This window comes from Bactrocera neohumeralis, chromosome 4 (assembly GCF_024586455.1).
Source record: "Bactrocera neohumeralis isolate Rockhampton chromosome 4, APGP_CSIRO_Bneo_wtdbg2-racon-allhic-juicebox.fasta_v2, whole genome shotgun sequence".
NCBI classification, from domain to species: domain Eukaryota; kingdom Metazoa; phylum Arthropoda; class Insecta; order Diptera; family Tephritidae; genus Bactrocera; species Bactrocera neohumeralis.
Genome location: NC_065921.1, coordinates 46,287,969 through 46,360,057, shown reverse-complemented (window position 1 = coordinate 46,360,057; position 72,089 = coordinate 46,287,969). Strand labels below are relative to the sequence as shown.

Here is a 72,089-nt window from a genome sequence, read left to right as displayed (position 1 = left end):
ATAAATATTACGAACAATTTAATTTACATGTTCAAAGTCCAAATTGGAACATTTTCGGCAAAAACAAGCAGGATTGCGTATATACATACATATGTACGAAAAGCACTGATCTCTTATACGAGCACTCAGTTGCAAAAACATACAAACGGATTCGTCTATAGGTATACCCTATAAGACATACAAACACAAAACAAATTAATAAAATAAATATTACATATATTAGCAATTAAATAATAATAAATAAATTCGGTAATACTTTTATACTTTTTTCGAGATTAATTAAAACGAAACGCGTTATTTAATTTAATACGATCAACTAAATAAAAAAAAAACAAAAACATTTTACAATTTTATTATCGCTTTGCAATCAGCAATTTCATTTAAAGTCAATCAGTTTAAAAATGATTTCGGACGAAAACCTGCAGAAGCTCCACGCTCAAAGCAAGGTGTTTCAAAACAAAAAAGGGGGAAAGACGTTATATACAGTAAATTTATTGCTGAGAGTGACAGTTTTATAAAATACTGCACTCAATCGGCATTAGAAATCAAAAAAGAAAATCTGGACAATTTTTGGATACGTCTCCAAGCTTCATATGACGCAATAGTAGAATCTGATGACTCAGACCTACCAGAAAATTTCAAATCCTCGGCTTACGCCAAATATGAAAATTGCTTAGACCAATTTGAAGAAACGAAAGCAATGATCACTGATCAATTGAAACTAATTAAAGCAATTGTACCTGCTCCAATTCCGCGAGTAGAGATACCACAAGTACAAAGTCAAGAGGCAAGTTCAGGCATCCACCTCAAGGTTCCCGCATGTGACACAGAAATTTTTCATGGGGGTTATGAACATGGGCTCTCCTTCCGGGACATGTTCACAGCCGTTTACATAAACCACCCAAAATTATCTAATGCACAAAAATTTTATCACCTCCGATACAAAACGAAAGGTCAATCTGGCGTCATAGTAAAACAGTTCGCATTAAATGACGACAATTTTAATATGGTTTGGGAAGCTTTAACCCTAGAACACACACCCGGGTACAAATGTATCCACTTTCAACTTTGAAGTGTTGTAACTTTTGAACCGCTATACCTCTATACCGCTAACTTCGGATCTAGGAAGATTATTTAGTTTTGAGTTCAAATTCAAAATTTGAACCAGATCGGACCATTGGTTCAGGAGCTACAGCCTTCCAAACACATTATATAAGTAAACACACACCCGGGATACGTTTGTACCCCAATAGTAAAAATCCTCATAATAATCAAAAAAAAAACATTTTTTATATTATTTTTTTATTTGAAAAATTAAAAATATTCATTTCACACATTATATTATTGACTTTTATTATAAAAATTATAAAAATGCATCTTATAGCTAAGGAAAATCATGGTAAATAGAGCAATTTGTTGATGTGACCGAATGTTCAAGACACATTGGCTTCTTCCATTTGGCGCACAGCTTTCCGGTTTTTCTACGGCGTTTTTCCTCTTGTGCGTAACATAAATAGCAAGATCCGGACACAGGTCTTGGCGTGCGCGCTGCGGCAGATGTTGATGCTGCTGTTAACACCATTGATTCCACCGGTCGGTTGAAATATGCTTCAATAGCAATTTTAGTCGAAAAATTTCCCGTCACTTGACGATTTATGGCTCTGGCTTCAATAATGGGCATACACAATGTTTCAGCCAAGCTGCGCAGGATCTGCTTACGCTTGTTGTTTGTTCTCCAAGGCAACATAAGGTTATTCAAATCGTAGACAATGTAGGCTGCAAGAGCTGTAATGTCCAACATGTTGAAGAGCATCGCTAGTGGCCATCGTTTTGTTTGTCTTTGTGTTGGATATTCCGCAAACATTTGGTCCATTCGATCAACACCACCTTTGGTACGATTATAATATTCAATTATTTCAGGTTTCCCACTGTCAGCTATTTCAGCATCGTTATGCATGGTCGAAAGCAAAATTACTGCTTTATTTTTTTGGGAACATAAGAGCACATTGTCACATTATTTTTGAAGCCAAATGTCGTTGAACCAATTGTCCTGTTTTTGTTCTGCTTCATTTCTTGAGGAATATATGATTTGTTTTTGCGTAAAGTTCCAACGATCGTGAGTTTCCAGGTGAGAAGCAGTTCTGCAACTGGCAAAGTCGTAAACAAATTGTCCATTGTAATGTTTCGGCCACTTCCTTGGTATTTGGCAGACAAATCCTTCACCACTCGTTCGCCTTGGTTCGTTTCCCTACCAGTTTCAGCTTGCCCAGTATATATTTGTCCATGCAGTGGATATGCATTTGTGGCAACGCAAATCCACCAAACCTTGACACCATATTTAGCAGGTTTTGACGGTATGTACTGCGTAAACCGTGTGCGTCCACGGTAAGGAAATAATTGTTCATCAATCGTCAAGCATGAGCTGGGCTTGTAATTTGCAGCAAGATTATTGTTCATCATCGTCCCACAACTCACTGATCGGTGCTGCTTTATCAGTTAGTAAGCGTGTTGCACGAGTGTTTTTATCGTCAAATCTTAGGAACCGCAATATCGAACAGAAACGGTTGACTCCCATTGTGGCGCGATATAAAGGATAGTTTTTGACGCTCCATAAATCTCGAACATGTTCTCCATTGCTATGGTTCGCACCAGTCATAATAAGTATGCCAAAAAATGCATACAGCTCTGTAATTGACACAGGCGTCCATGACTTAGGAGTTGTGTTTGGATGCGCATTGTTGTAAGCATTATAAGTTTCTTTTGCTAACTTATTTGTGTGGCGCATAATTATATCAGCCATTTCAACGTTCATGAAACATTTTAATGTTTGCTCTATTGACTACATTTCAGTGCATCTAGCTGGTCCAGAACGTTCTCTTATAATATTTTGTTTGAGTACCTGACGACTTACATTTGGTTCTTTCATCCACTCAGTACCATCACGTGCAACAAATTTTTCGGCACTTGCAGGTAATTCATTATTTTCTTCTACTTCTTCTTATTCATCGTCTTCTTCATCATCCTCATAGTCCGCATAATCGGGTAAAACTTTTGCGGCACTTTGCGAAACTTCAGCATCGTCATCAGCATTTTCAATGTCATTGATTTGAATTTCTTCTTCATCTTCTGAGTCAAAGTCATAGGGAGCGTCATCGTCACAAATTTCATCAAATAAAGATTGTATATATGATTCTCGCTGTTCCTCAGTTAGCCTGCATAATAAAAAAATTAGTATATGTTTACATTGTTGCTTATTTTACATTTTTTTACCTTCTATATGCTGCACTTGATAAATATTCGTTTCTTCTTGAAGTCATTTTGTATCCAGTTATTTATAGTTTCAGTTATATTTATTTTCACTTATATTTTCACTTCTTACACTTTTGAGCACCAAAACAATAATGAAAATATCAACAGGCAGCTTTTATAACAACACCTCGTGTGAAAACGAAACTGCATATAAAATACAAAAACCAGTTATATGTACCAGTGTATTTGCTACCTACGTACCCATACCTTGCGCGACCTTTTCGCACATATCTTTTGAACCAGGTAGAAAATTTCAATGAAATAAAAACCAAAATGTGTATTCATTGTTACTCTATAAGTATATTATTATAAATTATATTATTTTGTTTTGCATTTATCAGGACAACAACAAAAACAAAAATCCACTGTTGCATGTCCTGACTTTATTTGCCCATATCGCTGGAACTAGTAGGAATATTCGAATGAAACAAAAGACAAAATACTTGCTATATATTAAAACATACATTTCAAAAAAAAAATCATAGAAATCGGTTGAATAAGCATTAAAAAAACCGCAAAATAAGGTCCCGGGTACAAACGTATCCCGGGTGTGTGTTTACGTGGTATTTTCTTGGTGTGTGTTCTAGGGTTAAAATCAAGATACGAGAATGAACGAATATTGGTCGATAAGCAGATAACAATCTTAATGAACTTGCCAAAAATTCAAAAGGAAACCAGTGAAGAATTTATCAAACTTCAATCCACGTTTCCAATTGTTTGTCGATTTTATCGACACAAAACATTCCCACAGACAACTGTGATCCTATACTGGTAAATATATGCACAGCAGCATTACCAGAAAAGTCTTTATTATTGTGGGAGCAATCGTCATCTCGTAAAAAATGCCCAACATGGCAACAAATGAAAGATTTTCTCACCACCCAGTACGAAATCGCAGAAAGGGTAGACAAAAAAATAAATACAAGTAAACCAAAAGGTATTCAGCAAGACTTCAATAGAAGCTTCCACAAGCACAAGAAGCTTCTTCAAAACGAAATCGTTCTCATCTGAACAGAATAAATATAGATCATGCGAACTATGTACAGGAAGGCATAAGCTCAAATCTTGCGAGAGATGTAAAAAATTGACTATTATCAACCGCAACAATTTCGTGAAAACTAAAAGACTTTGTACAAACTGTCTGTCACATGCGCATACACTCAAAGAGTGTGAAAGCAAATTTAACTGTCATAAACGACACCATTCGATGCTTCATATAAAAAATTTTTCCAGCTTACCCCCAAACAGCGCAAATATCAAGAGAGCCACGGGTTTAGTTGCAACAACGAATCCCGAAGTGCCAAATCCACAAAATTGCCAAGAAGCACCATGCTGTTCAAAGGCTTTAAAAACTCAAACGCTACACAGCGAAAATCAAAGTAGGGTACTACTACCCACAGCAGTCGTCTCCATCGAACATCGAGGAGAACTGTTTAAGCTCAGAGCCCTAATAGACCAAGGATCACTACGATCTTTCATAGCGTCTAGGGCACAAAATAGGCTAAATCTGCCAACAACACAAGCCAACTTTGAAATTACGGGAACGGGCGGAAGAGTAGTTCAAAACTCTAATAAAATCTGTCCCATTACCCTATTTTCCCCCCAAGCGGATATAAGAATACAAGCAGAAGCTATAGTCTTACCGCAATTAACTAATATGATACCAAGCTATCATATAAATAGCAAGCATTGGGAAAAGGTTTCACACCTTAAGTTAGCAGATCCCAAATGCAACACCCCCGCTCAAATAGATCTTCTATTAGGCAGCGCTCTCATACCACAAATAATACTCGAAGGTATTGAGAAAATTTCAAACACACTTTTGGCACAAAAGACTATTTTCGGTTGGATTATAAGTGTACTAGTCACGGAACCAGTCACACAATGTCACAATGACAACTCAAGTTGAGGAAATCTCAAACGAGTACCTCAATTCACAATTGAGACAATTTTGGGAGATAGAAGAACTCCCCCCCATTTCAATCACAACCCCCGAAGATCAGTATTGTGAAGACTTTTACAAAGCCACAACTACTAGATCAGATAATGGTCGGTATGTCGTACAACTACCACAAAAACACCAATTTCCCAACACAATCGCCTTAGGTCACTCTCGCAAAGTATGGAAAGAAACCTACTTAAAAAAGGTGAGCTCAAACCAGAATATGATGGTGTGTTGGAAGAATACCTCCATTTAGATCACATGGAGGAAGTAAGCCCGTGCGAAAAAATCATCAATGGCAAATACTACTCATTTTACTTGCCACATCATGCAGTAGTAAAGCCAGATAAAAAACAACTAAAGTAAGAGTTGTCTTGAACGCCTCAAGATCCACTAGCTCGGAGAATTCCCTAAACGATATCCTGTTTACGGGACCCACACTCCAACCTGATTTAATTCTGCTTATTTTAACTGGCGTATATTCAAATACGTGTACAACGGGGACGTCGAAAAAATGTATAGACAAATAGTCGTACATAAAGACGATCAAGATTTTCAGCGAATTATTTTCCGAAAATCCCCCAGTAGTCCACTACGCGACTTCAAGCTAAAAACAGTGACCTTTGGCGTTAACTGTGTCCCATACTTAGCCATTCGAACACTCCATGAATTGGCTGAAAACACCAAGTCAGAATTTCCTCTGGCAACCCAGGTGTTAAAAACACAAACGTATGTAGACGATATTCTGTCTGGAAATCACAGTCTTCCGCAAGCATACCAATCATTATCACAGGTAATCTAAGCCCTCAAAACCGCAGGGTTTCCATTAAAAAAGATTACGGCAAATCACCCAGATATTCTCAAAAATATTCCAAACGAAAATTTGTTGGACATTAATTTCCTTGTTTTCGAAAAGGAAAGTACAACAAAAACTCTGGGCATCCAATGGAATGCGATATCGGACCAGTTTTCATACACAACTGAGTCCATATCCGCTTTATCCGCCATTACAAAACGCCAAATTCTCTCCTCTGTGGCAAAACTTTTTGACCCTGCAGGATGGCTATCGCCAATTATGATACCAGCCAAAATCCTGATACAAGAATTATGGCTAGATGGGACCGACTGGGACGAGCAAGTAAAACCACTTCGTTTAGAAAAGTGGTCCCAGTTCGCGAGCAATCTAAACGATATCACACAAATACAAATCCCATGATGGGTAAATTGTGTCCCAGAGCACAAAGTCGAACTACATGGCTTTTGTGACGCCTCTGAAAAGGCGTATTGCGCCACTATATATGTTCGCACACAAAGCGACAAGGCGACCACAAGCCACTTGCTAGTTGCAAAAGTGGCTCCTCTAAAACAATAAGTCTACCACGACTAGAACTATGTGGTGCACTACTACTTGCCAAACTAGCATCCATAGTGCAAACGCAACTGAATATGGCAAAAAATAAATTATATCTCTGGTCTGATTCCGAGATTGTATTAGCCTGGTTGGAAAAACCACCACATGCATGGAAGACGTATATCTCCAATCGAACGTCTCAAATTCTTAACCTAGTGGGATCAGCAACTTGGCGACAAGTAGCCAGTGCTGACAATCCTGCTGATCTAGGTACAAGAGGGTGCAAACCTCTGCACCTTGCCACCACCACCCTCTGGTGGAATGGCCCCCGATGGTTAACAGAATCTCCCAATTCTTGGCCGCAATCGCCCATGCGTAATATTATTGCCCCAGAAAGTCGAAAGATCGACTCCTTTCAAACAACATTGGATGATACTGACATCCTGGAGAGATTTTCATTTTACTCCCGAGCCCTCAAGGTAATCGCTTACATGCTCAAATTCATAGAGCGACTCAAACGTAAAATTAAGGGAATACGCACAGTATATCCCACAAAAAGCAAAGGTCGCTCTTATCGCATCTACTCAAGCGCGCTACTTCAGCCAAGAGATATCAGTACTGAGAGAATCGAAGCCGATTGATAAAAAGAGCTCACTCCTAGAACTAAATACATTCATATATACGAAGGGTCTACTTCGTGCAAATGGTCGGCTTGTCAATTCCAGCCTAACGTATAACGAACCTCATCCCATTGTTATACCAGAGAGATCGCAACTTGCCACATTATATCTCAATTATGTCCACGTACTATTATTACATGCCGAACACCGCCTAATGCAACAAATAGTCCGCCAAGAGTTTTATATCCCAAGACTCAAGCCAAAGATAAAGAAATGCATATTTTCGTGCAAGATATGCACTATGCATAAGCAAAAGTACACCTCGAGTTATGTACCAATCTGACAAAAGAGGCTTTTCTCGCGGCATTTGCTCGCTTCGTCGGACGACGTGGTTTTCCGTCAAAACTCATGAGCGACAAAGGCAAGACATTTATAGGAGCTCAAAGAGCCACTGAAAAACAGTTTCTGGACTTTATCAAGCAAGTTTCACCTGATATTGTACAAAAGTACGCTCCCCAAGGCATTAACTGGCAGTTCATCCCTCCAAGCGCTCCTCAAATAACGAAAATGCACATAATAAACAATCCGTACAATAATACCGACACGCAGAAATTGAAAAACCCGTCTAATAACTAAAACCGAATTCAATCGCACATATGATAAATCATAAAGATACTACAAAACAATGGGTAGATTACTAAATTCTGCCAAACCAAATAAAGTTGGTTACAAATCGCACAATTTCATAATATATAGAAATGAGTTGCAACTAAACACGACTTTTTCTCCATACAGGCAAACATGGATTCAGAGAACAACGCCAACACTACGCCAACACTACGATCGGCCATCAGTGTGCCCCGTCCTGGGGTTGCCCCAACACCGGCGCCTTGAACAACCACTGCAACAACACCGTCAACTACCGCTCGTAGTATCTAGTACGAGCACCAACAACAACACCGTCATCACCAGCGGAGCCCCTTTGATTACGATGCCCCCTTTGTCGCCGCCCCACCGACTGCAATACTGTGGGCTCTTCAAGGGGTTGTCACCAATTCAACGCCAGCAGATAGTACAGGCGCATGGGCATTGCCACAATTATCTGGTACCCACGCACGCAACTCATGACTGTGACTCAGGGGCTTTGTGCCACATCTGTGGCAGGCAGCATCACACGCTGCTCCACCGCACCCCGAGACGTGAGGTCGGTCGGCCACCTGCCATGCATAGCCGTGGCACAACCAGACCGCAGCAAACCAATCGTGTGGCACGTCGGCGAAGACCGGCACCTCCCCAGGAGTCCCGTCTATGGTGTCAGCGCAATGCAGCATCGACAAGGCGTCATCAAAGGCCTCCCCATCGACGTACATCCGGGCTCAGCAACGTTGTGGCAACGTTACAGCAGCTTCAGCGACTGCTACGCTGAACATTCGCCTAGGGGGGCCGGGATGGCTAAATGAGTTAAGCTTCCCGCCCTCGGGCGCCACTACACCACACAATACACCACTCACAAGCAACGCTGGCACATACACCACACCTGAAGACAGCAGTTTTCCCACACACCACACATCCATTGGAAGCAGCAGAAAACACCACACACACACCAATACACGCAGCTGCTAATCCACCACCGCCCAACGAGCAAAAAGCTTCGTTCTGGAAGTGAACACTCACTTCGATCACGAATTTCGATTAGAAAACATCGGCGGACGTTCTACCTTTTTCATTTTCGGCAAGCAGATCAACCATCTTTTTTTTGGCATCTTCTCCGTCTTTTGGTCGGCAGCTCAATCATCTTGTTACGTCTGGTGATCTTCGACGCGCAGCAGTAATTTATAATTTCATAAATCTACAACATCCACTGGTATCCGACCAGGGAGTACATCCAGTTCATTTGTTTACAAACATCCACTGTCAAGCCTCCACTGGTATCCGACCAGGGAGAGTTTTATTATAACCTCTATCAGCCATCAATAAAATTGTAATCTCCTTTTAAGTGAAACATTATGTTCTGAAACCTTCTTTCCTAAGTAAGGGAAAAAGTAAGTGGTAAATTATATAATAGTGAAAAATCGCTTAAGTTCACGAAGTCACTTTTGAGTATTTTTAATCATGGGCACTCACAGCAAAGCCCTTATCACACGGTAGCCAAAGTGCTGTTACGCAGATTTTGTCGGCACACTACCATAAGTAGTATGTTACAATAACTCATTGGTTTTTGTTGTCCTAACATGGCTGAGGAGGCTGTCACTCAATGCACTTAAAACTTTAAAATGAAGTGAGACGAGTTCCTTAAAAAAATTTCGAATAAAAAAGAAACTATATAAATTTTAAATGCTGATGGTACAAATATATTTACAAAGCCTTATGCACCTACATATGCACATACATATACATAACACAAGTAAGCGTTCAGTAGACTGGCTTTAAAAAGTGGAATGAGAAAGTTGGCACGTCGTTGCTGACTTAAGAGAAAGTGTGAAACATTTGTTTCTAACCGTAACTTTAGCAGCCGCAAAATATTTATGTTGCGGTAATGCAGTTATAACGATTTAAATATTTTATGTGTACATGCCTGTTTAGCTTGCAATATATGGCTTAACGCATTCCTTACCACTGCCCTATTTATAGGACACCATAATAAATATTTTGTTTTTTCAAAACTGACGGTTTATTTTATTTATTTCTGTAGAAATTTATTTTCATGTACTATTTTCCTATTATAAAGTTTTTAAAAAGTATTCTAAGACCTTACCCAAATACCTGAGATATAAAATAAGCAACAAAACAAATTTTAGAATCATGTTACATGCTTTCGTAATAAGCCGTACTATTAATATGACACTGGGGACTTTCCTTTACTATTTGCCGCGAAAGCAAGTCCGAACCTTTACATCAAGAGTCAATTGTTTTATGCCTTGCGTGTCTAGTGTTTACATTATTCAACAAGTTTATGCCGAGCACACTACATCTCGTGAAAAGATTGTGATTTTTATTTCATACATGAGATAAAAAATTGTGAATAATATTGGTGGTTTCATAGTAAAGTGGTTGACGAAGGCAAGTAAAATTATTATGATTTTGTTCTTTGATGAAATAGTAAAAGTACCTATACCCTTTTCTGTTTGATAAACGTGTGCCTATATATGTTTTTATTGCTTATAGATTATGGACCCAGTGAAAGAAATGTATAAAAAGGCCTTAAAGATGTCCTAAATTGCAAATTATCTACAAGAGATCGAAGACTCAAGTGATGAGGACTTGAACGATATTGATGTTGTCAGACGACGTGGATGAAATGGCAGACATAGAAGAAGGTCCTGATGACGATATGGGAGTTTTACCTGTGTCTGTTGAAGAAGGTGAACCTAATCAAAGTACTACATCTCGGGCAAGTAAGACAGTCGCTTGGCGTAAGTGTGATCCAGTTTATTCTGATAATCAACCAGGATCTAATACGACTAATCAATATTTGGAAAACATGATAACGTAGTTGGAGGGGACATCGGCGGTAGAAATATTTGAAAATTTGTTATGTGACGAGATTTTAGAATATATTGTTCAAGAAACAGAAGCTTAAGCCAAACATTATAAAAATTACTTGAACTTTAGTCTTACCGTGAATGAGTTAAAAATCTTCATAGCAATTTTGTTTTTCTCTTCATGTCACCATTTGCCTCAAAGTAAACTTTACTGGTGTAAAGATGATGATGTACACGTTCCATTTATTGAGCAATCAATGTCACGCAAACGTTTTGATAAAATTAAGTGCTATTTACAATTCAATGATAACTCGAAAATCGATAACACTGACAAAGCTTTCAAAATTCGCCCGTTTATCGCAAAAGCTAATGAATATTTTCGAAAGTTTGGAATTTTTGAATCCAATTTAGCGGTTGATGAAATGATCGTCAGATACTTTGGTCATCAAGGAATCAAACAATTTATAAAAGGAAACCCCATAAGGTTTAGGTACAAACTTTGGGCACTGTGTGGAGTCAGCGGATTCTGTTGTAATTTTTCGTTATATGCAGGCAGAGAAACTCAAACCGCAGATAATATTGGCGATGGCTTGGGTTCAAGAATGGTAAAAAAGTTGCTTGAAGTGTATACCAATCCCTGCACACATGTAGTCTACTTTGATAATTTTTTCAGTAGTATATAATTGTTGGTGGATTTAAAAACTCAAGGGTTCAGTGCTACGGATGTAGTCAGAGAAAGTAGGACTAAGAAATGTCCTGTCATGACAAAGAAAGAAATGAAAAAGAAAGACAGAGGTTATTCTGATCATCGCTTTGATAAAAACAATGAAATATTACGCGTCAAATGGCATGATAACAATGTAATATGTCTATTGACTAATTTTGACACTGTTGGACCTTTTATTAAATCTAATCCGTAGATCAGCCAAGACTTATTCATAATTATAATAAAAACATGAGCGGGGTAGATAAACACGATTGGTTGATTGCTAAATATCCAATCCGTTTTAGAGGCAAGAAATATTACTGGCCTCTAGTAATTCTTTTTCTAGATATGCTTCTAGTAAATTCCTGGATTATTTACAACCAGGTCAATAAAGATCCCTCTGCTAGATTTTAGACGAAGGGCTTGTTTTTCATGGATGAAAAAATCAGAAAATAGAACAAGAAAACCTACTCCAGACTCTTCTTCAGATTGGAACAATGGAGTAATAATCAGATAAAAAGAAGATATAGGTATATGATTAGTATAACTCCTGAGTCGATTAGGCCATGTTCATCTGTCGGTCTCAAATTTTCAAATTTATTTTTTCTCCAAAAATCTGGTCTTTTTCGGAACACTATAGGCACTATAGCATATAACTGGAATACGTTTTCATTTGACAAAACACCTTCACCAAAATTAGCATGGGTTATAGTCCAAGGCAACCGTGCAAACTCAAAAAATTGTTCAGTTCGCGACACTATAACATACATATATCCCCCAGAGAAACTTACCGATCGAAATCAAGTTATTCGTGAAAAAAATGTTTGAAACTTTTTTGCAGAGCGAAAAATTTTGTATTCGAATATTATTTCTGGTTAAATTCTTCAATATAAAGTATAAAATGCTCCCATGCTGTATACATGGGAAATAAAATATGATTGAGGCTCAGTTTTAATAAAAGAAAAAATTAAATTTAAATAATTTAAAATACTTAATTCATAAAAATTTCGCGGTTGCTTCATCATACCTTTAATTAACTTAGACTTATTGTGCCTTTGGATAAGTTTTTCCTTTGAAATAGTTGTAGTGTACCCTTTTCCGCTCGCATGAATTCTGTTAATTAAGTAATAGTTTTCAATGCCCTTAGGTGAGTATGGAGTTTTCACATTGACACAAGCTGGTTCTCTGATTTCAATCATAATTCCTTAGAAAGTGTTACAGATAGAAGAAATTAACCCAGACTATATAATAATCTGCGCCAATTCGTGTATTCTACACAAACTTAAGTTCTTTGCTATTTTCCGTCATATCTTAATACGCAGAATTTTAATACGACCTTAATCTGCTTCTGCTGGTTATTTTCTTTCCACGTACACGGGTTTGAGCAAAAAAAATATTAGTGCTCTCGTCTGCAACGCTTAGTGGTTCGGTTGGTGGGTAAGAAATATCGCATTTCAATATACAAGTACAAATCTATTGTACTATTTGATGTAATTAGGTATCATAAATGGTAAACTAGATAATAATAGTACACACCATATTTCAACGAGATAACAAGTTTTGCTGTCATTAAGAATTAATAAATGGAAAAATTCTACAGATTATCAAATAAATAAATGTATCTGGATGATACATTGCGTGTGCTATTCTAAATTGATAGGAAAAATTCTGTTGTGCGAGAATTAAAAGAACATTTCAAAATTATAGCATCTATTTTTCAACTTTCATATCCACAGGTATTAAAAAATTCTACTGCAATTTTAAAACTATAAATTAACATGATGTACTGAAAATATTCAAGATTATTTGTTTTATATATTACGCCTAACGATGCTAAAACAACGAAAATCTTTTTAGTAAACACAAAACTATTAGCGCGTGTGAATGACATCCTTTTGCTTGGGGAGATACAGGATTTTATAACGATGATAGCTGAAACGATTAAGCTTTGTTTTAGCTCGAATTGAAGTATAGTACTACCCAAACTAACTTAGCTCACTCTGTACTAAACGCTAACCAACAGTTATTTATACGACATTTTAACTCGTTCCAACCTTGTGACTTTAGTGCGCCCGTAAATTATTTTATAACTTAGTATGAGTGCATGTAAGGACATCTGGAGAGTTATGTGCGATGCCTTGAGACAATTGCTGGCACATACACTTTTGTGGTCACTTGTAGAAACATTTAAAAGCTACATAAATGTACCCTTAGGAGACATACAAATGTAGAACACAAGGCACGTTGCCGCTGAGCATTCTCATGAGCTGGGCCGCTTCACACTGTTGTGGTTTTGACCCTCATAATTTGTTGTTGGATTGCTTGTCCCTTTCTTCTTAAGCTTTGCTTTTCGTACATCAGAGTACATTTTGTTACTCATTTTAATAGGTTTTTAGCACTCTGACATTAACTTTTGCTGCTACACTCTGTTTATGGATGCCAAATGTAGACGAGCTAATATTGGAATTAAGTTTTGAAAGTAATTAAATTGTTGCGCATCTTATTTTATATAGATTCTACTTTCTGTTATAACTTTTAGTTTAATTACAAATTACGATAAATAAAAATTGAAACTTTTGACTTTAGCTATGTTATCGTAATTGACTTCAAATTTAAGGTTTTCACATGTGCCCATTATTTTAAAGAAATGAAAAGATTTTAAAAACTGAGATTAGTAATTTAACTTATAAAATGTTTAATTAATTATATGTTTTATTATTTTAAGGAAAATAACTAAATTAAAATTCGATGAAAACCCGGATCATTTTCAAGTTGATGCTCAGCCCAGTTCACGAACAAACGGCGATTCTGATGGTCAAGCAGCTTCAGTTCTTGTGTCAATTTGATCTTGTAAGGATGTAGGCAAAGATCTTTTAAAAAAATTTGCCGCAACAACGTCACAAATATACTTAACGCTTGAGAACGACGAGAGAGAGACTGATTGGGGCTTTCTCAATTGATGTAAGTATTAGCGGCAGCAATTTTCTCGATAGTACGGACATTTCTTTATCTCATCTGATCTGACAGGACGGTTATGACGACCATAAAATGGATATAGCGCTCTTAAAGTTGAGGCCACTGAATCCGAATTTTTTGGTTGGAAATTTCAGGATTTGGCAACTCTGGTGCTGCAGTCTGGAAACTTACTACTTTATCGTAAATTTTGATATTTTTGTTCTTGTACATTCAGAGCGTTTTGATATACGACCTTTTTGGTGTTACTTACAGTTACTTCAAAAATGCACTTCTTTGAATTAAATCGACAAAATTTTCGAGTGATTATTTTTTAGAACTTTCGATCTGGATTAACTCAACAACAGTAGCTTCATAAAGGGCAGTTTTTACAAATTGGGGGTATCGAGGTCGTAGATCACTCCAAGACGAATTTCGTGAAAGTCGTTCAAAATCAGTTGTTATTCTGGAAACTATTGATGGTGTGACCAAAATAATGTTTCCAGATCGTCATGTGAGTTCTGGTGAAATAGAAACAACTACAGACATTAGTGGGACCAGAATGTATTCAATATTGCATGGACATTTCACTCTAATAGAATTTTTAAGTGAGATCCCACACAATTTGTTGATCACTCAAAAAAGACTCTTGTCGATTGGTTGAGGAAATGTAAAAAAAAATCGATTCTGACCCAACCGCGCATTTTTATAACAAAATGGTAAGACCTAATCTTTTCAAAAAATCCATATTTTTGGCTACAAATATAAGCTATATGCGTTTTATTTCTTCTTAATTTTATGGAGATGCACAAAATGCAAATTATGTGCGTAAACCGATCCGACAAATATATATATTTTTTTTCAGATTGGTATAACCTTTTTTATATTTGTTGAATGTTCAATGCCTATCTGTCAATTACTTCGTATTTTCTAGCTGATTGTCTCTTTGAGTCGAAAACTTGAAAATTTTAGAATTTAATTATGGAAATGAAAACTTTCACAGAGAGTGACACAGTTAAAACTGTACCAGTTTTAAAACCTAACCTCTGCATTTTAGACGAAATATATTGAATTCATACTAGTATGCAATTACAATTAAAAACAAGAAAAAACGTTAACTTCGGCTGCACCGAAGCTAATATACTCCTCACAGGTTTATTTCCTTTAGTAACTATGTGTTCAGCTTGTATTGAAGCTATATGCTATAGTTAACCGAACTGAACAATTTCTTCGGATATTACATCATTGTCTTAGAAAGTAACGTGTGCCAATTTTTGTGAAGATACATTGTCAAATGTGAAAGTTTTCCATACAAAAACTGTATTCTAATCGTTCAGTTTGTATTACATCTATGTATATGTTATAGTGGTCTGATATCGGCAGTTCCGACAAATGAGCAGCTTCTTGAAGATAACATGACGTTTTCAAAATTTCCAAACTATATCTTAAGAACTGAGGGACTAGTTCGTATATATACACACAGACGGTCAGACGGACGGACGGACATACAGACAGACGGGCATAGCTAAATCGACTCAGCTCAATATACTGATCATTTAAATATATGTATATGCTTTATAGGGTCTCCGACCCTTCCTTCTGGGTGTTAAAAGCTTCGTGGCAAACTTAATATACCCTGTTCAGTTTATAATTATTTTAAATATATAAATAAAGACACAAAGAAAAGTTAGCATTTGATTTAATAACTCAATTCAAAGCTAAATAGGCTCAATTAACTAAGCTTCTTGAGCCTAAAAGAATAAAGAAATAAAATTTTATTAAATAAAAATAAGAATATTGTGCAATGTGGTAGCTGTAAGGGGTACACAAACCGTCGTTAGCTCTAAAATTACTTCTGAAACAACTTAATAACATCGACGCCATAGTGTTTCAGTAATATGAATATAGAAGAACCTGAGAATTAACCTTGTCAAATAATATTCTCAAAAAAAATTTGGAAAATAAATGCATTACAACGAATCTTACATAGTACACTGGTGGTCACTTGATTAAGGACACTCCGTTTTCTTTTAAAACATTGGTTTATTCTATAATTTAAAAGCGACATATTTTTTTCAAACTTAAGTTACCATATTTATCATCTTCTAAGATATAGATTTATTGAAGATTTAACGAAAAAATTGTTTTCATTTCAACGTGCGACAAAAAATTAATCATATGCATATATCTATTTTGACTTGGTCAACTAATTAAGGATACTTCAGATTTTTGGTTAGTATATTAAAAATAATACTAAAAAAAAATTAAAATTTGATTATGAATTAATGTTTTCACTTAGTATTTTGTCGGATAGCCTTTTGATTCAAGCACAGCTTTAGATCTTCTAGGCAGACTACCGACATCGCTCAGTTGATATGTTCAGCCATATTTCCTTGACATTTTGAAATAATTCATCAGCATTTTTGCTTGATTTTTTCCCCAAGCGTCTTTTGAAATCTGCCCAGAGGTTTTCGATTGGATTTAAGTCCGGACTCTGGGCAGGCCAATCCAAAACCGTAATGTTTTCGGACGAAAGCCAAGTTTTAACACTCCTAGCAGTGTGCTTGGAGTCGTTATCCTGCATAAAAATGTATGGTTCAGGCATGTGTTCCTCTGCAAATGGCTTCATTGTACAAGCCAATATATCTTTATATAAATATTGGTCCATTCCAAATGCAGCCGAAACCATAATACTCCCTCCACCATGCTTAACCGTTTTTAAAGTGTATCGAGGGTGAAATTCCTTGTTTGGCGGGCGTCAAACAAATTGTTTCCCATATGTACCAAACAAATTAAACATGGATTCATGGCTCCACGATATTTGTTTCCAAAAATCTAATGGTTTTCCGAAATTCTCCTCTGCAAATTTAATACGACTCTTTAAGTTTTTGTTTGACACGTGTGCGGTTTGTTTTTTGCGATACAACCCCGTGGCCCATTTTCAAGAAGACGACGTCTAATGGTTCGTGTTGATACATCGTTGGTCAGTTGATCCTTTATCGTGCCGAGAATTTAACTGGAAGTTAAAAAAGGATTCGCCTTGCAAACTCTACAAATTACACGATCGTCCTTTGAAGTAGTTTTTCTGGGTCGATTTTCCTAATTTTATTCCCTGTACTTCCGTAATGAATCAAAGCATTCTGAATCATTGATTTTGAGCACAAAAGCTCCTTCGCTACGGCTCTAATGGACATTTTTTCCTTCACGTACTTGTAAATTATCATTTTTCTCAGTTCTGGTGTACAACTCTTCTTTCGACCCATATCTAACAGTTTTATTATTTGAATTTGAATATTTAGTTAATACACAAATGTTTTACACAACTTACCTCAAGTTTTTGGGTTAAAGTAATTAAAATTCAATAAAAAAAATTTGGTGTCCCTAATTATGTAACCAAGCACCAACACACTCAAAATACAATAAGTTCATCAAACCGCCGAATTTGTCACTGAAACACGTGCTACATTTTTTTGCACAGTTATAATATAACGTTGCCACACATATGAATATCCTATATGTATATCGGCAGATTCACTAATGCGGAGACTAAGCCGAAAATGTTGACACCGAAAATAACAAACTTTTTTTTTTTTGTTTCAGCGACAAATCGAGAAACTTTTCACATTCAACTTGAATGGCAACACCTTTGAAGCAACACTAGTACTAATCAAGTATACTCGTATTCACACGCAATCACATGTACATACATATGAATAGTTTGCTGTCAGCAGAGATGCCTGGACATTGACAAATTCGAACATCAGCCGAAGTATGTTGCTGATATGTTCAAGTATATGAAAGTTAGTACCTGTACATAGGTGGGTGTTAGGTAGTGATAGTAGAATAATAGAGATTTCTTTGTGTGCTGCGCAAAGTTAATCCTGTGTTGCCTTCACTAAAATTGAAAGTCAAGAAAAAATGGCACTTTGGTCAGTTTTTCTCCTGCGTATCAAAGTAAAATCACACACAAACAACATAAAATACCGAATATGAAATACAAGGTGAGTTCCAAAGTAAACAGAAATTTTGGATCAAGTGCTCTCATGTTTATCAATTATCCATTGAGAATTTCATGACATTTCAAAGATTGGAAGTGAAGTTATTGCATTTTAAGTGTCAGTATGTTTGTGTTATCGGTGCGAACAAAGAGCCAACATTAAATTTTGTTTTAAAATTGGTAAAAAATTTTACCAAAACGTTTCAATTGATAAAACAAGTTTATGGCGATTATTGCCTATCCTGAAGCAGAGTGCACGAGTGGTTTCAACGTTTTCAAAGTGGTCGTGAGGACATACAAGTAAATGACGATCAACATGTGGGCCAATCAAAATCCTTGATCACCGGAAATTCCGTTGAAACTGTGTTTGAATTCATCAAATTAGCCGAAATCCTCATTGAAATTCATTCAAATGGAATTGAACATCTCCAAAACATCGATGTATCGCATTTTGACCAAACATTTAGGCTTATGAAATGTGTGTGCACGGTTTGTTCCGCATGAATTGACTGGCTCCACGTATTCACCTGATATGGCTCCGTGCGACTTCTTCCTTTTCGTAAAAATGCATTTGGCCACGAAAGGAAAGTGTTATCCAGAAGTAGAAGCCATTCAAAAAGCTTGCACCGGCATACTGGCGGCCATACCGGCCAACGAGTTAAAACACTCGTTCGACATGCTTTTGGACCGTGCAAAAAGCTGTGTTGAAGCAGCAGGAGACTATTTTGAATAAAATAAATTGATTTTGCCGAAAAAACCATTTTTTCTGTTTTTTTTTTTTCAAAAATCCTGTTTACTTTGGAACGCACCTTGTAATTTAAGCTTCGATTTTCCATAAGTCAATATTTTTTATACTTTTGCACATTTTTATTGCATGCAACAGTTTTATCCACTTAAGGCAGACTTCAAGCTGTCTTGACTTTAATTACATTGACTAGCTTAGAATATTTTGATGTCTAAGGAAGCGGATAATATACAAAAACTTTAACTGAAGTGTGAAACTTGTTGATTAACAATTTCATCCACTTAGAGAGGTTATCAGTAGGTGACAGACAGGTATAATTCTTGGTTATTGAAACACTTGAATAATATAATAGGCGTGTATTGTACATTTTTAATAAATTTCTAAATTATTATGTACTCTTTATACTTGTGTCCGATATAATTGAATTCAGATTTCGAATTGTGTTCTAGTTACCGCAATAACCAATGCTCGATAAACGTAAGACGTTTGGTTATCTAGTTACTAACGAAAGGACATTTCCATATAATAATTAAGACTCCTAATTTACATTTCTGTAATAATATTAATTATGTCCTGAACATGGTATTATAATATTGTTGCGATATTTGCAATACCCAAAAGGAAATCTTGAACACCATATAAAGTATATACGTTCTTTAAAAATTAAGTGAAGAGCTGAGTCGAGTCGATTTTGTCCCTCAGTTGTTGAAATATTGATCCGAAATTTTGCACGTTTCCAAAGAAGCTGCTCATTTGGCAAGACCGGCGATATCGCACGAATATAGCGTACGGCTGTTATACAAACCGACGGTTCGAACTCAAATTTTTTCGTGAAAAACTTTGTTATTTAAAAAGGAGTCGTCACGGAATTTTGCATAGATTAATAATATCCAATATTGTTAAGATAAGACCCCATATAGCATATTGCTGTCATTTAAACTGACCGATCAATATAAAAAACAGATAGTTTTAGACCTTATGATGGAATAAAAAAATGGACCTGAGAAGGGTACTACTCGTATATATATCTCCGGTGCAGCCGAAGTTTATTTTAAGCTAATAATGTCCAAATCAAAGGTTAGAAGTCGACACATAAAATATACACCATATCGATTATCTGCATGTTATACATCGTAAAATATTAAAATACTTGACACTTGTCAAGTCACTAAATATTTTGTGGTTAAAAACGCTATAGCTACAATGGAATACTTACATTTCACTATAAGAGAGTATTCTTGCTGTTAAATTCGTTTAGTCCTATAGCCAATTTTCAACTGTTAAAATGTCTCTAAGTGCCCATTTTGTTTTTTTTTATTATGTATATTCTCAAACCCAATCGTTTATTACATAATACGAAGTTTTTCAAAAGGTGTCCGGAATTTCTCATTTCTTAAGAAAGTAGTTATTTATTCATAAATACCTTTTTTCATGCACTTCCGCCCGAGATTTTCTAATCTTCTAAGCACTTAAAAAGTCATTATTATGATCTTGCTTATCCTTCGATCCAGTTTTACCTCTTCATTTTTGGAAACAAAAAGATCACAGGAATCCAGGTCAAAACAGTCACAGTAAATGGCGATGCAATACTATTTTCTTCACTTCATTAATCAAAAAACGCTTGGCAACCCTGGAGCGAAGTCAAGAGAATTGAAGTGTGATAGAATAATATTCAATAAATTCAAAATTTTAAATATTTACAACAATTAAATTAAAAAACTTGTTTCTACACGGAAGTGCATTTTACGTAGATTGCCTGGAAGTTGAAGTGCGGTGAGATGATCGAGTGGATAGGCTGTTGCACCTGCTAAAAGTTTCTCAGTAAGGCCAGAGAACTTTAAGCATAGAAAAGGTGCAAATTGAATTCTGTATGATGTTCGATTTGACGGCTAACAGAACTGATAGAATTGTAGTAGGGAATTCATCATTCTCGCTGCTATTTAGCAGGAATGAGCACGTTCAATGGCAGAAATGTATGTAAAACGACTGAATTCATGCGAGAATGTATAAAGAGAAGTGCTTTGAAGAAAAATATACCAAGTCACACAGAGAATGTAAAAAAGCATTCTCTGAGTCACATAAGCGTGAATATTTTGTATCATATGAATCATTTTTTCCGAAAAATGGTAAAAATTTTAATTTTTTTACAAAATCGGGAAAAATTAAATAAAAAATAATTTTAAAAATTATAGTAATTTCGACGATTATATTATATTAATTCCGACTATTATTGCTCATACAAAGAGATCTTGGGTCATCTTTACATACTTATATATGTAAATCTTCTGAACGTGTGTTTGTAATTGAACTGCTCCTAAACGGCTGGACCGATTTTGATGAAATTTTTTGTGTGTGTTTAAAAATATTCGAGAATGGTTTAAATTCACAATTTGGTCTACTGGAAAATGTTTTTTTAAATTAATTTTTCATTTGTAATTAATTGCTAATTTTGGAATGTTACCTAATTTAAATATACGAGCCTTCTGGCAACATTTTTTGATGTAAGAAAATCGAACAGAACTATTTTAAGCATTCTGATGAAATAAAGAAACAGAAAAGAAGCCAAATATTTCGTTAAGCGTTTTTCTTGGAAATTAAGATAATAAAGAGGAAAAACACAGAAGTGTGGACTCGAGCACCACATAATTGGTGACCCCAACTTGTATACATCAACTACAATCAGCATATTCTTGCATCGCGATGCCACTACTGAATTCACCTAACAAAGATGAAGGTACACCGAAATCGGACGCAACCTGGTCAGCACAGCAAACACAGGCAGAAGCAGGCACTAGAGAAGGGGGCCAACACAACGCGATAGAAGCAGTCGGTGTCATTAGACTACCCCAGTTTTTGCCATCGGACCCAGACCTGTGGTTCACGCAAATAGACGGCTTGTTGCACATAAATCGTATCACATCTGATGTCTCAAAATATTACACCGTAATTACGGCACTTGATGCAGAAACCCTACGCCAAGTTTCAGATGTTGCAAGAAACCCACCGGACACGGGCAAGTATGACAAATTGAAGAAGGAACTAATTGCTCGTTTCAGTGAGTCCAAGGAGAAGCAGCTGATGAAACTTCTAACAGGAATAGAACTTTTCAATAAGAAACCCAGTCAATTGTTGAGGGAAATGCGTGATCTGGCCGGCAATAACGTCTCTAAGGAAGCTCTGTCAACATTGTGGTTGCAGCGAATGCCCAACAACGTTCGTTGCATATTGTCGGCGTGCAAGTCTACAGACTTGGAAAATCTCGCCGAGGTAGCCGATCGAATCGTAGATAATTCACCCTCATACATAGTCGCATCTACAACCATTCCGCAAGACAACGAAGCAAATTGTTCAGCTCTAAACATATCCAAGCAAAACACCTTTGAAGCACGACTATTGGCGTTGGAGACCTCCTTCAACCAAATTATTCAAAAACTAAGCGAAATATCAGTCAACATGGCTGCAACAATGAACCAACGCCGTAGTTCAAGCGCTGAACGCGGCGGCGAACGAAGCAGAAGTCGACTACGTGAAAACGCAAAAGTATGTTACTACCATATTCGATTTGGTGCAGCATCGAGGAAATGTCAAGCGCCATGCGAATTCAACAAACCTACTGAAAGCACGCAGGGAAACTAAACCCGCTGCCGTCTATCGATGCAACTGATGGCAGCGTAGAACAAGACATCAGCATCAAAGAACGAAGACTGCACATTTTTGATAGCAAAAACAATCTTAACTTTTTAATTGACTCCGGTTCTGTCATCTCGATTGTACCACTGAACATCATTCATAAACACTCAACACTTACTCCTGATAGCCTTCAGCTTTTTGCAGCAAATGGCTCAACCATTCAAACTTTTGGTACCAGAAATCTGTCACTAAGTTTGGGCTTACGGAGGAGTTTCACATGGAACTTTGTAATAGCGAACGTAAAATCACCTATCATAGGAGCAGACTTTCTGGTACACTTTGGCCTTCTGATAGACCTCAGAGCAAAGTGTCTGGTTGATTCACAAACAACCATTACCACAAAAGGAACAGTTCGGCAGGCTGAAATGCACAGCATATCAACAATAAGCCCCTCATCTAAATTTCAAGACCTCATTAAGCAGCATGTTGAGTTGACAACGCCTAATATTTACTCCTTACCAACATCAATGGACGTCAATCACCAAATTGTAACAGATTGCCGACCTATTGCAGAGCCACTTCGCCGTTACTCCGGAGAAAAACTAAATGTCATCAAAAGCGAATTCAATGAACTGTTGCAACTAGGTATAATTCGTACATCAAGCAGTCCATGGGCAAGCCCAGTTCACTTAGTGAAAAAGAAAACTGGGGGATGGCGAGCCTGCGGTGACTATCGCTCCCTAAACGCCCACACGCAACCAGATAGCTATCCGATACCGCACCTCGATAGCATAGTCGACTGCTTACATGGTAAAGCAGTTTTTTCCAAAATTGATATAAAAAAAGCTTATTACAATATACGCATGTGTGAAAAAGATATAGCGAAAACAGCAGTGCGTACGCCAATCGGACTTTTTGAGTTTGTCGTTATGCCATTTGGGCTAAAAAATGCCACTCAAACGTTCCAAAGATACATAGACATCACATTCAGAAATATCGACTTTGTTTTCTGTTACCTAGATGATATTCTCATATTTTCAGAAAATGAAAAAGAACATCACAAGCATGTCCAGTTGGTGCTGCAGAAACTTAAAAAGAGGCAAAACTATGTATCAACTTATCCAAGTGTGAGTTTTGCGTTAGCGAGCTAAACTTCCTAGGATACCACATCTCAGCGGAAGGTATACAGCCACCGAAAGAAAGAGTAGAAGCAATCTGTCAATATCCAAAGCCGAATACAATTGTTGAACTCCGCCGGTTTCTAGGAATGGTAAATTTCTACAGGAAACATATTCCTAACGCCGCACAAATTCAAGCACCGCTACACAACCTTTTCAAAGACTCAAAAAAAAATGACAAACGAAAAATCGATTGGGATGCAGAGCTTGAAAAAGCATTCAGCGACTGCAGAGCCAGTTTGGCTACACAAACATTGTTAAATTTTCCGGTACCAAATGCGCCGTTTGCATTAACAACAGATGCGTCGGAGACTGCAGCTGGAGCACACCTGGAACAACAAGTGAATGGGGAATGGAAGCCAATCGCATTCTTCTCAACCAAACTAAAAAATGCGCAAAAGAATTACTCTGCGTATGACCGTGAGCTTTTGGCAATATACTTAGCCATTAAACATTTTCGTCCAATACTTGATGGTCGCAAATTCGTCATTCGCACCGATCATAAGCCTTTAACGTATGCATTCCGTCAAAAAGCAGACAAAGCGTCACCACGGCAGGTAAGGCATTTAAATTATATTGCACAATTTTCAACGCAAATCGTTTTTCTGTCTGGTAAAAATAATGAGGTAGCAGACGCACTCTCCAGAGTATGCCAAATTGATATGCCCATAGTAGTCACAATGGATGAAATAGAAGAAGAACAGCAGAGAGATTCAGAGTTACAACAAATTGTCATAAACAATAACACTAGTTTAAATTTACAGAAGCTAAAACTTCCATCTGGCAATACAATATACTGCGATACATCAAATGCAATGGTTCGGCCGTACGTTCCAGTTAAGCTTCGTAACAAAATATTTCAACACATTCACAATTTCTCACACCCTGGTACAAGATCAACTTTAAAACAAATTAGAAGCAAATACATTTGGATGTCAATGAACAAGGACGTAATAGAAATGGTTCGCTCTTGTATCAGTTGCCAACGATCAAAAATACAAAAGCACAATCATCTAGCGCCTAAGCCGTTCAAACAAACTGATCAACGTTTCGACCATGTCCACCTTGATATTATCATTCTTCCAGAGCATGAGGGATACAGATATTGTTTAACCATGATTGACAGATTCACACGTTGGCCCGAACTAGTTCCGTTAAAAGATATTTCGGCCAACACGATAACGACAAGCTTTTATTCAGCATGGATCTCACGTTTCGGTTCCCCGAAGACCATAACAACAGATCAGGGCTCCCAGTTTGAGTCCGCAATATTCCAAGCATTGACAAAAATGGTTGGCGCACACAAGATACGTACATCAGCTTACCATCCGGCGTCCAACGGCATGATTGAGAGATGGCATCGTACGCTAAAAGCTTCACTCATGTGCAATCGACAAACTCCATGGCCACTTCTCCTTCCAACAGTGATGTTAGGACTGCGCTGTTCCCATAAATAAGACATTGGAGCATCCCCAGCAGAAATGCTGTATGGCACTAATCTTCGTTTACCCGGCGAATTTTTTGATAACGGGGATGGATCGTATAATCCACAGGAGTTCATATCCAAGTTTCGTGAGTACATACAGCAGCTAAAACCAAGTTCACCGGTACACCACAATTCAACACGATTTTTCATCAATAAAAATCTACAAGATTGTAGTCATGTGTTCATCCGCTCGGATCATGTGAGAAAACCACTAGAGCCTCCTTACACGGGTCCATTCGAAGTTGTGGAACGCATTTCAGACAGACTCTATGCAATTAAAATTAAAAACGCAATACACAACATATCTGTGGAAAGATTAAAACCAGCATTCTTTCCCAGAAGTGACGAGTTACCAAATACACCGCTGCGAACCTATAAAAAAAGAAATGTAACATTTGCAGACAATTCTAAATCGTGATTTAATCACTGGGAAGGGAGTAGCTGTGGCAACCTAATTTAAATATACGAGCCTTCTGGCAACATTTTTTGATGTAAGAAAATCGAACAGAACTATTTTAAGCATTCTGATGAAATAAAGAAACAGAAAAGAAGCCAAATATTTCGTTAAGCGTTTTTCTTGGAAATTAAGATAATAAAGAGGAAAAACACAGAAGTGTGGACTCGAGCACCACATATCCAATAATCAAATCTTAAATTGGCGTAAACGTGCAATAAACAAAACGTTGCAAAAGTAAAAGGCGACATCTGTAGACAAGTTTTCATAATGTGGATAAAGTTGTTCGTTCTTAAGTAATAAACTGGGTGATTCAACACATCTACATATGTGTAGCTATATCTACTTATATATAAAAAAGAATGTTGTGTTAGTTGCACCATTTATAACTCAATAACGGCTAAACCGATTTGGTTGAAAATTGTTGGAGAAGTAGCTTAGAACCAGGGTAAGGACATCCTACATATGTCTCTTTATGTCAAAATTTATTACAACTCATAAATACAAAAATTATATTTCAAATAATAAGCATTTGTTCTAAACTCATGTTTGTAGAGATCATTTGAATATATGCGTACAATTATAAACAGATTTTTCTCAAAAATAATACTATTGCTAAGTAGTATTTGGAACTACAACCAAATACGCAGTAAAATAGATAATAACTGCCTCAGTAATAAGTGGTTGAGTATGTATTATATCACGTGCATCCCAAAAGACTGATGTTATAACCTTTTCAGTCGACTTTTGCGTCTTTCTACGCCTGAGAACCGGTTCATCATGTGCAGTCCACTAGAATGACAGTCGATTGGACTTCAGTGGGAAATGATAGAGTTATGTTTCTTTTGTCACACACCGACGCAAAAATTCGGTTTTATTACTATTAAAGAGCACTCAAATACTTCTCAGAATCAGTTGTTCGTGTTTTTTGTTGGATTATGAACTTGCGAGGCACCCACTTTGCATAGAGCTTCCGCCTCTTTAAGCTTAGCAAATACCTTTTCATCGGTGGATTTCCCTGAGCCCAAATTCAACAGTATTTTCCCCTAAAAAGCAATGCTTTATTAACACTCGAAATGCCTTATAATCCATTTTTTTAAAAACTAACGCAAGTTGCTTCATGAAAATGCTATATCTCATTAACTAATAGTTATAATCCAACTAATAAAAATCATATAGATGGTAGTAGTAGTATTATCTATGTATCAGCCACAGTGAAGCGTGGACGGGTCCTCTAGTTCTTTTATATTCCTCAAAAATTTGATACCTTCACATATGCATATTCCCATTATTCCCTTATCATATCTACATTTGTACCAATAGAATTTCTATGGCATACTATATACATATTATAAATACATATGTATGTATGCATATTATTTCTTTGGCACATTTGTCTGTATGTTTGCGAAAGCAAATGCGAGCCACATATATCTATATGTATGTACATACATACGTTCATAATAAGAAGTGTCACACGCATCTTTCACATCTCCGTTGTCACGGTCAACCAATGGCCGAAACTGACGTTTTGTCAAAGAGTCAATCTGTCGAAGCACTGACGCGGCAAAACGCCACAACATTGTGTGATAATAGAAAATCCAAGCTGTACCGAAAAAAATAAACGAATGGCCGCCGATTGTCACCGCTTCCCTTGCCGCTGTAACAGATATCAATTTATGATTTTTAGCTTTTGCCATCGTCGCGAAAAGACGCTTGTTTGCAAAGGCATGCTCGGGGAGATGTTACGGCGTCTGTTTTTATGAATGAAGTGAGGTCGCTTGAAGAATATGCACCTGCGTTTATGAATGAGATCGTTTTTGTTGTAAAATTCATTACATTTGGGCTTCATCAATTCGGCTGCCTAATTGACTTGCCACCCTTATGCTATTTGAGACAATTGTTGTTTTTTGTAGAACAATGTTTCAATTTTTTATTGGTGACATATTCACATGTGTACGCATATGTACATATGTTTGTATGCTTGTGCATTATTTGTTCGGCAATGTATGTATACAAAAATATGTACATATGTACATATAAGTACATATATATGAATGTATGACCATGCAGATCAATGCTCGCACATGTAATATAGGTATTGCTAAGTGATAAAATCATGATTTGAATTTCTGAACGTGCACGTGCGTATACATACTACATTCATATGAGCGGATAATAAGATTAATATGATAGACGATGTATTTATATATTATTGTGATAAATTCAATTTCTATTAGTAAGAAACATAATACAAAAATATTTATTAATATATTAGAGTATATTATGTAAAAATCAAATAAAATGTTTAAATATGCAAGTCCAAATTGACTGTAAATATTGCTATGCATGCATTCACACAAAATTATACTAATAATTATTCTTACATGCCAATATGGAAATGCGGACGGCAAAACGCAAAAGCATACATTTTGATTCGCTAGTTAAAAGTAAAAATTGAAGCATGAAAATATCCGCTAGGGCATACATGCCACGTCATCATATGCCGAAAATACATATGTATGTAAATATATTTATATCTCTTCATATTCTCTGTTTGAGTATGTGGAGAACTGTTAAAAATGTTAACATTTCACAGCGTGAATTCTGTGGTTGTGAGGTGAATTCCTTACTATAAATCTAACAAATGTTCGATATCGAACCTGCACCTTCTCTATGCTTTAAGTTCTCTGGCTGAACTATCTCCTCAGCTTGTGGTTCCAGCTACATCAAATAAATCAAATAAAATAAATCAAACAGAAACGAAAATCTCACGACCTACTCCAATAATAATATCGGGTGACTGTGAATACCAAAAAATATATAAAACAAGTAAGGAAGGGCTAAGTTCGGGTGTCACCGAACATTTTATACTCTCGCATGGTAAGGTGATAATCGAGATTTCATAATACGTCATTTACATATTTTTCAAATACCGTATTTTTGTAAAGTTTTATTCCGCTATCATCATTGGTTCCTAATGTTTATACTCGTATTATACAGAGAAGGCATCAGATGGAATTCAAAATAGCTTTATATTGGAAGAAGGCGTGGTTGCGAACCGATTTCACCCATATTTCGTACATGTCATCAGGGTGTTAAGAAAATATTATATACCGAATTTCATTGAAATCGGTCTAGTAGTTCCTGAGATATGGTTCTTGGTCCATAAGTGGGCGGCGCCACGCCCATTTTCAATTTTTAAAAAAAGCCTGGGTGCAGCTTCCTTCTGCCACTTCTTCCGTAAAATTTAGTGTTTCTGACGTTTTTTGTTAGTCGGTTATCGCACTTTTAGTGATTTTGAACATAACCTTTGTATGGGAGGTGGGCGTGGTTATTATCCGATTTCTTCCATTTTTGAACTGTACATGGAAATGCCTGAATTAAACGACTCTGTAGACCTTGGTTGACATAGCTATAGTAGTTTCCGAGATATGTACAAAAAACTTAGTAGGGGGCGGGGCCACGCCCACTTTTCCAAAAAAATTTCGGCCGAATATGCCCCTCCCTAATGCGATCCTTTGTGCCAAATTTCACTTTAATATCTTTATTTATGGCTTAGTTATGACACTTTATAGGTTTTCGGTTTCCGCCATTTTGTGGGCGTGGCAGTGGGCCGATTTTGCCCATCTTCGAACTTAACCTTCTTGTGGAGCCAAGGAATACGTGTACCAAGTTTCATCATGATATCTCAATTTTTAGTCAAGTTACAGCTTGCACGGACGGACGGACAGACGGACGGACAGACAGACATCCGGATTTCGACTCTACTCGTCGCCCTGATCACTTTGGTATATATATATAACCCTACAACAAAACTATAATACTCTCGTTAGCAACATTGTTGCGAGAGTATAAAAATTAAGCAAAGGCAAAAAAAGCATTTACTATTAAGCTTCTAAATAATAATACATCTAAATCAATACAGCAGACTCTGATGATTATATAAAGTTAACCAAAACTCTGTCTACAAAGAATTTACTATGGTTTTCTTATGAAAATAAGCAATCTCGACCAATTACGGTAATGGTTAAAAATTAACATCACTCAAACGAGCCAGAGGCTATAATATCAGAACTTCATAAGAAGGGATTCAAAGCGAGTCAACAAACTGAAGTGGAAAACAAAAGAGCCGTTAGATATCTTTCTTCTTACTTTCGATGCAACAGAAAATATAAATAACATATACATATATATGTATGCAATAAAAACCATATTGCATTCAGTTGTTGTAAATCAGTCAAAGTTCATACCAGAATACAAATTGTGTCAATCATATGGACGTAACACAACTGGTAAGCAAGCAAGATGTGTGAAGTGTGCGGGAAAGCATAAGACCATAGAGTGTCAAAAACCTAATCACAATCAACCAAAATGTTGTAACTGTGGTGAGGATCATCCTGCTAACTACAGAGTGTGTAGTTGCGAAAGAACTGCAAAAGATTCGTGACCAAAGAGCTGGTACAAAGAAAAAAAACCCACGTCCTAAAAGCTCGTTTGCAAAATATACCAAGAGCCACCCAAAAAACGTAATACGCCAACCAATGGCTGAAAATAAAGTTTCAACAGCAAATGAGCAAACTTATTCGCAAGTTGTAAAAGAGAACACTTGTTCAAATGATGCTAGCATTCTTCAACAAACCTTAGAAAAGCTTACAAAACAAAATGAGTTTACCATTGCACTTGAGAAGAGGCTTCAGAAGCTCGAAAAAGCAGTACAAAAAAATAAATAAATATGACAAAATTCTTAAAAATTATGCTATGGAACGCAAACGGCCTTACTATACAATACTATACATCAGAACAATTGTGCACGCAGAGCAGCTGCTTTACAATAAAAAGTAACATAAAACACCGAAACACGAAAAGGAGCTGCCTTTATGCTCATACGGCTGTGTAAACTGACGTTGACTAACACCAAAAGCTCCGTCAGGATCGGGAAGGACCTCTCCGAGCCGTTCGATACCAAACGAGGTTTCAGACAATGCGACTCCCTATCGTGCGACTTCTTCAACCTGCTCCTGGAGAAAATAGTTCGAGCGGCAGAACTAAATAGAGAAGGTACCATCTTCTATAAGAGTGTACAGCTACAGACGTATGCCGATGATATTGATATCATCGGCCTCAACACCCGCGCCGTTAGTTCTGCTTTCTCCAGGCTGGACAAGGAAGCAAAAGAAATGGGTCTGGCAGTGAACGAGGACAAAACGAAATATCTCCTGTCATCAAACAAACAGTCGTCGCGCTCGCGACTTGGCACTCACGTCACTGTTGACAGTCATAACTTTGAAGTTGTAGATAATTTCGTCTATCTTGGAACCAGCGTAAACACCACCGACAATGTCAGCCTAGAAATCCAACGCAGAATAACTCTTGCCAACAGGTGTTACTTCGGACTGAGTAGACAATTGAGAAGCAAAGTCCTCTCTCGACAAACAAAAATCAATCTCTATAAGTCACTCATAATTCCCGTCCTGCTATATGCTGCATAGGCTTGGATGATGACATCAACTGATGAGTCGATGTTGAGAGTTTTCGAGAGAAAAGTTCTGCGGAAGATTTATGGTCCTTTGCGCATTTTCCACGGCGAGTATTGCATTCGATGGGTCGATGAGCTGTGTGAGATATACGACGACATTGACATAGTTCAGCGAATTAAAAGACAGCGACTACGCTGGCTAGGTCTTGTTGTCCGGATGGACGAAAACAATCCAGATCTGAAAGTATTCGACGCAGTACCCGCAGAGGAAGAGGAAGACCTCCACTCCGTTGGAAGGACCAAGTGTCTACGCCAATTAAGAAGAAGAAGAACATAAAACACCATGAAGAAAACCGCATATCTACAGATGAATTTCAAGCAATAACGGTAAAGATAGATAGTGACAACAACTTGTCCCTTACAACAGTTTACAGTCCTCCAAGACATCAAATAAAATGCCATAGCTATCTAGAACTGATCAGTAGCCATAAAAACCGATTTAAGCGGTTTGGTTATGATCTCTGACCATTCACCAATATATTTAACACTTCACGAAAGTGTTGTTGTTAAGGAACCTCCACTTTCGCTAACAAAAAATATACTGACTGGGAATACTTTAAGCAAATGCTATTCAATGTTGATAGTCACGTAAGCATAAATTGTAATTCCGAGCTAGATAACGAAATCATGAATTTGACAAATACAATTCAATACGCATGAGTGGTACACCAATTAAAAGAAACGTCACAGCAGGTCATGAGTATACCAAAGAAATTAAAGAAATGGTAGCAGAAAAACGCCGATTACGCCGAAAGTGGCAACAAACAAGATCTCCATCTGACAAAAGTTGTCTTAACAAATTATGTAAAAAACTTACCAATAAGATAAAGGCATTTAAAAACCTACCATTGGAACGATTATTCACTTTGGAAGTGTATAATAAATTTTTCTCGACCCGTAACTCAGCATCATCCAATCAGAAAAGCATACCATATTTGGGCCAAGAGCGATATAGAGAAAGCAAATGTTTTTTCGGCATACCTTGAAGGTGTCTTCAAACCATATGACACATCCAATGCAGCAGAAATGGAACCTCATACTTACGAGAATTATACCGAAATTCCTCTAATAACTAATGATGAGGTATGTGCAGAAATTAAAAAACTGAAATCTTAAAAATCGCCTGGGTTTGATCTTATTACCAGTGAAATATTAAAACAGTTTCCTCACAACGTTATATGTAAAATTACTGCTTTAATGAATGTCACTTTAAATCTTCAATACGTATCTATTTATTGGAAAACTGCAGAGTTGATTATGTTCAATAAACCTGGTAAGCCAGCGCAAGAAATTACTACGTATCGGCCCATATCCCTCCTGCCTCTACTCTCAAAACTTTTGGAAAAACTTCTTGCTGTGCATATTAACAACAAAATTGAAAAGAGGAAGCTGATGCCGGCGCATCAGTTTGGCTTTAGAAAAAATCACTCCACTATTGATCAAGTCCATAGAATAACTCGAGTCATCGAAAATGCCTTTGAAGAAAAAAAAGTTTGCCTCGACGTGTCGAAAACCTTTGATAAAGTTTGTCATGGTGGGCTTCTAAACAAAATTAAAATATTTTTACCAAAAACATATTACAATATTTTAAAATCATACCTTTCGGACCATTTTTTTTCGAATTAAACATGGAGATATGTACTCTGATTTAAAGTAAATAAAGGCTGGTGTTCCTCAGGGTAGTGTGTTAGGACACATCCTTTACCTACTCTTTACGTGCTATCTACCACATGACGACAATTGTATTACAGCAACATTTGCAGATGATACTCGTACTCCGGTTCTGTCTGTCGGCAAAACACAAACTGCATCAATTGCAAGATCACAGGAACATTTAAACAAAATATATGAATGCACAGCTAAATGGCGAGTAAAATTAAACGAGACTAAATCAGTACACATTGATTTAACATACAACAGTACTAGGCTCTCCCGCTGCTTTGTTTGGCTTCTGAAGAAGAACCAGCCGCTGTTTTTTCCAAATTTTTGGGAAAACTCCTTCTTTTAGGCATCGTGAGTAGAGTTCGGCGAAGACCCTCTTGCTATGGTTGATGGCAATTTTCAGTACCTTGTTCGAGATGCCATCAAGTCCTGGTGCCTTTGAGTTTCCAAATCTCTCCGCCACATCCATTACCTCCTTCTCGTCGACAATTGGAGATTCCATCACGGTTGGTATTGTTCTACTCGATTAGGGTTCTTGCGTTGGGAAAAGCGTTTTCACCTCCTTTTCTAGGAGGGTCGGACATGTTGGTGCTTGACTGTTACCCCCTCTGATTTTCTCCATCACTATTTTATACGCGTCACCCCACGGATTCTCGTCCACCTTTTCACATAGTTCTTTAAAACTTTAGGACTTACTTCTTTTGATAGCTTTCTTGAGTTCCTTGCATTTTTTTTGAAAGTTTCTCGCAGTCTTGCATGGTGTGGCGTACTTTGGCTTCTTTGGCATAGGCGTCTCGCTTTATGGCATTCGCTTCTTAGTGTGCTGATCTCCTCGTTCCACCAGTATGCGGGCCTTTGGGTTGTGTTGTGCCTTTTTCTACCCATAGCAGCATCACAGGCTTTACTTATGTCCTTCACTAGTTTTCCAGCCTGTCGGTCAACATTGATCTCATCATCTAAGTCCCCATCCAACATTAGTTAAAAAATTTCTTCATCCAACGTTTCAACCTTCCATCCTTTTTTCTGCAATTTTTTAACGCTGGATCGGGTTTGTGATTGCTTGCGGATTTCCAGCCAGATGGCCAGGCGATCGCTATGTGTGTAAAAGTCGCACACTTTCCAATTTGCTGATCGAACCAGCGTGCTGTGGCGAAAGTAATATCTATTACCGTTCCGCGTCCATTCTTTTCAAAAGTATTTCTACCGCCGGTATTGAGCAGCACTGCGTCTAACATAGAAAACGCTTTGGGTAGAGCATTACCCCGCTTGTTTGTGTAGCTATTACCCCATTCAATTGCCCATGCGTTAAAATCGCCTGCTATCACGTTTGGCGTAGTAGTGAGGGCGTCTCGGACAAGTTCATCTAGAATTCTTTCGTAATCTCCCAGCAGCACACTCGCAGGAATATAGCAGCTGTAAAAATAAATGCCACCTATTTTCGCTCGCGTATAGTAAGATCTGCCCAGGAGCGGCTTACCTTGGAAGGCGTTCTCTCCACAGGCCCATATGGCAGCTTTGTTTTCCTTGTCGGAGATCCATGTGGCAGCGTTTATGTTTTTGTACTGCTCACACACTATCGCCACCTCTACCTTTTCCTCGATGATTGTTTGCTTCAGTAGATCTTGAGCAGCTTCACAATGATTTAGATTGATTTGGACAACTTTCATTTTACCTTTTTGCACGCCGCTTGATATAGAGGACACTTCCAACTTCCTATCCGGTGACCTGTTTCCTTTTTCCCACTGCTTTTGCATGCTTCACACGACGGGCTATTATCACACTCCTTTGCTAAATGCCCCTTTTCACCACACTTAGCACAACATTTGCTTCGATCATCCTCGCTCGTATATGCCCTCGCCAGATGGCCGTATTCCAGATACCTGAAACACTTTCTGAGGTTCGGCTTTTCCCTTATTCTGCATACCACCCATCCAATCATGATCTTATGGGCGTCAAGCAGCCGGTTTGGGTCCGCTGCGGGAAGGCTGATGACTGCCGTTTGCGTGCCCGAGTACGCCTGTCTCATGGTTTTGATCGCATTTTCGTCAAAGGAATTTAGCTCTTTAATTTGTGTTCGTATTGCCAGTGCTATGTCTTCTTTAGTGGTTATTTCGTCCAAGTCTCGGATCTCCGATGATACTTCGTGGGTTAGGGCTCTTATTTGCGTCTGGTCGCCCAGAACCTTGCATATCTCCTTTTCGTATGCTCCTGTGTTCATCTGGGCCTTCTTCATTTCTAGAAGTATTTCGCCTTTGAAGTCTTCCGGATCCTCGAGACGTTTTCTCCAAGCTCTTTCAGAGCATCTTCCTTTTTGACGGCTCTAAGCATATCGCTGTACGACATGTTTCCAGTGCGCGCAATGATAATTGCATCGGGCCTCGGACGTGAAGGAGAAACCGTCTTCTTATTCTTGTTTTTGGTTTCACCTGTGCCCATTCATTTCCCTTTTCCTCTGCCTTCCGTTCTTTTGTAGGTATGTTTCCTTCATTCCTCTTCCACGCAGTGGACCTCTTTTGGACTTCTTCTTGACTGGCTTTCTTTTTTGGCGGGGTCTTTCGCGTCTACTGCTCGTCCTCACGGGGCCCTTTTGGAGTTAGATCCACTCTTGTGTGCCTCAAAGGAACATTTCGCCTGGTTGCTTTAATTTTGTTGTACTCGCTTTGGGCGCGTTCATGGAGCTTTGTGACAGAAGTTAGCAGACCCCGGATCTAATTATTGATCGATCGCTGAGGCAGTTTCATTGCTTCCGTTAGCCTCTTGATCATATCTCCCAATTCAGCCATAATGTCCCCTGCTGGTTGCGTTAGTTCCGCTCTCGCTCTTTCAGGCCTTTCCACGGTGAGCCCCTGTTTCGGTGATCGCATCAGTCTTGGTGCGCGTCTAAATGGATCAGCTTCGACGCAAAAACTACTCGGCGTTCTCCTGGATTGTTCCGCTTCTGGTATGTTACTGACAGGGCTTTGAGTGCCGTAACTCATCAAGCAGTCTTGTACACTGCTGCTTTTGTTTTTGTTTTCTTTGTTTAAAAAATTCTTCATTCGTTTGTTTTTTACGGCGCATCGTGTGTAGGGGACGGCCGAAATAGACAGGAACGGGTGTACCCCAGAAACCGTGCTCCTACCCCAGTTCCCTGAGGCCTGTCCTTCGCTTTACTAGTCCCGGAAAACACGGACGGACCGGCGCTCGACCGGGGCAACGCAGGCTACTACCCCTGCGCCCAATGCACACTCCCTGACCAGGGACCGAAGTGGCTGTTTACTGATACACCACGCAGCTGACACCTCGGCAGAGCAGGCTCACATCACCCTTTTCACCCTACCAGCGGAAGACATCGCTATCAGGATAACCAAGGTCTCCCAGTGCGCCGCGCTGTGTACCGGTCAAGTTGTAATATCAGCCGCACCTAACATGGTGAGCAGACGCTGACCAGGAAGCCGCCCATTATGGGTCCGTCGCGCCTGGATTTTGATTTCTGTCATCATGTCCAAACATGATGAGGGGACACATATTTCTGTGTGGCGGTGTCGATTCGCCACAGTCACAGGATCGTCTGTACGCGCCGGTGGACTCGCCTTCAGTGCCGACCGGATCAGTAGCACCGACCACCCGAATCGATCCGTAGGCTTAAAAACTCGATACTACGACCCCTGGTCAGCCCAAGAAAACGCAGTCCCCAATACTGGTTCAAACACCAGCACCCTTTTTGGACACCCCCTTCTTCGGGTGGGTGCAGATAGTTACTTGTCTTACAAAATGTTATTGGGGAAGAAATATATAAGTATGTATATAATATTGTGTTTATATGTATATGCTTAAATGGTGTTTCTTTAATTTCAATTTGGGAAAATATCCAAGTCTTTTGGTAAGAAATTTACAGTGTAGCGGAAAATATTGGAAGTGTTGTGTTTAACACGACTTTTTTCGGAATAGGGAATGTTGGGCCACGTTTTGATTTCAGTTAAAAAGTCACATAAAAGTTATTTTTTGTTGACAATTCCAAAGCATGGATTTGTAGTGCGAGTCGTAACCTTCCTTTTGACAACATTGGTTTGATAAAATTCTACAAAAATTTAAAAGTTATAGCCATTGGCGCAAAAAACCTGAAACAAGGTGGGGAATGTCGGGCCAGTCTGTAAATCGATTAAAACATGATTGTTACCGATGAAAAACGTTTATTTATCAATGGAAATGAAAGAGAGATTCATAAATAATAAGAAAAATAGGAATTGACGAAAAAAATTATTCCGACTCGCAGTGGATGCAGGTGTAAGTGTTCGGGTTCGGTCCGGCACATTTCAAGTGAACCCCTCGATCACAAACGATGCAATGGGCCGTGTTTTGACGATTCTCGTGCTTCGGCATCTTTTTCTTGCAAATCGTGCAAAAATCAAAGTCCTCTTCGATGTCGGTTTCGGTCGGAGACGGGCTTCTCTTCCGTTTCGTCTTCGATTTGCCACGGCCTTTTTGCTTCTTGGCTGTTGGTTCATCGGCTGCCTTCGTCAATTTTTGCCGCTTTTTTCGGCCTTGTCACGCAGATCTGCGACAACCTCAGGCGATGTCAAAATCGTTGACTCCATTGTCTTGCGGCCACGTTTTGATTTCGGCGCAGGTGTGCCCAATTTCAACGGGCCAACCGATTTCAATGCATCACGGAGCTGTGGAGCCGAAACAAGAGACAACGACGATGATGCAGCACCACTTGTTGAAGCTGGGGCACTTGTCGATGCCTCCGACGTTGACACCTCCTCATTCGCAGCAGTCACAATGGCATCACCAGAGGCAAGAACTCGACGTTGATTGTCGGCGTCTTTCTCTTCGTCACCGAACAAATTTTCGCCGCTCAGTTCCGAAGCGACAAAGTCAACTTCAGTGAAAATTTGCGGGTTGAACGGGTAGATGCCAGTTGTTCGGAAGCCGGATTTGATGGTTTTCGGCGTTAACATAACATCGAGGCACTGATCGACAAGGAGCGGCACATGATGCAGATCGAAAGTGACACCAATGTTGGACTTTTTCCATGCATCATGCTTCACGGTCATCATGCCTTTAAATGGTGCAAATACCGCAACATCTAGCGGCTGCATTTTGTGCGTGTATTTCGGCGGAAAAGACAGCAACGTGATGCCATGATCCAACGCCAAATCTATCGCCTCGATCGATAAATGCGAACCGTAGTTGTCCAGCAGCAACATGGTTGGCGAATCGGTATTAGCACCGGTGTGCTTGATGAAATGACGCATGAATTGAGGTAATACGTCAGAGTTCAAGTAACCAGAACCGTTCGCAACACCAACAGCGCCATGACTCGCATGAGTCATAAAAATCTCTTTCATGTTGACTCGGGGAAAGAGGAAGAATGGCGGTATAGACTGGCCACTAGCGCTGACGGCCAAAGCCAAAGACACATTGGTGCCTTTTTCGGCAGATGTTGATGAGCCGACCTGCTTTTGTCCTTTGCGCGCGATGGTTTTGACAGGTTTGGTTGGCACGGTCGGGCACCCGGTTTCATCCATGTTCCATATTCGGTGAGGTTCAAACGGCGTCTTACCGAGAACGGATGAAAGGTTGGCAAAGAATGCAACGACATTCTCTTTGTTGAATCGCTTCGCACGGCTCTGGCTTACTTGCTCTGGTGTTCGCAGTGACAAATTGTGGCGTTTCATGAACGCCAACTGCCAATCCTTACTCGCCTGTTGATTGTCGTTCCATGGATCCGGATACGACGCGCCAACTTTCCGAGCAAATTCATACGCGAGCTTACGAAGCTCCATCAAACTAATTCCATAGTTGATGTCGCTGGCCTGGAGAATGTAGCTTATCAGCGCCTTCTCTTGTTCGATGTTGAAGATCTGAAATAAAAAAAAAATATTTATTATTCGATGAAAGAAAAAGAAAGAAACCAGCAGAACTCACTGTTTTTGTGCCCATTATCGTGCTTTCAGCCGGCAAATTCTTCATTACATCGGCATTGGCAGTAGTAACGTCGATGCTCGCACCATCAAATGCTAGAATATAACGCATCAGGTTGGTCCTCGGAATTTTGTGTGCCGTCGCAGATTGTCGAACGCTGTTGTGATGTATTTTCACCGACTTGATCGCCTCCAAAATGTTGTCGAAATCAACAATTTTCTCTTGTTTGGGATAGTACCGCGGCATAACGACTAAAAAAAATTTTTCGGAGCACGAAACTATCAGGAAATGTTGAAAAACTATTGTGTTGTTGAAATTCTGCACGAAAAATCACTTATACACGTCAAATATATGAAGTTAGCATGTCAAATGTAATAAGTGGAGATTCCACAAACGCTCATATTTGCAAAATGGCGGTGGATAATGAACACAATGTAAATTCGTGCAAAATTTCTTTTGTGTGTCGAAGGCTAAAGGCTCAACTTATATTACAAACATATTTACCTGGATGAATTTATTGGAAAATGTGAAAAAAATCAACTGTACACAGAGTTGAAAAAAAACTTTCGGAGTGTCGAATTTCTTTTTGTTGTCGCAGAGAGGTTATAGCACGTGTTAACAGCTCGAGTGCTATATAGAAACTGAGCTTAGTATGAGACGAGCCGATGACAGTTGGTTGCAGCTGTCAACCTATACTAGGGAAAAAATATCGCGCTGGCCCGGGATTCCCCGTGGATCCAACATTCCCCACCTTCCCCTACTTATTTTTATTTAATAAGCCATAATGATACAACGTCATTCGCATATGTTTCGATTGCAGTTATTACTGATTCAAAAACCAAGAAGCTAAACAATTTAAATTTTTTACAAAGATCATTATAAATATCTACTTTAATTTAACATTAACTTATTGTACTTTCATTTTGTGTACATTTAAAAGTTAGGTGAGTTTTTAGTACAAAAAAAGTTTTTTTTCGATTTTTTTAAATATTAACAATCATATATTTAGAAAATATGATATGGCATCTTTTTTTTGTTTTTTTTTTTTTTTATAGTAGGGGGGCATCGACAGCCGGAGTGCGGAACTTTAATCCGCTAAACCTAACCTACTCCCAACACAAGACACTCCCACGGAACCACCAGATAAGGTATTACTTCATGGGAGTGACAAGACATTTTACGTCTCCTCTATAACACGGACGGACTAACGCCTACTCTTCTGTAACTGTCTTAATGTAGTCATGATGGAAGTTGCCGCTTCGCGAACAGCTATCCACTTGTCAGAGGACTGACACATAAATGCAGTCAAATTTTCCACCGTTAGGCTACCACCTAGTGCAGTTTCTAACTTTTTCCTTATGTTTCGAAACCGAGGACAATGGAAAAACACGTGTTCAGAATCTTCTATGGACTCCGCACACATCAAACAATACGGACTGACGTCATTGTGAAATTTGTATAGGTAACCTCTGAAGCACCCATGCCCGCTTAATATTTGGGTCAGGTGGAAATCCATGTCCCCATGTCGTCTACTTATCCACGTATGGATGTCAGGTATAAGTCTGTGGGTCCACCGTCCTTTAGTTGAGGTTTGCCACCGTTGCTGCCATATAGTTATGCTCTTCTTTCTCTCTTCTCTCTTTTGGGTTGCTGTAATTGGCGCTGATAGCTCATATAATCTTGTGAGCTCGTCACCCTGGATGTCTATGTGCGGCATACTATCTAATACTTCAGATGCTTCGCTGAAAAATAGTTCGGAAAGCACTTGTTACCCTTATTGCTGTGAGTCTATGCACTGCATTTATTGTTTTGGCATACGCTTTTACGTTTAGTGCCCGTATCCATACTGGAGCTGCATGTAGTATAACTGAGCTCATAGCTTTTGCGATTAGAGGTCGGCGGCTGGAGCGCACACAGCCTCTATTTGCCATCATTCTTGACAAAGCGTCATAAAACTTATTTGCTTTGTTTGCTGTGTTTGCTAAGTGCTGCTTGAATTTCAGTTTGGAGTCCAATATTACCCCTAAATACTTCAACTGTGGTTGTGAAGTAATTACGCACTCTCCAATAGTGAGAGTTATTTTTTCCTAAATTTTCCTGGTGCTTATGAGCAATACCTCTGTTTTGTGCTCAGTCAGTTCCAAACTCTTGGAAGAAAACCATTGGCGTAGACCATTTATGCATTCATTACATTTATTTTGTAGGTAATCTAGTTGTTTACCTACTGCTACCACTATAAGGTCGTCCGTGTATGCGATTAGCTTAACGTTTTTAGGCTGTGGAATTCTTAGCACCCCATCATAAACTAGATTCCATAAGAGAGGGCCTAAAACAGATCCTTGTGGTACTCCACTTGTAATAGGGTAGCTCTTGATGCCTTCGGTGGTGTCGTAGATCAGCTTTGCATCGATAGCAGACCTCTGTTTCCCGAAGCCGTATTGTCTTTCCGATAGTCCGCCGGCTTCTTGGATTGCAATCCCCAAGCGGTTTCTTTTTATACTTTCGTACACTTTGCCCATTGTGTCGAGCATACACAGAGGTCGATACGAAGAAGGTTCATCTTGTGGCTTTTTTGGTTTTGGGATTAAAACCAATCGCTGGACTTTCCAGGGATCGGGAAACATCCCTTCTTTTATGCATGTGTTGTACATTTTTGCAAAAAGAGTGGGCTTCGAAATTATGGCTACCTTTAGAGCTCTGTTTGGTATTCCGTCGATACCAGGCGCTTTGTTGTTTTTGATTTTTTTGGCTATGACCAATAGTTCTTCTTCTGTAACCAGTGGGGGTGATTCAGCATCTTCGTTTCGTTGCTCAGCGTTAGTAATCGGTTCGTGCGTCGGAAATAATGTCTCGACGACTTTCTTCATAAACGAAGCGCATTTTACAGATCTTTTCAGAACAGTTTCTTTTGCTACGGATTACAGCTGACTTTAGAAGCTTTTTGTGGCTTTTAAAAGCTTCTTTGAGACGGTTTTCGTTTTCGTCGCTTTGATTGCGTTGTAAGCGACGTCGAGCTGCATGACGGAGCTTTCTCAGCGTGGCAATTTCTTCATTCCACCAGTATACAGGTCTTCGCTTATTGTGACATTTCGTTCTTCGCATTGTAGCGTCGCATGCTGCCACCAGTTCCTTTCGCAATGCGGTTACTAAGTGGACGCCGCTTTCGCTTGGTGATATTGCTGCACTCCAGGCTGTCTCAAAAACGTCAGTATCAAAATCTGTTTGCTTCTGCTTCTTTTTAGTGTAGTGTTAATGCGTGAGGGTTCCTGGGCCTAAGAGAATTGATGTAAGCATGTCTGACACCTCCCACTTAATGTGTCTGCTAAGTGCGTCATTTGCAAACATCAGGTCTGTTATAGAGCCTTTAGTTCCTTTTTGATAGGTATTTTTGGTGCCACTATTAATAATTGTGAGGTTGGTTTGGCTCAGAAATTCTAGAACCAGACGCCCACGATGGTTTGAACATCTGCTACCCCAAGCAGTAGACCATGCATTAAAGTCACCTGCCATTATTATCGGTGATTTGCATCTTCTTTTTAAAGATAATTCAAGGAGAAAGTCTTCAAATTCTCTAATGGATGCGCTGGGACGGGCATAACAGCTTACGAAGTGTATTCCTCTTATTTGCGCCCATGTGAAACCATTTTTTGCTTCTCTGCAGCTAGATGTGAATGAATGCCCGTTGCAGGACCATATTGCAGCTTTGCCACTTATATCTGTGATCCAAGTACTTTCCGAACGTTGGCAATATTGCTCGCGCAGTGATTTAAGTTCAGCTGCAAAATTCTAATTTTTTCGTTGTCTTTAGCAATTCCATGTATTTAGGGCAAGTCGTGCTCAAAACTGAGTGATCCCCTTTGCACAGCATGCAATTTGGTGTATTAGTGCATACTTTTGATACATGTCCCGGGCTTCCACAACGTGTGCAAAGAGAGGACCTGTCGATAATACTGCTACATTTACGCGCCATGTGGCCTGGATGGAAACATCTGTAACAACGGGGAATAGGAGAGTACTCCAGGAGACAACAGATCTACCAGACGATCTTTACTTTGCCTATTTTAAGGGCAGTCTTAGCGTCTTGAACCCGCAGGCATATAATTGCTATTTGAGTGCAGCTTCTGATCTTCCGCATATTTTTGATGTTTGCCGGAACTATATTCTGAAAACCACACTCCTTTTGTAACGCGTCGCAAATTTCTTCGGGGGTGGTTACCTCGTCCAGGTCCTTGCACATTATAGTGGCGTTATGCGTTTTTTGCTGTATTGCAGTCATTTCTCCAATCACTCCCTCTAGCGCGCTCTCGAACGAGTCGGCTCTCTTGTCTGCTTGGGGTTTTAATTCTAGTAGCAGGTCTCCTTTGAGCGTTTTCCTAATGTGCCTTACGTTTGTGCCCAGTTCCTCAAGGCCACTATCGCACATAATTTTCTTGAGAACGTCCGCATATGATCCTCCGTCCTTTGTGGTTATAATAATGGCGTCTGGTTTCGTACGAATTCTTATTTCAACCGACTTTCTCTTTTTTACCACGTCCACCCATTTCTCGGATGCGGGCTTATCGACAGAACTGTCTTTCGGTACAACCCTAATGACCTCACTATATGACACCTGCGCTTTATCGTTCGCGTTTTTAGGTTTTTTGGTTGGTGGTAAGTAACCTGATAACTCTCGTACCCTCTTTGGCGTATGTTTTTCTCTGGGGATAGGGGGTACTTGCGACGCTTTTCCTACCATAACTCTTTTCGACGGTTTCTCTGGATTGTACAGGCTTGTTAAGCAGCTTACAAGGTCTCTCATAGCTTGATTAATATGCCTCTGACCAGACATCATAGTTTCAAGCTCCTTGATTTTTGTGCCCAGTTCACAAAAAATATTACCAGCTTCACCGTTCTGAATTTTCTCAGATTTTCCGCATTTGTTTTGTTGGTCGACGTTTTCACAAAGCGGTGGTCTCCTCATTTTTACCTTTTGGAGGGGTTCTCAAAATCTTTGAGTTCCTCCGAAAAGGATTCTCTGGTGTACCTCCCAAACTATTTTCAGAGGCCATATCTCTGCCAGAAAATAGTTGGGAACACCTGTCAATGGGTATATTCAGTCCTTTGTCCTAAAATCTTATTCGCTTTTTTAGTGGTTGGCAATGCCGTAACCAAAAGGCAAAGCGAAGAAGGAGAAACGAAAAAAGGAGAAAACAGCTGATCGAGCAAAGCAATACGGCAGATTAAATTAAATGCACGTTTTGTTTCGCTGTTATATGGGGAAATCTAATTAAAGTTTTATTTTGTGTAAATTTACCACGAAAAGGGGCAAGTAAGTAAAAATAAAATTTTTCATACAAAACAGATTTTACTTATCTATTTGCTAGGTTCAGTATCCAAATTGAAAGGTCCAGTCTCCCGGTAAGTTGTTACCTAAACTATGGCACTTTCACTAACTATAAGTATGAGACTTCACGAAATGTTCAGGGACTACAAAGAAACCCGTCTACTAACTTCAAACACTCTCAACAGGCATATCAAAGGTACATATTTGAACAATATCTCCTGAAATTTTGATATAAAATGTTGAAAATTTATCCGTTGATACCCCATCTCCTGGTTGTCTAACAAAGAAGTGTTCTCGCCGTAGACAGCATAACTAATTATTGATTCATCAAACTAAACAACCAAAAATATTCCTTTAGTGCATATATAACGTGATTGAATGAAGTAAAAAAAATAAAATTTAATTTTTTCTCAGAATTTAAACAAAAAATCTAAATTTTGGAAAAATTTTCGCCATTTATTGTCTTAAAAAAATAAGTTGTATTTAAAAAAAAATAGTTCGTTTCCCTAAATCGGTACATAACTTTTCAAAAAATCGTAGCCACCGATTTCAAAAACACAGTTTCGAGAAAAACGCGTTTAAAGACGTCGCACTTAACCTTCGAGCGCACAAGTTCTCAACGCTGTATTAATCGGATCAACTTGAAAATTTAGGACAATATTCTAGAGATGTTGCAGAATTCAATAAAACAATTTAATAAGTTAAAAAAAATTTGAACCCCCCTTACCATTTAATCTACACCAGCATAATCTTACATCTATAATTATATAAGGAACTAAATAAATACATAAATACAATATAAAGGAATTGGGCTGCGACATAAGTATGTGTTAATATTTATTCCCTGTGCTTATATTCAGCAAGACTCAACAAAATTAGCAACTTACATACTCGCATTCGCAAGAATGTCAAAAACAATAAAAAAAACTTTAAATTCAGCTGCACTGATGCTAGAGTATCCTAGATAAATAAAGAAGTTTCCATAAAATAACTTGATTTTCAAAGTTCAGCTATACAAATGCGAAAAAAACTTATGAGATACTTGTATTGCAACTTTGCCTTCCGTGCCAAACTTTGTGGAGATATCTCGTCAAATAATAATTTTTTTCACACAAGAATCTGATTTTGATAGTTCGGTTTTTAATGCCGCTATACGCTATAGTGTTTCAATATCGGTATCGGTATCGGCGTATCTCAAAAACTGCGGGGCCACAATTGTGTATAAATATTTGATTGTTATCCGACATTTCCTTTCGCGTGTTACTAATTTTCTGGCATGTACTTACGCTGTTCAGGGTATACAAATCTCAATAACAGATTATTGCAAATGTTAAACAAACAAATAAATAAACGTGTACAAACACACACAGCCTCACAGACATTGCTTTTTGAAGACATTAACGAAATGAACACACACATACCAATTGAGTATATACAGTTATGAAACCCGCGGATGCGGATATTTGCGGTTCCTTTGGAGGCTTCTACAATCATCATCTACCAGTTGTTGGCAGCCTTTGGCTTTTAACCGGTGATTTCTGGTTGCTTGTGTATACTGATTTGGTGTCAGTCTCCACAATTGATATGGCTTTTGTCGTTCATACTAAGATTTTTTTGGTTTCGCTGCCTAAGGATGAACTCATATAAAGCAACGAGCAAGTGAATGCCATACCTGGCAATAAACTTATCAGAAATACTTCTACAAGTGTATGTTTGTGCTTCAAAACCGTTGATTGTCGATTCCTTCGGTTAAATGGGCAACGAGGTAACATTGCAGAGGATTAGTTTTTATCGTAAACATTTACAATCAATATTAAAGTTTCAGTTAGAAAATAGTAAACAAAACCCGTTTAATTTTTTTTTTAAGTTTTAAGTTTTAAAGAAAAAATTAACATATTTTTCTGTACAGTATTGCGACTTGCTCAAAAAATTATATTTCATCAAAATGTTGAAGTTAAAAAAAAATCAATCTGGGAAACTAGCCAATGAAAGTTTTCTGTCGAAGGAAGTTTGCCGCCATTTAAAATAAAACTATGTTAAAAAGCTAGATAAGAAGAGCAAAAGAGCGCAGGCACTATTAATTTAGTATCACTACTTTTCCAAAAACTAAGCATTCGTCTATAAAACTTGTTTTGCCATGCAACAGAACTTCACATTTTCCTAAATACTGATAATAAGTATGTTAAAGTAATGTCGTTGAGCAAGTTATTGCCATCTAATGCTACTCACGAGGCCGGAAGTAATTAACACTGATGATCCCAATTAATTACCGAGCAACTTGGAAGAAAGTCACCTGAATTTAGAGGCGTTGTATTTGTATATATGTACGTATGATAGGAAATGCTGACGTGTAAATATAAAGTAACCACAATCGTAACAGGGCCTGCAGCAGTTCTGTTCACCTAACGGTGAACTTAAAATTAATGGTAAGAGATATGGAGCTACATACGGTAAATGTTCATATGATATATCTTAATAAAGCTTGGTACCCATATTCCCTGGCACTCGAGAGATTTTGGTGTTACAGATGAGCGTAAACCAAAGATTACAACGCTTATAAAAAACTTATCAAGTACCAAACTAAGCTCTACAAAATGATATAAAAATGTTATTTGGTACATCGAATTATGTGGGGCCATCTGCGGTTTTGAAACGTTTAAAAAATTGTAGCCTCGCCGTTTAATAGGTTTAATATACATATCTCCCAAACCGTTATTGTCTAATCAACCAATTTCGTTGAGTATCATTATTTTTGGTATATCTCCAACTGCGATTAAAGAAGCGGTAGCTAACTAAATACAAGTAGATGTGTCTGCAGGAAAGGACTTTATTGGGGCTTGTAACAAAATTGGACAGTGGGCGTTTCACCGCGCACCTTTATGTAAAATCCCTTATCCTACGACCAATTTTAAACGCATTGGGTACTTAACATTATCCTCTCTAAGTAACGGTGTGGAAACGAGCAAACCACGCTTTCTTTCCATATAACACAGTTTAAATTCAATGTGATTCTTCAACTTTATCGTATACAAATCAAGCACCAAAGAAAATACTGGAATAAAACTTTGCACAAATAGTATCTCAAAGCTAAATTCACTATAATCAAATGATAATTATTCAAGGCCTCAGATACCTGCAGCTGGATCTCTGCGCCTTATGTTGACTTTTTACCGATCCTTTTGCAAGATATATTTTTGAAATTCGTAGAGAGTTTTCCCTGATAATAATGTACCCAATACTTTCTCTAACCATCATATATCCAATATAAGGATTTCAAGTTCTCCTTTGCTTTTATATCGTATATTTCAATACGTAAAAATACCCAAATGACTGGTAATAATACTTATAACATAATGTAGAAAATGTATAAATTTGGTGACAGAATTACCACAACTAACTATTATACATACATATATTTCCGGTTTTTTTGGCTGACCTTATGCCGCATATGTCGGTCATAGTGTGTTACCTTCATAAAATTAAAAGTACTCAAGTTCTGGAGTATACTTGATTAACGCGGTCAGTCTAAACAGTGGCGTAGCTACAACTTCGGGCGCCCGGGGCCAAGGATGTTCTGCCGCCCCCTTTATCTACCTACCTACAAGTTTCATAAGGTGGTTCGAGCAAAAGTGAATTTTTACAAAATATCTTCGATATTAGGTATATAAAATTTAGGAACTAGAACCCACGCAAATTCTGAAGTTCCAAAATTCTCACAATACGGTTTTTGAGGAAATTGATATTAAATTTACAAGACGTCTTATTAAAAGCCATAAGAAAAACCCATCTTCGCCCTATATCTTGTACACTTTTGACACAATTTGCAGAAATTTTTGCCCGAATTGGAGTTTTTAAATACCATTTTTGAAAATTTGGAGAAATGAAAGTATTTGTTACATTCAAAGCATAGGGTAACTGTGAGAGTGACACGCTAATTTATAATAAATTTTGTAAAAAAAATTTGTTGACGTATTTTTCTGAATATTAAAGCACGGCAAAGATCGTTTTGCCGCCCCCAAGACGTTGCGCCCGGGGCGACGGCCCCCTTCGCCCCCTTCCCCCCACCCTATCTACGCCACTGAGTCTAAACCTTATCTTAGCGCAACTTTTTTGTTCGATACATTGCTTGCTGCTTAATTTGAATACTCGAAAGTGAAAGAATCAGTAGAAATTATTATGTATATATCAAATTAAGCAGCCCAAAAAATAAGATGACATTTGAATTTAAGCTGCGCGTAAAAGGATTTGGAGAATTATTTTTTTTTAGGTTGGTAGTACTGTCAGTCACATGTATGTCAAATTTCATGTCAAAATATTCATTAGTGTTTGAGATACGTGTCGTTTGTGAGCTGCTAAAAGTGAGCTTTTCGTTTTTTGCGATGTCGAAATTTGTTGAGTAAAGAATTTGCATTAAATTTTGTTTTCGGAATCAATTTTCTGCTGCGGATACATTGAGGATGGTGCAGAAAGCCCTTGGTGATGAGGCTATGTCTAAAAAAAATGTTTACAAGTGGTATAGTGAGTTCCAAGACGGCCGTGAACGTGTCGAAGACGAAGAGCGTCTAGGGTGACCATCACCCTCAACCGACAAAGCTCACGTTCAAGAAATCAAGGATTTTGGTGTTGAAAAACCGTCGATTAACAATTAGAGACCTTGCTGATGAAGTTGGCATATCGAAAGGCTCAACCGATACCATTTTAAAGGATGTTTTGGGCCTCAAGCGCGTCAAATCTCGACTGGTACCGAAAACATTGCGCTTTTTTTGGAAAAAAGGCGTCGTGTTGAAGTGTATGAAACGATGCTTTCCGACTACCAGGGTGTCATGAAACGCATTATAACTGGCTGACCCCGAAACAACCGATTAATCGAGCGAATATAGTGCCAAAAGAGAGCCGAGACCAAAAAAATCGCGCCAAAGTCGCTCAAAAATCAAGGTCATGTAGACTGTTTTCTTCTATTATCGTGGTGTTGTGCATTATGAATTCCTTCCAACCGGTCAAACAGTCAACAAGGAATATTATTTGAATGTTATGCGTTGTTTGCGTAACGCTATCCGCCTAAAAAGGCCGGAATTGTGGAAAGACAATTCTTGGTTTTTACACCACGATAATGCACCATCCCATACTGCCTTCGTAATTCGTGATCATTTCAACCACCGTATTCACCTGATCTGGCGCCGTGCGACTTCTGGCTGTTCACCAAGCTCAAAAGACCGCTCCGTGGACACCGCTTTTATACGATAGAAGTGATTCAAGCCGCAGCGAAGACGGTACTGAAGGCCTTCCCGGAAAGTGACTACAACCAGTGTTTCGAAGATTGGAAAATCCCTTGGCATAAGTGCATAGCAACGGAATGGGATTACTTTGAAGGGGATGAAATTGATTTGGAAGAATAAATAAAGAATTTTCAAAATAAATACAATGTCACCTTATTTTTTGGGCACAGAGTATATATGTATATATATAACTTCATATCTATCTCGAATAGTTTTAGGTAGGCACAAAACTATTATTTTCTATAGCAACAAGAGTATAAAAATAAATGCACTAAAAAAATAGTGGGTGTAGATTGGGTATGGTACTTAATGTGTGTATGCAGACACAGTTCAGCTACCATACACACTTCCTACTCCTGCGTACGCGTCGAACATCCTATAAAAACCCGTGAAACTCAGGTTCAGAACTAAAAGAGAGGGTATGATGACACACCCAGGTAATCGGTTTAAGAGTTCAACACGGTTGCTGCGACTATCCGTTAGGAGGTGCCACTAACTCCAAGACTTGTTGCAAAACAGCCACAAAAGAGCTACAAGTCTTGGCGCTAGCGACTTCCTATATTAACGTAATCAATGAAATTTTCTCCTCAGCTGGGTTTGCCCACGCAAATGGACAATATTTAATAATGCACATACATTACTATTTTTAATAATACCGCTTTGTCTTTTTAAATATCTTATCAATTTAATTCCTTTTTTAATATTTTTTCCTGTAATTCAATTTTCAACCAAATAAAAGCTCGTTAGTGCCTCTACACATACCCTAAATGAGTTCGACGAGAAAATGTTCAGAAATGAAGATCGAAGGAAATGAAATTGCATTTTTTCTACTCAATTCATGCCACATAATTTATCTTTAACGGCGAACTATAAAACTAGAATGGCATTCCGCTCAATCAACATCACACACATACAACTTTCATCACATTTTATTTTGTTTTCTTTGGTTTTTAATTCACCCTTTACGCCAGAGAATGCCTCAACTTTTTATATCTTAAAATAGTATTTCGAAAATCATTAATTATCGAATGGGGAGAAAAATCTTCCTGAGTTTAATTATGCAATTAGTATATGGAAAGAATGCAAAGTGAACATATTTTTTAATTCTTTGAACATGTCAAATGCACAATTAAAGATAAACTCCCACATAAGTGCCGAAGGAAACAACAAATGGAAATTATTTTTAAATTGGAAGACTCAGACAGCCTGTCGAAGGCAAATGTTAAACACTAGGATGGCAGTCAAGTATCTTCTTTAGTTTTCTCACAAAATTAAAGTAATACTGTACTCAAATCCATATTTATCTTTCTTTTAATTCTACTTCCTTATTTTTAATAAAGCAAACAATTAAGAATAGCCAAAGGCACATAAAGTGCAACTGTCATTCGGTGTGAATAGCATTTAGCGATAAGAACGTTAGATGTCTTTAATTAAAACCAACCACGAAGCGAGGCGAGATATACAAATGTCTTAGTGCCAAATAACAAAGGAATTGCCTCCTCAGAAGCATGCAATTGTCGATTGCAATCAAGTAAATATTAGAATAATGCAAAGTTAATGCACAGATGTCCTTTAAGAAAAACTTTATTTAATTTAATTAAAAATGTCGACAATTGGCGACGAATACAGCTTAAAATGAACATTTTCCAATGCAACCTCCATTATAAAAAAGATAAATATGTATGAGTGCGTGTGATTGTAAAACCCGTATTGACAAAGTAAACCACTGTGGCGTATACGTAATGCGCTTATAATGAGAGTGCACAACAACTGCCTGTCAGTATGCAATATTCTACTACAAAGATACGCTTGGATTACGTGGCACATCGTTGTACCCGTTAAATCAGCAGCCAGGCGCGCAAATCAGTTCCTGCTAGCATACAAGTACCAATACACAGGAGTGAACTGCATATAAACCCCTACTGATAAGCAAAGCAGCATTGGATTGGTAGGGACATGCATACTGCGATCTCTACAACACAAGTGTACTCTGATTTTCTTGATTGTGGTCGTATAGATGCAAAAAGGACTTATAAGTTTCTTTAAGAAGTTCATAATTAGAATACTTACTTAATTATTGATGGCGTAATTAAGCAAATAATTTGAAATTTTTAACTGAAATGTTGGTGCTATAATGTATGCTTTTAATATTTTAGGTTTGGCCTGGTATATTTATTGGTATTTGATTTGTATCGGGTGATTTTTTAAGAGCTTGATAACTTTTTTTTAAAAAAAAACGCATAAAATTTGCAAAATCTCATCGGTTCTTTATTTGAAACGTTAGATTGGTTCATGACATTTACTTTTTGAAGATAATTTCATTTAAATGTTGACCGCGGCTGCGTCTTAGGTGGTCCATTCGGAAAGTCCAATTTTGGGCAACTTTTTCGAGCATTTCGGCCGGAATAGCCCGAATTTCTTCGGAAATGTTGTCTTCCAAAGCTGGAATAGTTGCTGGCTTATTTCTGTAGACTTTAGACTTGACGTAGCCCCACAAAAAATAGTCTAAAGGCGTTAAATCACATGATCTTGGTGGCCAACTTACGGGTCCATTTCTTGAGATGAATTGTTCTCCGAAGTTTTCCCTCAAAATGGCCATAGAATCGCGAGCTGTGTGGCATGTAGCGCCATCTTGTTGAAACCACATGTCAACCAAGTTCAGTTCTTCCATTAAATTCCGTAAAATCTTCCATGTGGTCGAATAACACAAACCCAATTGCTGCGAACGGCGACGAATCGACATTTCACGGTCTTCAGCCACACTCTCAGAAACAGACGCAATATTCTCTTCTGTACGCACTGTACGCATTCGTGTGGTTGGTTTAATGTCCAATAAAGTAAACTGAGTGCGAAACTTGGTCACAATCGCATTAATTGTTTGCTCACTTGGTCGATTATGTAGACCATAAATCGGACGTAAAGCGCGAAACACATTTCGAACCGAACACTGATTTTGGTAATAAAACTCAATGATTTGCAAGCGTTGCTCGTTAGTAAGTCTATTCATGATGAAATGTCAAAGCATACTGAGCATCTTTCTCTTTGACACCATGTCTGAAATCCCACGTGATCTGTCAAATACTAATGCATGAAAATCCTAACCTCAAAAAAATCACCCGATATATAGGAAGTAAAAGAATGAGATGAAATTTAAACTTGTGTTATTGGCATATATATAGTAGGGGTGGTTATTGTTGGATTTGGATCATTCCCACAGTATGAAATGGGAATTGTTGGGTTCCCACATACATCACATTCGGTTGAAGTTGGTCTAGTAGTTCCTGAGATATAGGCTTTCAACTAGGTGTGAGCGGTACCAAAGTGACCATTTTCCATAAAATAATATACCTTGAACAGGGTAAATTAAGTATGCTGCGAAGTTTTTAATGGCTAGTAAGAAACGACAAAAAGCCGAAAAACTATATATATGCGCGTGATTAGTATGACAAGTCCGTCTGTACAAATATATATAATAAGGGTGACGAGATTAATTGTTTATTAGTTTTGTTCAACAAACGGTTGTTTGTATCATTTAGAAACCTTAAACTACGGAAATTGGACTACAACCACAGTCCCTCTTTCCCCAATTTTAAATTCCATCTGACCCTCCCCCTTTTCCAAATGAGAATCATACACTAATGAATGTCGGGAAAAACTTTGCGTATACTGCGCTTAAGGTGGACCACCTTATTTCCCAAAATTCTCCAAATCACACCAAAACTGCTCTAGTTTCCGGATATCGAATGTGTGGATCAAAGTTCCAATAGCAAACTTTTTATTGAAATTATAGGTCAATCTATGAGATATGTTATAGAAATTAAGCAATAATCCTTTCTTAATAATAATAAGCTTATTATATTTGAAAATATTATTAACTGTTATATGATCTCCAATATTCGAATATGAATTTACAAATAAAGAAGAAGAATAATAATAGTATACCTGCATGGCAGGAATGGGTTGAATTGGTTCAATAATTTCTTTAATCCACATACCTAATAGAAAGATTTTCGAACTTCTAGTTTACCTTATACCGAATATACCGGTAAGTGTGTGTGTTACTTCAATGAAATTGAGAGAACCCTATGCACCTGAAGGTATTTTCTTGGCGTTGATGCTGGCAAATTGCAAGACTATGAAATATTCGGTTACACCCGAACTTCATTACTTTATTTGAAAAATAAACTGAACAAATAATGAAACATTTTGTGAATATTTGTTTTCATTTGTCTGTCCCTACAACATCACAAGCAAATATTTGTTGAAATTATTCGGAAGTTTCAATTTAGTTTCAGTATCAATAAATGATTCAACCCCCATTGCAACAAAAAATATTTTGTTTTGTGTTTGAGGTCTTTAGTCCCTCCGAACAAATTTTCTGCTTTCCATTACTCAGCAATAGTACATTATGCGAAGAGGCAACATTTGAAAAAACGCAACAAAATCGAGCACACATGTCACAGTTTAGAGTGTTTGGCTGATCTATAGCAATATTTATTCCCTAACGGTAGCTCACCGTACAAACACACTCATTTGCAAAACAACAACAGTGCCAAAAGTGTATTTTATTTTTGTATGCCAGTTTCTGACATATCTCAGACACACTACCACGCAGAAATTACTAGATATCACGCACTCCAAGTCGGTGAAAGCAGTCTCTGTTTACATAAATGTCACATAGTGTAGTCATGCGGATGTTGCTTTATGCAATGTGACGTTTGCAGCGTTTGTTGACTATCAAATCATCGCGAATATTGTTGAGCGCCGTGCGCAACTATTTAGAGTGGCCGTCAAATTAATATGTTTGAAATGTATGCACGCAGGATTGTGAAATTTATTTGAATACAGAAAATGGAAGCTTAACATTAAAGGCTTCAATTATCTCGGCTTTATTTGCATAATCAAGCGACTTCTCTTAACCCCATAAAAATAATCGGACCACTGCCACGCCCAGCAAACGCTATTAATCGAAAAACTATAAAGTGTCATAACTAATACCCTTTAATAAGTTTAATATACACATATCCAAAGCCAATAAAGCTATACCCGCTCACTCCCCATGTTACTGTTAAAAAAGACTTAAAGCGCAATAAATCAATAACTAAATATACCAGAGAAACTAAATTTTACCTCCGTTATAGTATGAGAATGCTTTATGGACGGCAGTGCGAAAACTAGACGACCCTTTTTGTGGTGAAATCCCAAATATCTTCTTACCTATTTCGAGAAAATTTAGTACGTGCCATTCTTCTCATATTCCTATGTTACAGTACGAAAATGGATGAAATTGGACATATTACAATTTTAAATTCCACTTTCCAGTACACAAATCAAGAAGTAATTAATATAACGGGATAAAACTTAAACGCAAATAATGCCTTAAGTATATGCTACTTGATGAACAAAAATTGTTTAAATTCAACAGAAATGTTTCAAGCTATATACCCAATATTTGGATCCCAGTACTTATAGTTGACTTTTTACCGCAAATATTGCTCAATGGATGAGGTATATAGTATAAATGAAATTCAGCGATAATCCTTCTCTTATGATGGTATATCTGTATGTCAAAAATGTGTTGATTCGGACCCATACTTCCGTTAGCCCCCATGTACATAACATACAGATTTTCGAACTTCCATGTGACTTTATTCAGCATATGTATATCGGGCAAAATGTGAGTTATCTCAATGAACATATGAGCGAGGGTTTTATTCATAACAGTGTATCTTTGCGCTTAAAATAGATGAAACTGGGCGAAAACTTGACCTATCTCTTATATAACTAATATCAGTATCAGAACATCCGGCTGACTTCACTCTATATGATTGGTTTTACACTTTAAAGAATTTCACTGGTTTTGATCCCAGCAAGTTGCAAGAGTATAAAATGTTCGGTTGGCCCGAACATGCTTACTTGTTTTGGATCTATTTTTGCACGTTGTAGCAGACCAAGTAACAGATGTGAAAACATCAATTCGGAAAAAATATCGCCTCACTGCAAGCCAAACGTCTGCAGTAACTCCCTTAGATGTCTCTACCGTTTGCTGCATATCCGACTTAAAAGAATAGTTTTCCTAGAGAATGTGTCACCATCTTAAAGTTGGGGCTTCCACTAATATGGAAAACTACTGACTATTTTAAAAAATTTGATTTTTTACTTCGGAATTTTTTTATTTGGCTATTAAATTTTATTTGAAATTAAATTTTTTTTTATTTTTTGAATTTTTATATTATGTAAAAAAAGATATATGCAAAGTTAAGGATCTTTTCATTACAAGTGAGATTACCATATAACTTTTTCTATAGGACTCATAGTTTCTCCGGAAATCGATGGTAAAATGGTTTATTTTTAATCCTTAAAAACACAGTCACGTTTCTTCCATGCCTTTCGATCTCCGCCCACCCCAGCAGCCGTAAATTATTTTTCCCTTAATACTTGCTATTTTGTCTCTCGTTTTCGATGAGTTTCAGCCTATTTGCTTTTTTTGTTTTTAAACATAATCTACCCTTATCTACTCGTATATGTAGCATCCTTCTAAATTTAAATATTTCAGTTGGAAAGCGGTCTCTCGAAAACTAGTAATACAGAAAGAAAATTGTCCTGCTATGCTTTCATAGTATTAAAAAGAGCAGAATTCATCAAGCCAACATATTTGGAATATTTTCTTCATCTTCATCTTTTGTAAATAAGTTAGATTTTTTTGAGAAGGATAAATTAGAAGTTATTTAAGAAACTTAAGTTTGAAAAATAAGTTTATAGTCAATTTGCAATTTTTTCATAACATTCTAGTACAAATCACCAGTATTTTTTGGATTTTTGGTCAACCGCTTGTTAATTATTTTGACATTATTTTATTAATCATGCCGCTTAAGTTACCTTGGTTTGGGTCTACCACGCGTGCTCAAGGTGTACCGTTAACCTCAGAGCAGTTAACTTCAAACTTTTTAATTGACTTCTAAATATCTGTATAAGGGATTAAACTAAGATGACATTAGGCATAATGAATTTGCGAAAGAATTCAATAAATGACATCTAATTTCTGGTATATATTGTAAATATTTACTTATGCCTATATACCATATGTACTTATGTGTATACTATATTAGGGTGGGTAGAAAACAAATGGTGGCTTGATACTCTCAAGGATACGTTTTTAGGCACATCTAAGAAAATATTACCAAGTATGAGATCTTAATTTTAACGGGAAGGTCTGCCGCCTTACAGTGGCATATTTTTTCTTATTATGAGTTACGAAAACTCAAATCTATCTTTCAGCTACTTGAAAAAATGTCTCGTTTCATAGATTTTGTAGGATATTGAACACTATTCGAAAAGGTTGTTAACGATTCTTTCATAAACCTAACCGTTTAAAATATATTTACAGTTCAAGTTTGATTACTTTAAAGCAAATTTATTTTTTTCAGATGAATATTCTAATTCAAGGAAAAAGAAAGCATTATATATCGGAGAGCTTATGATTTTGTAGAAAATTTTACTCTTTCAGAGTACGACGCAAAAAAAAATCAGATTTTTGTACACACCCTAATGTACATTTATATATTATGCATGTATGTATGTGCTAATTGTATATACTTTAGCTTTTAAATAAATATGTATAAATATGTACGAATGTACATGTTAACAAGGTGTTTCCTTTCCGTTTATTTGCAGGTCTATTAAGGTAATTGACATGCTTCAATGGGGAAATGAATGCTAAGTGAGCTAATAAAATGTCGGCGCCTAAAAATTGATAACGAAGAGTGTGTATATAGGAATGGCGAAAACAAAACAAATTTGAAAGGAAAAAAAGTGCTAAATACTCGTAAAGCGCAGATAGCCTTAAAAATATATTGCGTACATAACTGAGTAATGGTTTTGAAAACAGTTTGAAATGAGTGGTGGTACAAGTGTGGCGCATTAAAAGAAGTGTTTCGTCTTTCATAACAAAATAAAAACGCGAAAATTTTTTAATAATCTTTTATAAAACAATAATTTTTTATAAAATTGTGGCTGTGTGTCATGAGTGCGTAGCAGAAAAATCATTTGACTATATTGTATTCAATAGTTATTGACCTTGCAACTGAGTTTCAATGCTTTTTGAGTGTATATAAGTACATACGCTTAAATCCGATTAGTACGATTGGCTGACAGAGGTGTTATACAGTAGAAAGTCCATCATTTTGTACTTTCACGTATTAGTACAGGATAACAAATTGGACACGGCTTCTATTTTGGGCAGAAGGAAACAAACAAACACACACGAAACCAGTGAAAAAATAGTGCACTTGCCTACGTTAAACCTAATCATTTCGCCACCTTACAGCAAACGCTAAACGAACACAAAAGTGGAACTACATTTTCACACTTCCGAATGTCATGATTTATCATCATGTGGACATACTATATGATGCTTGAGTTATAGACAGTTACACATGTATTTGGTTATACGTACATGTTTACATATGCGAGTACATTGTTTACAACTTAAGTGCAGCTAAGACAACATAGATATTTATGTATAGTTATAAGTACTAGTTGTACATAGTCACACATGTGTACAAATACTTTTCATTATCAGTAAAAATAAGAACAATAAGAATGTAAATACAAATAGTCCCAAAACCATTAATATTTCCATTCCTTTGTTAGAAGTTGATATGTACACATAAGATTTGAAAAACAACTGACCTGCGCGTCAGTATTAGCATAAGTATAAATAGAAGTAGTTTGAAAAAGAATAATCAGAATAAAATTGACAACTGAGCGAAAAGCACCACGCGTTATCCTATATATTTAATTGGCGCCCAACGAGTTTTTGTAAGTCTGTACCCAAAATCCTTATGTCAGGATAATAGAACAGCAGAAGAACACCCTAAAAAATAAATCAAGTGAAGTCGACAAATCGGGCATCGGAGAAAAATAGGTCAACAATCCCACGCCAAGGCCAATCGGGAAGGAAAAAGAAGTCAACAATTCCACGCCAGGACAACGGGACATGAAGCTGTACTTAATGTAAGCATACCTATTATAATAATATAATTATCTAAGAAAATTGAAATTGTACGCTAGGAATAAGATCTAAGTTTTGTAAAAATAAACAACATTTTTGACAAGCGAAAAAAATAGGTGTAAAATGTCGTTAACCGCAGAAGCCATTACCGATTTAGTTATTCAAATCACTACAGCTGTAGCGAATCAGCTGGAACAGCGCGTATCTGAACAGATTAGGCAGGTGCAAGCTAATGTTGACGCGTTGAATTTAAATGTTGCTCCACCAAAAGTTTTAAGGTACGAGGACATAGAGATAGATACAAATATCCAATGCGACTCGATTGTGAAGACTGTACCCGAGTTTTCCGGTGAGTCAGTTCGATATCCATCATGGCGACAGTCTGCAAAAGCAGCTATGAAGCCTTATGAAAAGTACTTAGGCTCAAATAGGTATTATCAAGCCATAGCCATAATACGAAATAAAATAACAGGAGCAGCGGATACCATGTTATCATCATTTAGCACGCCCCTGAATTTTGATGCTATAATAGCAAGGCTTGACCAAACATACTCGGACAAAAGACCGTTATATCTTCTAGAGCAAGAACTCTCCACTTTGCGACAGGGAAGACAATCCATTACGGACTATTACGATTCAGTAGAGAAGCATCTGACACTCCTTACAAATAAAGCAGTTATGCAATATAACGGGGAAGAAGCCTTGAAACTTCTTAATGAGAAGTATAGGAATGATGCCTTACGTGTTTTCATTTCAGGGTTAAATCGACCCCTTAATGATATTTTGTTTTCAAGTCGCCCGGCAGATTTATCAACCGCTTTAGCCTTAGCGCAAGAATTAGAAATGAATCAACAACGCTACACATTTTCTAACGCATTCGCAAATAGAAACAGTGGTTCTTACCGAATGTCTCATCCTCAATATCGCACGGCACATAATCATGAAAGTACAGTCTTGTCACAACCACAACCAGAGCCTATGGATGTTGATCCCAGCTTTTCTCGACTAAACAACGCGCATAATAATAGGCAGCAAACGCGTTTAATAAATTTCAATTGTTCTAACTATAGAACAAGATCAGGAAATCCCCAAAGACAGAACAATAATAATAGTAATAATAATAGACAAAATAATTGTGGTCAGCATGTGAATCATTACCAAATATATGAAAGTGAAAGAATGAAGAATACTTCCAAGGATAGTCGCACTAAACTTTTAAATAACAATTCTCAATTGCGGTATGTGTTAATTAAAATACGTAATGGGAAAGAACTTAAATTACTTATTGACAAGGGAACAGCGAAAAATTATGTACATATTTAACCATGAATTTCTAACGTCAATCAAAAAACTGGAAAAACCTTTCAGTTTATCATCCATTAATGGTACCACAACTATTTTCGAAAAATGTTGGATAGAGGTATTTGGTACAATAACAGAATTTTATAGTTTAAAGGATCTAAAAAGTTTTGATGGAATTATAGGATTTGATTTCCTTAGGCAAATTGGCGGAGTTTTAAATACAATTACAGGATATTTGAACTATAATAATGGCAGGGAACAGATAAGTTTTTTGGAATGTGTTCAGATTAATACATTGCAAACTATTGTCGAAAATATTCCGCCCAGGGCAAACCTAAAGTTTCAAAATATGTTGAAATCATATGAAAAAGTATTTGCAGACCCAGAAGAAGCTTTACTATATAACACTAAAGTAGTGGCGACAATCAAAACAACAACTAGCGAACCTATTTATTCGAAATCTTATCCTTATCAAATGTCTGCAACAAAATTTGTAAATTCCGAAGTCGAGTCACTTCTCGCTAACAAAATCATACGCAAAAGTCGCTCTCCCTATAACAACCCAGTATGGGTTGTAGACAAAAAAGGAATTGATGAGACAGGTAGCAAAAAGCTACGGATGGTAATAGATTTTCGCAAATTAAATGAAAAAACTATTCCTGACCGGTATCCAATTCCTGACACAAATGTGATTCTGACGAATCTTGGAAAATCAAAGTATTTTAAAACGATCGATCTAAAGTCGGGATTTCACCAAATTTTTCTTGCTGAAAAGGATCGAGAGAAAACAGCCTTCTCCGTGAATAACGGCAAGTATGAATTTTGCAGGTTGCCCTTTGGGTTGAAAAATGCTCCTAGTATTTTTCAGAGAGCGATAGACGACATATTGAGAGAAGATATCGGGGCACGTTGTCATGTTTACATTGATGACGTAATGATTTTCTCTCCCAATATTGAGACTCACATATACGATATAGAGAGTATCATTAAAAAACTGCTAGATGCTAATATGAGAATAGCATTGGAAAAATGCAAATTTTTCAGAACTAGCGTAGAGTTCCTTGGTTTTGTAGTTTCCGAGAATGGCCTTAAGACAGCTGACGATAAAACACTTGCCATACTAAAATTTGACGAACCCAAAACTCTTCGGGCATTACGCTCCTTTTTAGGACTGTCAGGATATTATAGGAGATTTATTCGAGATTATGCGAAAATTGCAAAGCCGCTAACGGAAATATTAAGGGGAGAAAACGGCCATATAAACACGAAGCATTCAAGTAGTAAACAAATAACATTGTCAAAGGAGGCTCAAAAGGCGTTTAATAAACTAAAAGAAATCCTTGCATCTGAAGATGTTACTCTTCGCTTTCCAGATTTTAGTAAACCTTTTGATTTAACCACCGACGCTTCTTCTGTAGCAATCGGAGCTGTACTATCGCAGGAGAAAAGACCTATAACTTTTATATCCCGCACACTATCTTCTGCAGAGCAAAACTATGCTACTAATGAAAGAGAAATGCTTGCGATTGTTTGGTCATTGCAGAATTTACGAAATTATTTGTACGGCGTTAACAACCTTAACATATTTACAGACCATCAGCCGCTAACATTTTCCATTTCGGACCGTAACCCCAATACAAAACTAAAATGTTGGAGAAGTTTTGTAGAAGAATTTGCGCCCAAATTCCATTACAAACCAGGTACTGGAAATGTGGTAGCAGATGCCCTTTCGCGGCAGTACATTCAACACATGAACCAATGCGATAATACTGATCAGTACAGTACACAATGCTGCACAAACAGCGAGCTTTCTTTTACCCAGTTTATTCAGACCGTACCAACAACTATCAATAGTTTTAGAAATCAAATTGTTTTATCAGAAGCGCAAACTTCTGACCGTGTAGTAACTTCTCCGTTTCCTGGATATAAGCGTCACGATATTCAATTTAGCGACATTCAGTCCCTATATCATTTACTAAAAGATGCTATTAATGCAGATGTTGTTAATGGTATTCATTGCCCACTCACTGTGCTAGGAAAAATACAAAATGAGATTGTAGAACTATTTCCATCGGTTCGCTTTAAACACACAGAAAACTTGGTTATGGACTTAACAAACGAAAGTGATCAAATTGAAGCAATCGCTACAGAACATAATCGCGCTCATCGAGCCGCTGGAGAAAATATTCTCCAATTAATTAGTGAATATTTTTTTCCTAGAATGAGGAAAAAGATAACAGACTTTGCGAAAAATTGTAGCATTTGCGCGAAAAGTAAATATGTTAGACATCCCAAAAAGCAGATTATGAAATCAACCCCAATACCCACTTACCCTGGGGAAATCCTGCACATGGATATATATAGTACAAATGGCCAATATTTTTTGACGTGCTTGGATAAATTTTCAAAGTTTGCATTCATTGAACCCATAGATTCTCGTTCAATTGTAGATTTAAAAGTACCAATAATTAGGATATTAGGATTTTTCAAAAACCCAAAAATTTTAGTCACAGATAATGAAGCAACATTTTGCTCTCAAACAATAAAATCAGTCATTCGAGACAGTTTTGATATGACGCACTTCACAGCACCTGCAATGCATAGCAGTACAAATGGCCAAGTTGAGAGATTTCACTCTACACTTAGCGAAATTGCTAGAACAGTAAAACAGGAAAATGGACTTACGGACATAAAAGAGTTAATGCAGGTAGCAGTTACAAAATATAACAACTCAATCCATTCAACGATCCACCGAAGGCCGATAGATGTTATATCTTCCTTACCAACACCTGAGAAAGAGAGAATTCGAGAACTTTTACTAAAAGTTCAGAACCAACAAAATGAGATTCACAATATAAATCGGAAGGATAGAAAATTCTTCCCAGGTCAAAAAATTTTTATTAAGTTAGACAAACGAAGAGGTACTAAAGTAACCAATAGATATGTTGAAAGAACAGTACAACAGGATTTAGGTTCAACTGTCCTAGTAGATGGAAAAGAAGTACATAAAGACAACATTCGCTAAATATCTGATTTTTACAGGCTCCTCAATATGGTCACCATCCAGGCCAAGATTCTAGATTACAGCCACTCCAGGTATATCCCATTTCAAAAAGGAGAAGTAGCTATTTATGACACCTACATATATCTTGTACATACCATAAACATAACTGAATTTGAGGAAGTGGCCCTTGACGTATCCAACCTTAAAAAGCTTTTCGAAAACCAAGAGAAAAAGGAATCCTTGGAGGCCGATGCCAACGAGATGCTTCGCCTCATTAATGCACTGAGCTTTCGCAGTAGAAAAACTAGATCAATAAATTTTTTAGGTTCTGCATTGAAATTTGTTGCTGGCACTCCGGATCACAGTGATTTCGAGATATTAGGAGAAAGGCAAACAAGGCTAATAGAAGATTTAGTAAATAAGATAAACGAGTTAACTTCTCAAATTAATAAACTCAAGTACAATCATTACGAGAAAGTAGAAAATAAAATGTATCCAGACTTATTTCAGATAATAGCTGTTCGTAATCAAAGAGTAATCTCGCTTCTCACTAATGTTGTCTATTCAGTTACGCTCGCTAAATTAAATATAGTAAATAATGTAATTTTATCAGATAACGAAATTAAGAAAGTATTAAATCAAGAAAATTACCAACTAGGTATAAGTGCCCTTATGGCTGCTGGAAATGTTAAGATCTACTCTAATAATGAGATATTAAAATATTTGGTAAAGATACCAAAAGTATACTCTGTTTGCCCATTAATAGAAATTTTTCCAGTAGTATACAATAACACGATATTAGATTTAAGAAATAAATATGCTGCTAAATACGGGAAATACCGTAGTCCGCTTTATAACTGCAAGGAAACTGTAACTATCCCTTTCTGTCAAATTGATACATTTGATATCTGCATGTACCAAATGCTAAACAACATTTCGGCAACCTGTAAGACAACTACAGCATACCATGAACCTCCGATCATCCAAATCGACGAAAACATTCTGTTAGTCAACAACCAGAATATAATCTTAACGGAAGGAAACCAAACGAATGAATTGATGGGGACATTCTTAATAATGTACGACAACGATATTTTAATAAATAATACATACCCGTTAAGTACCCGGTGAGCGAAAAAAGTCCATCTATGGTGCCTGAATTAACGAACCGCTTCAAATTGAATATCTCCGAGCATGCCACAATCCCAACGCTACCTTACCTGCATAAAATACACATACAAAACCTACAGAAGATAGAAAAATTTAGTGAAGATGCATCAAAACGAAATATGTATTGGTATGTCCTCATTTCAATAACAGGTACATTAATAACAACCATAATTGTGTACCTAAAATGTAAAAGATCAGATACAGTAATCAGCACATTTTCCAACCCATCGCAACCAAGTAACCTTTTTACAAATGAGCATTTTGACCTGATGATGAAAACTATCGAAGGTAACCTAAAGCAGATTCGGGACGCATCTGTTTAAGGGAGGGGATAGTTATAGACAGTTACACATGTATTTGGTTATACGTACATGTTTACATATACGAGTACATTGTTTACAACTTAAGTGCAGCTAAGACAACATAAATATTTATGTATAGTTATAAGTACTAGTTGTAGATATAGTCACACATGTGTACAAATACTTTTCATTATCAGTAAAAATAAGAACAATAAGAATGTAAATACAAATAGTCCCAAAACCATTAATATTTCCATTCCTTTGTTAGAAGTAGATATGTACACATAAGATTTGAAAAACAACTGACCTGCGCGTCAGTATTACTTTTCATTATCAGTAAAAATAAGAACAATAAGAATGTAAATACAAATAGTCCCAAAACCATTAATATTTCCATTCCTTTGTTTAGCATAAGTATAAATAGAAGTAGTTTGAAAAAGAATAATCAGAATAAAATTGACAACTGAGCGAAAAGCACCACGCGTTATCCTATATATTTAATTCTTGCAAGCCGTGGAGAACGGGCAAATATGATGATGTCTTCTTCGAGGCGTCGCAATGAAAATAAATCATCGAAATATGGATAGAAGTAAGTCACACTAAAGCTAATAGTATATGGGCTCTTCCATAGAAAGGTCTACCGGGAGCAAAAATTAAAATAGAGATAAACAAATAATTTTTTCTGATATTATATAAAAAAAATATATATATTTTTATAATATAATATGATTTGCAGCTTATCTCAAGGGTTTTTGTTAGAAAAATGACCTAAAAGTTGAAATAGCGTAGAAAGTAGCATTTGTGTACCTTTAATGCCTTTTTATTTTTGTATTTTTTCATAATATGTAAATTCTTATTATGTTTGCACTAGTCTTATTAAATCTTGCTAGGAACAACAATGAATACAAAAAAATCAACGAGACCAAACGAAGCTCGATAACGGTAAATTTTTATTTTGCTTTCATTGATATTGTTTTGTCGCGTTCTTGTCCGTAAATCATTATTTTTTATCAGTAGTTTGCGATCGATCGTAACACGTGGCTGCAAATTTATATTTAAATCAATTTTAGTGACCTAAATTAAAAAAAAAAGTTTCAGTATCTTATATTCATACAAAATATTTTAATTGGTTTTTGAAGTGTGTCGCGTTCGCTACCGTAAGTATAACTTTTTTGAAAAATATTTTTTTTTTTGCTTTTTTCAGCATGTATATTTATTTATATAGATAGGTAAAACATGTGGCTTAGCAAGAAAAGAAATATCAAAACCCGAAAACTGCATTCGATCTCCTGTGACGATCATTTGAAATTAAAAGTAGCTCAAACCGCATATTCATTGAAAAAAAATATTTCATAAAAAAAACATTTCTCATTTATTTTTACTTATTTTCTTATATGAATTTTTATTTTTGTTTTCAATTTCATTTTTTGAATTGGAATTATTATAGTAATCGTCATTAGAATCATGGAAGACAAATATGTCGCGTTCTAAATGTCACGTGCTAAATTAGATTTAAGCTTGTAAAAAAAACAGCGATGAAAATAAATCAACAAGAATTGTATCAAAAGAAGCCCTTTTTAGTCCTTTTTAGTTTAAATTAATCATTCTAAAATATATTGTTGCGTTTCGCAGAATCTTGCATTTTTCTATATGTAGTCGAAAGCAAGTTCTATTTTTTGTCGCGTTCTTGATTTTTGATTGACATTTTTTTTGTTATACCCGAGACAGACATGTAGTAACAATACCATAGTAAAGGTATCATGGTATTCTGTTTACTACGTTGGTGACACACATGGCAATGTAGTAAACTGAAATACTACCTTTGTTTCATAGGCATTAAATATTTCAAAAAAATTGTAAACAATAAATATGTCGTTATGTGTTATTGAAAAAATAAGTGCAATTTTTTTAAATACTCTAAAGTTAATGTATTTTCATCGCAAAAAAGCGATTTGGTTAAAGTCTCTCTAGAATCCTCACATAAATGAGACATGGTCTGCTTTTCCAGAAGAAAAATTGTGAAAAATATTTTGTTTTCTATTTCAATATTTAATTTTTTAAGTCATTTTGACAGAATATTTCGAAGAGCTTTTGTGTAAAAGCTTTTAGCAAAGTTTGTTACCTGTTTTTTAGCTGTGTTTATACAAATTCCACAATGAAACATCGTAGTATTGTTACCAGCAAAATACTACATTGCTCATATGGTATTTTGCTAGTATTTGGTGACACACATATGGTATTTGTACCATATATGGTATTGTTACTACATGTCTGTCTCAGGTATTAATTTTTTTACTTTTGGTTTATGCACTTCAAAGGCGTACGACTGTCGCGTTCTCGACCATGGAAATACCCATATGTTTGGTCAGAAGCATGCAACTCTGCAAAATCGGATGACCGTGACCATGAATTAGGCTATTCACTTTTGTGAGAGCACCGCTTATGCATATGCACATCAATTCTTACATCCATATACACACATATGTTACGGTTTGTACATAATTGCATTTTTTATGTTCTCACTTTTCGCTTGCACTTTGCATGCAGATATCTATATTAAAACCGGTGCTAACATAACATTAAGACATTATTAGTAAATATGTAAGTAATGTAAAACTTAAATTAAATAAAATCAATTTGTTAACTGGACATTAATTTATTATTGGGCTCCTACATAATTTGGCGACCGTGACAGGACAGCTTGAGCTTGATAAGCTGGCCGACAGGGGTAATGCTCGAAAATTCTATAAAAACATGCTGCGGCTTACAGAAGGTTTCAAGACCGGAGCATACTTTTGTAGAACCCCCAAAGGTGATCTAGTCACCGATGCCCAGAGCATACTTAAATTATGAAAGGAACACTTCTCCAGCCTGCTGAATGTCAGTAAACGTACAACACCAGGAGAAAGCGAATCCGATTCTCCAATCGATGACGATGGAGCAGACGTTCCATTGCCCGACCATGAAGAAGTTCGAATAGCAATTACCCGCCTGAAGAACAACAAAGCGGCGGGGGCCAATGGATTGCCGGCCGAGCTATTCAAACACGGGGGCGAAGAGCTGATAAGGAGCATGCATCAGCTTCTTTGTAAAATATGGTCGGACGAAAGCATGCCCAATGATTAGAATTTAAATGTGCTCTGACCAATCCATTAAAAAGGAGACTCCACTGCGCCAACTACCGTGCGCAACTACCGTTGGATAAGCTTCCTCAATATCGCATATAAGGTTCTATCGAGCGTGTTGTGTGAAAGATTAAAGCCCACCGTCAACAAACTGATTGGACCTTATCAGTGTGGCTTTAGACCTGGCAAATCAACAACCGACCAGATATTCACCATGCGCCAAATCTTGGAAAAGACCCACCACACCACCTCCTCGTCGATTTCAAAGCTGCTTTCGACAGCATGAAAAGGAGCTGCCTTTATGCCGCGATGTCGGAATTTGGTATCCCCGCAAAACTAATACGGCTGTGTAAACTGACGTTGAGCAACACGAAAAGCTCCGTCAGGATCGGGAAGGACCTCTCCGAGCCGTTCGATACCAAACAAGGTTTCAGACAAGGCGACTCCTTGTCGTGCGACTTCTTCAACCCTCTTCTGGAGAAAATAGTTCGAGCTGCAGACCTAAATAGAGAAGGTACCATCTTCTATAAGAGTGTACAGCTACTGGCGTATGCCGATGATATTGATATCATCGGCCTCAATACCCGCGCCGTTAGTTCTGCTTTCTCCAGGCTGGACAAGGAAGCACAGAAAATGGGTCTGGCAGTGAACGAGGGCAAAACGAAATATCTACTGTCTTCAAACAAACAGTCGTCGCACTCGCGACTTGGCTCTCACGTCACTGTTGACAGTCATAACTTTAAAGTTGTAAATAATTTCGTCTATTTAGGAACCAGTATTAACACCACCAACAATGTCAGCCTGGAAATCCAACGCAGGATTGCTCTTGCCAACAGGTGCTACTTTGGACTGAGTAGGCAATTGAAAAGTAAAGTCATCTTACGACGAACAAAAGCCAAACTCTATAAGTCGCTCATAATTCCCGTTCTGCTATACAGCAACCGATGAGTTGACGTTCCGAGTTTTCGAGAGAAAGGTTCTGCGAAAGATTTATGGTCCTTTGAGCATTGGCCACGGCGAATATCGCATTCGATGGAACGATGAGCGTACGAGATATACGACGACATTGACATAGTTCAGCGAATTAAAAGAAAAAACACTCCAGCTCTGAAAGTATTGGACGCAGTACTCGCCGGGGGAAGCAGAGGAAGAGGAAGACCTCCACTCCGTTGGAAGGACCAAGTGGAGAAGGACCTGGCTTCGCTTGATTCCAATTGGAGCCACGTAGCGAAAAGAAGAAACGACTGGCGCGCTGTTGTTAACTCGGCTATAATCGCGTAAGCGGTGTCTACGCCAATTAAGAAGAAGACAGGACATGTGTTCTACATTTAATATTTTCGATCAAGAAATGCCAATAGATTAATGTCTCAGTTAATTTAAATAAATCGTTTGTGTTATACTAGCAAGAGCTGGCTCCGCGTTTGCTCAACCAAACGGAATTTGCCCTCATCATTCCGATAGCAATTCTTGCCACACATCATCGTACTTGCCGCTGTAATCGTACATCCAGGTTACACGTGGTTTTATTAACGTACATTCGAGATCTTCTCATCAACATCTGTCGAAGTTACCGACAGTTCGTCAACTCGTCGCAGTCTACGGTACTCTTTAAAGTACAGTTTCATCGAATTGCTGATCTGCTTTTGCTACATCTACAACAACAGCATCACATTCTTCACTGCTCGTGCCTTCAAATGCCTAACAACAGTAAGGCCAATGTGCCTAACATGGCTGATGAGGAACAATCGCCTTTGTCCTCGCTAATTCAAACGTGTTCAGCGATTTTTCGCAAACTACATAGTATAAAGGAACGAATTGCTTGTGAAGAAGTCGATAGTGATACGCATGTTCTAATGTCGACTACAAATTGTTGAGTCCTACTCTTTCTCCGTCAGACCAATCTGGAGCAGAAATTGAAGAAACGTACATTTCAATAAAATCTAAAATACCTTCGTTAATCAACCCCAGAAACCGCGTTTCTGAGTTGAACAGTAGCATTTTTAACGCAACAACTTTTGGAAATACTAGCAGTTACCATAATCGATTGCCTGATTGCCGAAGAAAATTACCCGAAGGCTTTACAGCGACAACAACGTATTGATTTTTCAAGATCATATTACATCGCTTTTCAACACTCCGGTTATGAAAAAATCTGACGCAGCAAGCCTACGTAATATTATCGACACTGTTGCGCTTCGAGGTTCGTTTCTCTCGTTGGGCTCAGAAAGTGATATAATGAATTCAATGCTAATTCATATCGTCTTAACCAAAATTGATTCTGAATCAAAATCAACATACAATCAGAAGCAAGAGTTTGACCACTTGCCACCGTGGGACGATTGCTACAAGTGGTTGAATCGGCACTGTCAGTATTTAGAAACCTGTTCAAACAATGAAAACTTATAGGTAACACAGCGAGATTGTAAGATACACGGTAAGAAAAATGAAAATTCATTCATTAATGCGATGTCGACTTGTATACATTGCAATAATATAGAGCATAGTCTAAACAATTGTCCTAGTGTTGTCAGTGCGTTTTGATTGGGTGAAGCAAGCAGGAGCGAAATGGACACACCGTATCTAAATACCCATCAAAATTTCGTTGCCATGTATGTCATCAATCGCACCACTCTCATCTTCATTTCGCCACTGTTGGAACTACAAATTATCCATTTGCACAAACTTTAGAACTTAAAGGGAAAGACAATACATCTGTGTCATTCACTTCGCCGAATCCGTCACATCAGTCACCAACTAATCCATCGGTTTCACTCATCGCATGCACACGTAAAAGAGCGATATTACCTACAGCTTTAATTTACATACAGCATAAATTTGGAGTGATGCAGACAGCTCGCGCCTTATTGGATTCCTGTTCCGAATTGAATTTCATCACCGAATAAACAGCAAAGCGTTTGCAGCTAGAAGTTTATTCTCATATCAGGAAATCTCAAGTATTTCAGATATTCGTTCTAATTCAAAATATGCAGTAAATGCGAAAATAAAATCTCGTATTGGAGATTTTACTTGTATGTCGGAATTCGTTATAACTAAACATATTACAACACAAATTCCTAGTAGTTTTATAAATACTTCTAAATGGAATATTCCTGAAAATCTTCAGCTTGCGGATCCATACTTCTACAAACCGCAACGTATAGATTTATTGATCAATGCAGAAAAATCTTTTGAGAGCCTGCAAGAAGGCACAATTTCACTTGGAAAAGGCTTACCACGCCTTCAAAACAGCAAATTAGGTTGGATTGTTGGGGCAATTTTGAAAATCTTTCAAATTCCCGCCCATCCATATGCAATGTCACACTAAATTCAAATCTATCGAATATCGATTCGATTCTTCAACGTTTTTGGGAAATTGAAAATTTCACTAAAAGGGAAGCAACATTGCCTGAAGAAGAACGCTTATGCGAAAAATACTTAATTGAAAACATTTAAGTGAAAAATGATGGACGTGTACGAGTACAAGTACGGTTACCATTTAAGGTTTCACCGACAATATTAGGCAACTCTTTCCATAATGCCAGGAAAAGATTTCTCGCTCTTGAACGACGTCTATCTAACAATAAATTACTAAAAAACATGTATGCGGATTTCATAAAAGAATATATTGAACTCGGTCACATGGTTGCCATAAAAAACTTTGATTTCAATAGCTTGCGCTATATAATTCCACATCATTGTGTACTCCGTCCACAAAGCACTACGACCAAGCTTCGGGTTGTATTCGACGCCTCTGCGCGCACCACTTCTGTTCATTCTGAAATGAAATACTCATGGTTGGAGCAACAATTCAACCAGAACTTATCATCACATTATTATCATTTCGTTTATATCCCTACGTATTAACCGCCGATATGTCAAAAATGTATCGGCAATTTTTGATTAACGATCAATATCAACGATATCAACTCATTTTGTGGAGAAACGAACCTTATGAGCCATTACAGTTGTTTCAACACAAAACTGTAACTTACGGATTGGCTTCTGCACCATTCCTAGTCATTCACAGTTTATTTCATATTGCTGATGTCAATAAAGCTGCCTTTCCTCTAGTATCGTCTGCTATTCGTGAAAGTTTTTATGTTGACGATTTGTTGACTGGTGCAGATAGTATAGACAACTTGCAAAAACTAAAAATTGAAATCATAGATGTTCTTTGTTCTCATGGTCTTTCTCTGACTAAACGGCACTCGAATTCTACACAATTATCTGACGCATTTTATAATAAAGTTTTAATTAAAACAACTGAAGAAAACATTACCAAAGCGTTAGGTACGTCATTGAAACCTTTAGCTGATACCCTTTGTTATCGCTATGAATTACCAGATATGCAGTCAGTTACAAAGCGACCTGTTCTACCAATTATTTCCAAAATATTTGATATCCTCGGTTTGTTGAGCCCCGTGAGAATACGTGGCAAAATATTAATGCAAGAAATTTGGATTCGACGATTAGATTGGGATGAAACACTACCACCCCATCTCCATAACATTTGGTTGCAGATTAAAGCCGATTTAAATTTCATTAATAAAATAGGAGCTCCTCGTCATGTACAAACAACATCCAATTCTCGCTGTGAAGTTCATGGCTTCG

The 72,089-nt window shown here is 37.4% G+C and overlaps 2 protein-coding genes and 1 long non-coding RNA gene across 4 annotated transcripts; 2 read left to right on the top strand and 1 right to left on the bottom strand.

The window, feature by feature from the left end:
• Positions 1–21,804: 21,804 nt before the first annotated feature.
• LOC126755722 (uncharacterized) lies at positions 21,805–22,740 on the top strand. The gene has a single exon (XM_050468467.1). It carries the CDS (start codon positions 21,805–21,807, stop codon positions 22,738–22,740), a length of 936 nt encoding a protein of 311 aa, XP_050324424.1.
• Positions 22,741–33,579: 10,839 nt separating this feature from the next.
• On the bottom strand, positions 33,580–38,566 carry LOC126755721 (uncharacterized). Its single transcript, XM_050468466.1, has 2 exons — positions 38,117–38,566; positions 33,580–33,714 (listed from the first exon to the last, which is right to left on the bottom strand). The coding sequence occupies exons 1-2, from the start codon at positions 38,564–38,566 to the stop codon at positions 33,580–33,582; spliced, it is 585 nt and encodes a 194-aa protein (XP_050324423.1).
• Positions 38,567–44,200: 5,634 nt separating this feature from the next.
• On the top strand, positions 44,201–58,093 carry LOC126754709 (uncharacterized). 2 transcript variants are annotated; one of them, XR_007666390.1, is made up of 4 exons: positions 44,201–44,271; positions 44,327–44,482; positions 56,990–57,133; positions 57,237–58,093. It is a non-coding gene; the product is annotated as an uncharacterized LOC126754709 (long non-coding RNA). The 2 variants fall into 2 exon arrangements; XR_007666389.1 differs by lacking the exon at positions 56,990–57,133.
• The last annotated feature ends 13,996 nt before the right edge of the window (positions 58,094–72,089 follow it).

What these genes read in the sequence shown, in the direction of transcription:
- LOC126755722 (XM_050468467.1), top strand. Translation starts at nt 21,805, where the DNA reads ATGCCACTACTGAATTCACCTAACAAAGATGAAGGTACACCGAAATCG.
- LOC126755721 (XM_050468466.1), bottom strand. Translation starts at nt 38,566, where the DNA reads ATGGATGAAACCGGGTGCCCGACCGTGCCAACCAAACCTGTCAAAACC. An exon ending in TGCAGCCGCTAGATGTTGCG is followed by an intron (nt 33,715 to 38,116) that starts GTATTTGCACCA and finishes CTATGTGAAAAG; the next exon opens with GTGGACGAGAATCCGTGGGG.